Below are 72,089 nucleotides of genomic sequence, written 5' to 3' on the forward strand. Positions count from 1 at the left end.
TTTCCAGTTCCTCCCATGCCTCTCAAACTACATTGACTTCTCGCTGTGAGTGGTCATACTGTGTGCCGGTTCCTGCCATGTAGTGCAAAGTGCTGCCAGATTGAAATCAATAAAGCTCACCATCACATGCAAAATGATCTATAAATATAATTCACTCTTGTCCAGATTTCTTGTCCTTGTCATGTACAATAAAAAAAAACCCACATGTGGCCAAATTCCTGTTGGCTCTTTATTTTTTTTTTCCTGAACAAGCGTGAGGAGCAAACATACCAAATTCCATCATGCATGTGAAGACATTGTTTTCATTACCTATCTTTTCCATAGCCATGGGTCTTATGGGATTGCGATTGGAATGCGCAAACACACAGATTTGAGTGGAGTTTCATGTGAGAGGAGATTCTCTTTTCATGAAGGACTGCTTTTCCATCTAGTGGTTCCTTGTCTGCTTGTGGAAAGTGATGCAGAGACAGAAAGGAGAGGGCTGGGCACGCAGACACATTTTTTCTGTTCTTTACCTACTGCGTGGTATTCAGGAGAAACTTCTGCAGGAAATATCCCACCCAACAGATGCATGATGTGACTAACATTAAAAATGCTTGATATATTTATGCAAGGTGTTTCCTCGGCTGGGTTGCTCCCACATCCACCATGCACCAGCAGGACATACATGCACTTTCATTTGTAATTCCTTTCATTCACATGTATATACACTTGTGCAAATTGGATTCTCTATATTTCCATACACACGTGGCTTCACGTTTTTTGCTGCAGTGGATGCAGTGCCGGTTTCAGCACCATGCAGGCGTGGACCAGAACAAAAGGCGCAGCCTGCAGCGGCGGCGATTGGCGCACCAGGACTCACCAAGACAACGCAAATAAATCCCATTTTCCCCTCACCTGACTGAACTACATTGAAAAATATAATAAAAACTAATAATAAAATCCTAAATCTATACTAGAAATAAACAGAATATCTTATAAGCTCCTGAAACTCAGGAGTCATATCTGAAAAATCACACACACATAACTGCACATGACACCACAATCCGCTCACACACCGCAGATGAGGATTAGTGAATCCAAATGCCAACAAGAATACAAAGACTTGGACATCTGCAGAAACTTTTTCAGCTGTCAGAGCTCAATTTCAATGGTTTCAACTCTTAATTCGTGATTATATGGACAACAAAAACGCATTTCCTTCCAGTAAATGACAGATAAAAGTGTTTCCAGTCTTACCTGGAGCTTTAAGCTGCTGAGCGGCACTAATACCCTTGTGTGTGAGAGGAGCTGTAGTGACAATGAGAGCTGTATGTGGCCCTGTGATCCCTCCCCTTGCATCCCAGGCTTTACCGTAAATGCGTCAATAGAAGCGCAGAGGGGATTACACAGACTGGAATTCGTGCAGCATCTTTGAGGGGTAACTATGCAACAGATGCATGGACCAATCCACATCAACTGATGAATACTGACATGCTTCCAGACAGTAGCTGCAGACTGAAATGTCAAGTCACTGTAAAAGGGCTTTTCCTTCTAAACCACAATGAGAGGCTGATTTGCAGTAAGAGGGAAGCTCTCTGTCCCTGCAGAGCTGAAAGCACCGGGGTGTGGCTGTTGCTGAGGAAAGACGGGGAGGAGGGAAGAGGAGAGGGAAGAGGGATGATAATGTGGGAAGAGTGCCAAAGGCAGAAGGAGGAGGGGGGAAAGATGGAGTGAGGAGTAGCAACACTTCAGTCCCCTGCAGGTGAGGCGTGGCAGGGCTCGACTGACACTGATGTGGCAGCAGAATCAAAAGGATTTGTGCATTCAAATTGGGTAATTTGGGAACAAAAAATCACTATCTACTTTATATAGATTTTTTATGGTGATGCCTTAATATAAAATACATAAATGTATAGAAAATACCACCTTTATCATATTTGCAAACTTAGTAAAAATGCTTCAGTATCCGCTCTGATTCTAATGTTTCCTGCTGTAAAGGAATCAAACAGGAGCCTGAGCATCCAGGTATGCTGCTGGCTTAGCCCCACGACTTGCTGCCACCTACTGATAGAAATAAAACAACACAGAAGATGCTGCCGTACCTCTGCAGCCATCTTCAGGTCTCAAACTGCCTTCAATAAAAAGCGCTAACATAAGTTAGCATAGATGCTTGAAGTTTAATATGGAAACTGGAAGAGAGGGGACTGGAGAATGAGGCGGCTGGATGTCCAACCCCGCCTTGTCAACATTTTGATTGGATCATGTTTTTCCTTCCGTCTAAATGGCCACAGCTAACCCTAAACCTGGCACTAACCCTAACCACGCCCATTTGACATCCAACCACGCCTACTTATAATCCAACTCCGCCCAATAGGCCCAATAGGCTCCGCCCAATCTCCAGGCTGCAGCCAGGGGTTATTGAACTGGCACACAAAAACAAACTTTGAAACATAAAAACATAAAATCAGCTTCTGTAGAAAAAAGTAAGATTGAAGTAATATTTTTTTTATTATTTATAAAAGATGCAGGAACTTTAAATTCATCATGATAATAATGATAGTGGACACAGAGTGGAAAAAGATATTTTATATTTATCAAATCAAGTGAACAGGGTGAACACACAGATTAGATCAACACACAACCAGCTAGCATACATTTATACAAAATAACTTTTAGTGCATTTGATCTAAATCTGCTCTTCTCAGTAAATTTACAGTCATACTGGACTGTGAGCACAACCAGTAACTGAACTGACTAAACTGGGATCATGACTAATAAAAAAAAAAGTCCTTAATCTGTAAGATGAAGCAGGTTTTTTTTTTTAGCATTAATACCATGATCAGATTGAATGAATTCATGCATTGTAAAACTACTTTTGGACTTTTTAAGGCTTCTCCTGGTCACATTTGTTATTTTTCAAACATTTCTAGACATTAATACAAAGCAGCCCCTCTCCCCAGTTGCTCCTCCGAACCTCTGAATATCTCACTTCTGGCTGACGATGCCGCGGGCGATGAGCTCTTTCATGATCTCATTGGTGCCGCCGTAGATAGGCTGAATTCGGGAATCGACGAATGCTCTGAAAACAAAGACATATGAAGCTTAATGTTAGTGGAAAAGAAGCAAATGTTGCTGCTTCTTGACACTTACTTGGCGATTGGGTATTCCCACATGTAGCCCCAGCCTCCATGGAGCTGCAGGCACTGAGTGGCCACCTTGTTCTGAAGGTCTGATGCCCTGGAGAAGAGCGGAGGAAGTTAGCATAAAGCCTATTTAGTTTAGAAGCTAGTACTTCCCGAGTGTTCATACCAGTATTTAGCCATAGAAGCTGTAGCGGGATCCAGACGTTTCTCAGAAAGGAGCTGAATGCAGTTATCGACAAACGCTCGGCCAACGCAGATCTCGGTCTTCAGCTCCGCTAGCTTGTGTTGCACAGTCTGTGGAGTAAAATATATGCATAAGGCTGTGAAAGCCTCACATTTTCCCTGCGGGAAAATTCCAGCTTAAGCTGCAGGCTACTCTTGATTCATCCATTTTCTGAACCACTTAGTCCACTTAAGAGTCGCGAGGGAGCTGGAGCCTATCCCAGCAATTTGCAGGTGAGAGGCAGGGTACATCCTGAACAGGTCGCCAGTCCGTCTCACAGCCATTCACACACACACTCATTTCTAGCACTGACTGTATATAAAAGATGGACGGAGCCTCCATGACGTCACCTGTAGGTTTCTGAAGAGCAGAATTGAAGCTCATTGGGCGGTCCCTACCATCGCTATCTTGGCAGCGTCACTCATGTTGTCTCTCCCAGAAAATACAAAAATGGGTAAAGAGGTAGAGCTGGGAGGGGGGCTGTGAGCGTGGGGGTGGATGATTGACATCTAACAAACTCCAACTTGCCTGTGGCTAAGAGCTAACTGAGCTAACCTGAAGCTAACAGAAGCTAACCAGCTAACAGAGGTAAGTGGGCAAAAGCAACGTCATGCTGTTAAGCAGCTAAAAACCACTGTTGTTCTACGTTCCTACTTATTGAAGCAGGAGATCGGACACCTGTCAATCAAAAGGACACGCCCCAAAACATGACAAATTTCAAGGTGAAATTACTTCTAAATGGAGGAGTTACAATGATATTTATTCTCCCCAGAGTGGTCATGAACATAAGCCTGACCTATTAAACCTAAAATGTTTTTTGTACCAAGCTATAAACATGATTATTTCTGCTACGAAGTTGGTCCTTTTAACATGGGAGTCTATGGGGATTTGCTCTGTTTCGGAGCCCCTAGTGGATGAGGGTGTAACTGCAATTTGGTGAGGCTGGAGACAAAATCTTGTCCTGAAATCTTTTGGACATACCATCATCATTACCTTGCCTCATTTTTTCCTTTTCATACCGCAAACTTGCAAAAAGAACCTCATACTTGGCAAAATCGCCTTCATCGACAGACCTGCAGGTGAGCAATGGTCTTCCCAAAAGCCTTCCGCTGCAACACGTAGTTTCTTGTTTCCTCAAACATAAACTCACAGCTTGCGATGGCCATGTCAGCGATCACTAGACGTTCCTGCGGCAATAAAAAAAAAAAAGGAAAGGGATGTATGATTAAATTAATTTACAGAGAAGATTGGTGACAGTGTAGAGATTCCTCGGGTCACCTGTGGCAGCTCGTTCATCAGGTAGTAGAAGCCTTTGTTCAGTTCGCCCAAGAGAGCACTAGCTGGCAGTCGCACATCCTCAAAAAACAGTTCCGCCGTGTCCTTGGAGAAGAAAATCAACATCCTGGCATCAAAGATGTGCGTGTCCTGATGGCTGATTGATAGATGCACAACTTGACTCCAGTACCTGTGCCTTTAGGCCAATCTTGTCCAACTTGCGTCCTTTCTGGAAGCCTTTCATGCCGTCCTCTACCAGGAACAGACTGATGCCGTGTGCTGCTGTCTTGGCTTCACGATTGGTCACGGTTACAACCACAACCAGGTCGGCCATCCAGCCATTTGTGATGAACACCTGAAGAAGCGAAAGCAGAACTTTGAGCTGCTTCTGTGACGGACTGAAGCATCTGGGATTTTAGGACATGACACCTTGTTGCCATTCAGGATCCAGTCGCTGCCGTCCTTCTTGGCGTATGTCCTCACACCCTGAAGATCACTGATGGCAGCAAAAGGGAAAAGGTTATCGATGGTGCAACACATTAGGTGCTTCACAATGCAGGAGTCTTAGAATGACACCTTCCTGCTCCTGGCTCTGTCATGGCGATCGCAGCGATGCATTTCCCCGCTGTCATGTTGGGAGCAAAGTGCTCAACTTGTTCCTTTGAGCCATATTTGACAATATAAGGCATGACGATGTCAGAGTGTAAGGCGAAACCCGGGCCACTGCAGTTGCAATACATTCTGTAGGGATAAAAAACAAGAAAAAGGATTTTGATCAACTTAGCTGGTGTAGTTGCAGAAATGAGTGTGTGATCTTTAAAGACGACTCACTGCTCCTCCCATGTGATAGCTGCAGAAAAAACATCTCCTCCGATGCCGCCATGCTCCTCGGGTATCATTACTCCCAGCAGGCCTTGCTCACCTGCCTTCTCCCACACCTCTCTGCTCACCTGACCCGCCTTCTCCCATCTTGGACAAGCATACACACAATCCAATCATTCAGCATCTTCAATGATGTTTTATCGACAAACACCTCAAACAGACTCAACCCCATTTCTCTTCACTTACTCTTTGTGGTGTGGAACCACCTCCTCTTGAAAGAAGCGCCTCACACTTTGCCTGAAGATGTCATGATCCTCATTGAAGATCCGGCGGGTCCCGATGTCCATCAGCGTCCTGGCACTGGAGGTCTCCGGGCGAATTGAGATGTTGGGCTGCATGTGTTCCTGGTGCTGACTATGTTGCTGTCTGGTAAGAGATAAAGGATGAAGAACCTTGTGCTCTGATGACAACAAGTGGCTGAGAGCAGCTCATCACACAAATATACTTCATCTTAAAAAAGAAAAATCTAACTTTGTGACAAATAATTCAGTACTTTAGAATTTAAATTTTCATATCCAATCCCAAATATGGAGGATTTACAAATTTAAGGTAACATAAATGAAAACAAATGTTATTCAGTGAACAAACCTTTACAATATAGCACAAGACTGAAACAAATAAATAGAATTTTTGGATCTATCTACAATAACTAGCTAAAGTTCCTAAAGTTTTTTTAGTTACAAAACACAATGGGTGACAATATGATGCTACAAGACTTGTAGAAAATGCCTTCAGGATAAGCTAAATAAAATTAGGCTAATAGAGAGTATAAACAACAACCCTGGATATGTAAAAAAAAAAAAAAAAGAAAATGTTTACAATCACAGAAAATGTAAAGAAATTTGTGTTTATTTCTGTTAAATGCTACGCTTGTAAGAAAAATGCATTTGAGTGCTGAGAAGCAGTTTCCCTCATTGAGAAAAGCAAGGCTTGTCATCACTGAAGGCAATAGCAACGCAAAGAGATAAGATTCTAAAGCTTTAGTTAGTTAGTTAGTTAGTTTAGTTAGTTTAGTTTTGTTTGTATCAGTCACAATCAGTTTGTCCATTTCCAAAAAAAGCAATCAAGTAAAACAAAAACAAAATAGGCAGAAGCAAATTATACAAATAACAAAAGCAGATGCATTACATACACAATGTGTGAGTTTTATAAAGACAAATCATTCATTAAGTTGTATATATCTCAAAATTAAACTGATTAATCATCTTTTTAAATAGAAATAAAGAATTACAATTTTTTTGTACCTCATTACTGAGTTTATTCCACAGTTGAACCCACCCGAAAGGACAAGCATCTGTTTTTCACCCCTGTCCTAGATTTTGGAACAATAAATTTACAACTGTATCTAAAAAGTTATATTTAGTCTGCTGAAGCTTAAAGTAATTTTGGACACCTTCTGGAAGAACACTTTGTTTAGCCTTAAACATAACTTGTATTGTCTTATAATAAACTAAATCATCAAATTTCATGAGTTTTGATTTAATAAATAATGGATGTGTGTGATCATAATATCCAACATTATTTATCAAGCGTATGGCAGGTTTTTGTAATAGAATAATGTCATTCAGAGTTGTCTTGTGGGCGCCACCCCACAGTTTAACGCAGTATGACACATACGGAAGTATTAAGGTACAGTAGATTATAGACAATACTTTTTTTGGGAATAAATCTTTAGTTTTGTACAAGATACAGAGTACTTTTGAAAATTTAACCTTTATGTAATGTACATTGTCTTTCCAGGTTAATTTAGAATCTATTATAACTCTTAGAAATTTCACATCAAAAACTCTTTTCAATTTCTATTCTTAAATTGACCTCTTTAAGTGACTCTTTTGTCCTTCCAAATATCATGAATTTAGTTTTAGATACATTCAGTGACACCTTATTTCTGTCAAACCAGGGTTTGAATAAAATTAATTCTGTTTCTATTAATGATAGAAGCGCACTTAATTTTTGCCTGAACAAACTAAAGTAGTATTGTCAACAAATATAACACATTTTAACAAACTACAAATATCGTTTATGAAAATAATAAAAAGTTTAGTATGCTTTCAATCATCCAATCCAACAGTCTAATTTTTCATTGATGCAACCCACATACACAACTTTGCTATTTTTACCAGCATTTTCATGACAAATATAGCACCATTTAAAATGGAAATTAAATATTGTTACTTTTTGTGCTTAATCTGGTTCAACCTAAAAAGAGCTGGTGCATTTCCACAGTTTTATTGCAGTTTAAAGGCCTCTACTTGCAGGTTACTTGTCACAACAACAGAAGTGTGTCAAAGGTTATTGTGACCCGCTTATCAGCTAACTTTGTCTATAACTGAAAAAAATTACACAAATTTCACAGTAGGACATAATATAACTAATACCACGTGAAAATACAGCTAAACAGCCCCGCAAGTAACATTTAACACTCATATTAGCTTTGATTATATATATTTCCATCAGAGAAAAAAATAACCATTTATGTTAATAAGAGTTTTAAGTAAAGAGAGAACCTTGCAGTAGCCGCAGAAAGCACCTGTCCGCGTCCCAAGACATTTCTCATCCCCAAAACGCATGGTTTGGTGATTTTTTTAATAAACATCTTCGCACAAAAAGCAACAACTGTGATCGACCTCAAGTGACAGGAACAAAGATTTTCTACTCATAAACCTACGTGAAGATATTTCACTCGGTGTCTTTATTCAACTGGCTGTGTGTTTAACAGAATGTGTGTAATTTTCGTTTTTTCATTAAATTGTTTAATATTTAAATGCAAATTGATTACAATAAATCAAATGCACCACTACTAACGATTTGAATAATATTTCTTTTGATAAACCTTCTCAAGTGTCAACAATCTGACCAAGTAAAAGCAACAGAGTGAGATGTCTGTTTTCCTGCTTTGGAAAGACGCAGCAATTTCTTCTTCTACGAAGCCCTACTGAGGATTTTAGAGCTAAGCGCTGCCCCCTACTGGAACATGGTATGCATGGTATGTGCACAAAGTAGTTGACAAAGACCCACATTCTGATTTAAATTAAATTAAATTAAATTAAATTAAATTAAATTAAATTAAATTAAATTAAATTAAATTAAATTAAATTAAATCATGCCATGACCAATCAGCAGACAAATATATCATGGGGAAAATATATAACACAAAGGTTGGGAAATCAAATAGCACTTTATTCCTGATAAAATTAAGCTTTGGGACATAAATCTATCTGTTAAAAAAGAAAAGAAGGACATAAATTGTACATTTGCTCTCAATCTAAGTCCACTTCCTTGAAGCCCCTCAGGGAGGCAGACTTTAATAAGAGAAGAGTTCCTGCATTTACTGTACATATGAGTTTGACAAGAGCACACGTCAATTGAAGGTTAATCTGACAGTTTTAGCAACTAGTTCCTTCAGAAATTAAGATTTTGACATGAAAACACATAACAGTGCAAGATGTCTCATAGAATACGACTAATTGAAGAAAAGTGAAAACGCATAGACAAGTTTCATCAACAATTTTAACAATCATTTAATTTGTTTCATATTGGGAAGTTTGGTCTGTTTATTAAGCAAAGTGCAGTAACAAGATCATTCTGAGCTCACAGAAATGTACTGACTTCTTTGTACATCCAAAAGCCCCAAGTTAAATCTTTCAGCATCCACGGTTCTAGCATCAAACCTACCTTTATTCTGTAGGGTCACAGGACAATTCTAACTTTAAAATGGATATTTTCTCCTTAAGCTGCACATGAATAATGGATGATTATTTTGTTTGCACATGACATGTTCAAACTATTTAAACTAAACTCATAAGGTTGCTATCAGCCTACTCAGGTCTGTCAATGCTCTCAGTGAACTGGCACAGATTTGTTTTGGTAAAGATTTGTGCTTTTCAGACAAAGTGAGGTGACCTGCCTTTGAACAAATCACTCATCTGGGTCACTTTCTGTGACACTTAAATATCAGAAGATTTTTTTTTCAACTGGACCTTCATAGCACCAAACCACAATGGCAAGAGATGTTTCTATTTATTTTTTTCTTCCATCACAAAGTTACATCTGAAGCAAAACAGATGGATAAAAGTGACTTTATGTGAAATATAATAAATGATGGTGCAGATTTTAAAAAACTTACTTGTATGAACATAAATGACACATTGGAATATATCCATGGTAGCTTTTGATTGGTTTGTACTTGTCTTAAATTGTTTTAATGGTCAAATTCCATTGAAATATTCAATATTCCTTTTGTTTTAGTTGCATAACTTCATGTAAAACTACACAAACTGTCAACCCATTGAGTAACTGGAATGTTTTAGAGTCATAGTTTTGCTGTCTGCAGGTGTGTGTGTGGGCAATGAAAGCTCAAGGATCAGCGCAGATGGGATGTACGTTGGAAAAATTTATTCTCAAGTGAACAGAGTGAAAATAAATAACGTTTTCCAGGGAAGGGGGAGACTTCTGGCGGTCGATCCACACCTGCTCTCCAGCACCTTTGGCATCGCTGGGCCAGTGATGAAGTGACTGAATGAGGTGGCGGTGGGAAGGGAGGGATTTACCCTCACTTGATGAGCGGTCACCCCTTCTCCCCCGTTCCTCACCCCATGTGGCGAGTGGAAAGACGCGCCCCGGTGGGTGGGAAGTAGAGGCCGGGTGATGGGTGGCTTACAATGGAGAGGCGATGTCCTGAGAGATGAGGGTTTGAGATGAAGTGGAAAGGAAAACAAAATAAACAACAAGGTGGGTTTGCTTCAACATCCCTTGTACATAGTCCTTGTCTTTCCTTGGTTGGTCTTTAAAAACAGTGTAGATGTCCTGAACACTATCGAGCTGTCTGTAGGCGAGCTACAGTTTCTTCAGCACTCCTGCTGCCGGCCTCTTACACAGACATGATGTGCTTGACGAAAGCTGCAGGAAGATAATCACATTAGGTTTCTGTTTTCTGTGACAATAAAAAAAATATTGAAGCGTGAGAAAAAGGCTCACCCTCATAGTGCACACTGCCGTTCTCGTCCTCCTGGCCGGCCATGAGGGCCTCAATCTCGGGCTCGCTCATCTTCTCTCCTGTGGACCCATAAGGATCAATGTCAGAGGTGCATTTCACATATGTTGCGTGCTAAGCAAACTATATTTGTACTCTCCCATATTTGGAGATGGCTCACCCAGAGTGGACAGCACGATGCGCAACTCGGCACCCATGACTGTGCCGTTGCCCTCCTTGTCGAAGACGCGCAGACCCTCAACGTAGTCGTCAACGGTTCCCTTGGGAAGGGCGTCGACCTCCTTCAGCATGGGCAGGAAAGCGTCAAAGTTGAGCCTCTTGTTGGCCATGTCTGTTGATTCACACACAAACGCTCATTTTAGTGGGAGAAACCACACCAACAAGCACATTTGAATGTTCTTTTTCCTTCCTTTTGTTCTCTTACCGTCGGGGGTGGGGTTGCCCAGAATCTTTGTAACATCCTTGTTGGTGGGGTTCTGGCCCAGAGCGCGCATAATATCAGCCACCTGATTGTAACCCACCTGGCTGTCACCAATTCTGTCAAAGAGACCAAAAGCCTCCTTGAAGTCTGGTTGGATGGAAGAGAAAACAGAAAGAGTTACACTTCTGACACAGCCTGCTCTAAGCAGCTCCTATTGATATTTCCAGCATGACAACACCGTCTTTTTCAGCGCCCTCCTTTGGCATTTTTTTTTTATTCTTTCTTTTACAAAAATTCTTAATCATCTGTGGCAGCTGTTTGGTGCCAAGCTGTACCAGAGGATCAGACATCCAAAGCCACATACACCCACCATTGTTCTCAGCTAATTGGGCGCAACAACTGCAAATGGCCAGGGATGAGAAAAACTGGAGCCCCTAACAAAGCTTCGCTATTCCTATGAATCCCATCCGGAGCTCAAAGTGACCTTTTTGACAGATTAATGCTCTTGCGTGGCTCCTGAACAGCAGCAGCAGCTGTCCCCCCCCTCCCTCTTCATTCCTGCTCCTGCATACAGTTTGGGCATCATCAGGAGCAAACTGATATACCCTGACAGAGAAACCCGGGGCCAAATTGAGTCACGAGTTGCACATAAGACATAAGAATGCTGACTGCAGTGTAATCAACACCTTCGTGAGATGAGCATAAAGAATAAGCACCAACTCTCCTCCTCTCTTTCTCTCTCTCTCTCTTTTTTTTTATTTTTAAAGAATTTAAACTTCTTTATCAACATTTAAAGTGCAATAACCCTATGCAAGCTTTGACACGTCCTCCATAGTTGTTTACAAAGGCTGAGGATGGTTTGGATTCTTTGTGTAAAGTGATGCCAGCAGGCCTACATCTTAAACTCTGACCCTAGGGATTAAAACCTCTGTGGATTGTAAAACAAGGTTAGGTCGTCTGAGAATAGACATCCTCCACGACAGCTGGACCAGCCAGAAGAATGGCGTCCATTATTGTGATCTTTGACCCCATTTCTAAGTTTTTAGCAGCTGATTTTACTCACAAAAAAAGTTTAAATGACTTTTTTTTTCCTGCTGGAAATGTTGCAAGTAAATATAATTAAATGTTTGAAGATATCTCCTTCACTTACCCTCAATCTGGTCCGCTGTGAACTCAGTCTGTCACCAACGAAAACAAAGAGAAACAAGGAAGAAACACATGTAGATGCAGGTATTTAGAGAAGACAGAGAAATGCAACATGTTTATGAAAGTACAAATAGCAAAGCCAAAGAACACTTGTGCTCAAAATAATTAGAAATACACACAAATGCTGATCTTATAGAAGATTATCTTGTTTTTTTTTTTTTTTGTTTTTTTTTATATACCAGCTCTCACAGACTTGTGGATCTATTCAAAGCATTGATACTGAGAGCAAAATCTCAGACAAATCTCCAGCAAAGATCCCAATTTTAGGGGAAACATATGAGAGCTGGTATCCAAACCAAACAAAAAAAAAAAAAAAAAAAAAAGGAGGGGTAAAAAAGTAAAAATACATAAAATAACTCCATCAGTACTGCCCCACCCAATAGGTCCAAAAATAGAGAGACACAATTTTGTACACACCATTTTTGGAGAGTTGGAGTTGGAGGAGCGGAAAGAAAGGAGATGAGAAGCTGAAGTCCCAAGACAGAGTGGTCCTGAGCCATGGTCAAAGCCCCCTCTTATTTATCCCAGGCATGTGATGTCACGTATGCAAATGGGGTGGATCAGATGACACGTTGGAACATCTTTAACTTTCTTAGGGAAAGAGGAGCCGTGCACCCTCGGAACGCCAGGAGAAGGCCTTTAGAAGGGGACGGGGCTATTTTTGGAAGGTCAAGAACTGTGTCAAGACTGTGTCGCGATATTCAGACTGGTTTTTTATTTCTTTACTGTGAAAAAGCCTTTAACTAGCTTGTTATTTGAAGCTATTGCTTCCAGGAGACGGTTCATGGGCGAAAAGGCGGAAAAAGTCAGCTGCTCAGCAGCCCTGCTTCAGACGACCTCCAGACCCAGAGAGATCATTACAGGGTGGTATTTTTAAACAGCGAGGCCGCCCCTCCTCTTATGGTTAAATGACAGCATGGTGAAAAGAGCCTGAAAAGTTGACTCCGCTCAGGCAGGTCTGGAGAATGTCAACTTTGGCTGGCAGTGAACTTGGAAGTAGCAGGTTTTAAAGAAGGCACAGAGACCACCAGCAACAAACGAGCAATAAGAGGAACTGCAGCGTTTTTTTTTGGGTTTTTTTCCTGTCGCTTACACTTGAACTCCTACATTCTAGTTGCAGACAGGTCATAAATCCCGCAGGGGTGATTAAATCACTTAATACTTTGATATAAACAATGAGCTTTGGCCTTTACAGTCAGCAGATCTTCATCCTGCTTTTTAAGATTCAAGATAATGTTGGACGTCACTCATATCCAATGTAAATACAATGAAATAATCAAATAAAGGAATGTTTTTTAAAAAAAATTTTTTTATGACTGGTGTTTTATGTCTCTGGGTAGAAAGAAAATTATGTGGAACAGAAGCTTAAGTTTCACTCAGAGCTTTCCATGGTGCTGATGGCAGCAACACAAGGAGACCTTTGTTTAAAGCCGCAGAACACTTCTGTAAAGGTCTCATGGATTCAGGCTCAAAACTGGCCCAAAATTCTTGACAATTTGCTTTGTTGTTTGAGATTTTGGTCCATATTTGGTCCATTTTGTCACAAAGTTCGACCACATCTCTGTTGGATGGAGACCTGGTGACTGCGGAGGGCCATTGGAGCGCATTGCGATGACGAAGAAAGCAGGTGGAGATGATGTGAGCTTTGCGACATGGTGCATCATCCTGCTGGAAGTTTCCATCAGAAGATGCTACACTGTGCTCAGAAAGGAGAAGAACATGGTCAGCAACAATACCCAGGTAGGCTGTTTTGTTTAAACCATGTTTAGTTGGTTTTAAAGGACCCAAAGTGGGACAAGAAAATATCCTCCAAACCATCACATAACTTGCAGCCTAAACCACTGATCCAAGGCAGGGTGCACCACCAATGTCTGACCCTGCCGTCTGAATGTGGAGCTGAAATCAAGATTCATTAGACCAGGCAATGTTATCTATCTTTTTGTGACGTCGCCAAAATGTGTGTTTATTTATTGTACTATTTGTTTAGATTTAAACTGGATATTTTCCCAGAAAATTGCCGCTCACCAGATATTTTCTCTTTCAAACCACTCTCTGTGAACACGAAGGATGGTTTTGTCTGAAAATGCCAGTAAATCAGCAGTTTCTGAGATAGAAAACCAATTACCAAGTCACCTCAGTATAATTTGTTCTTCATTTTGATGCTCGGTTTGTAACATAAATAATCTTAAGCATGTCTAGTTGGTTAGCTATTTGTGTTAACAGGCTAATGAATGGGTGGTTTGGGGACAAACAACAGTTATAGCTGAACGTAATTCAGCTTTATCAAAACTTTTTAATACACATGTACATCTGTTAAATGTTTAAGCATCATTACATAACATGCTGGTGTCTAATGAGGTGAATAAATACAAAATTCAAAAGAAGTTTCTGAATCATAAACCAGTAAATATTCTGGTTTAGTGACCACATGTATCTAAAGTCCTCTTCATCGAACTGTGAACAAACCTTGATGTATTTTAACTGTTAAATGTTATTATCTTTATTTTATGGGAGCAAATTTTTATATTTTACCTCCGAGGTGGAGCTCAAGTATTTGGAGGGATTGGTTTGTCTGTCTTTCTGTCTGTCTGTCGGTTAGCAACATTGTTGAAAAAGGTATGGGGGGATTTTAAATACTTTTTAAAGTGATCATATTTTGGGGAAGAATCCGTAACTATGGGGAAATGGAGATAATTTTGCCATTAGTGCTTCCAACTCAAAAAAATAATTCCCAGAATGAAAATAATAATGAAATAAAAAATAAAGAAAATAAAACAAGTACAATGGCATCAGTCTGTGTTCTGCGAGTGCATCTAGTTTACTTTAAAGCATTCAAATAAATGTTTTAAAATGATTTTTTTTCTTCTATAATTTTTCTTTTTTTTATTTTCCTATTTTGCTTTTACTTTCCCACATTTGTCTTTTGTCGTTTTGCTCTGAGCCGGCGAGGTTTACGGTATTTATTTACTCCTTTATAAACTCTACTTTTAACATTTCCCCCCAACTAAAACTAACTAAACTAAATTTGTTTCTCAATACATCAGATGTGAGAAATGAGCAATTTATTTCTCAAATCTTAATTTCTTTTACGCTTGCAAATTCAGGAAAATGACGTGTTTGACATGATGACACACTCCAAAACCCTCTGCATTCAGCATCAGTCTGTGTGACCCAAACAGGAAGGGCAGTTGTGCAATATACAGATCATTTACTGATTTGTCTTTACATTTCCATTTTAATTCAATTTTCTGATTTAATTTCTCACTTGGAACTAGTTTGTTTTTAAGACATTAGCAGGAGTCCATGCATACACAAAGAAAAATATACAGAACACTAACGCAGTGGATCTGTTAAACATCTATTTCTTTATGAAGCAGGAGTTGATCGGCTTGTTCATGAGGGTACGTTTGTTTAAAACATTTCTCTACTTATGCAATAACTGTTAGTTAATCTGTATGAAATGCAAGCTGTGACTTTAAAGCTTAATTTAGCCCTGCAGCTCCCACATACGTGTTTGATGTGATGATATGATAACTACAGCTGCACACTGTAAATGTAGAATATGTTAGCAGCCTTTTAAATAAAGTTTTTAAAAAAATGCAATGTTTTATATCAGTTTACATATTTCTGCTTTGAAGAGAGGAAAAAAATTTGGAAGAGAGCCTTTAACAAAGCAGATGTTAAAACAAAGTCTTTTGTTTGTGTCTGGTCTGATCTGCAGGCAGATCAGTTTAGCATCCAGATAAGGTGCAGAATGAGGTTTGTCTCACTGAAGTAAACAAGTACTTACCAGAGAATTAAAGTGTCTGAAAGTGAGTATATGATACTTTAAAAACAGCTTATTTAGTTCAGTGCTGATGGTGCATGACTGGAAGCACGCAAACACATGTACGGATGCAGTAACACCATGACAACGAGGTGGATGATTCTGCTCTCTTATGTGGTCACAAGACATAGTTATAATAATAATATTAATAATTATGACAATAACAATTTCCTTTTTTTAAAAGTTCTTACTACTATCTGTGGATGCAGGTATGATCTGTCTTTATAGCAGCCGTTTTACACAAGAGAATCGCATCGCCTGAATATCACTGTCACTCAGTTTTAGCCAGCGATTCGTGTCCGCTATGTATAAAAAGTTATGTGGATTCTCTAACTATTCAATAATCAATATTCACATTATAAAATCCAAATTCTCGAACATGTTAAATGCATGATTAAAACAACATGGCAGTATGACATCTGATACATGTCACTGGAGATGCTGCTAGTCATTTATGGACCCAAAACTTCCAGCAGCTTCAATAATCTGCTAAAATTCACAGAAATACACCCCATTAGGTCTCATAAGTAAAGAAAAAAAATAGTCATATCAAATTATTAACATGATTTAGGAATAAATGCTTTTTAGCCCAGAAAAAAGAAGTGAAAAAGGTGGATTTATATGTGTAGCAACAATACACACGACATTTCCCCAACGGTGTGAGAAGCTGCTGTGAGGTGAACTTGTCATCGGCTTCTTGCTCATCATCAGAGGAAGAACACTGGAGGACATTTGTAAGAACGCGTGAACTGAAGCAACAGTTGTGTTCAGGAGGTCGCCTCGCCCCCCCCCCTCCCCTTCACCCTGCACAGATGAGCTCTATTTTTACTCCCATTCCTGTTCCTGTTCTGGGTGTTGGATTTCTCCAGCACTGTGGAGGGAGGGTGGAGGGAAAAAGAAAAAAAAAAAAAAAAATATTGACGCTCCTGTTTCTCAAGGGTCTCTTGTACAGTAACCACAGCCCTCTTCAGCTCCTCCAATTTCCAACTGGCTCTGGCTCATAAACAAGCAGGGGGCTTAAAAAAAAAAAAAAAAAAAAAAAAAAGAGCATAGCATTGTGTCACTGGGTGGTTTTCAGAGTGTTTCATGAGCCTAATCTGGATTTATGGAGGCAAATGGAACACAATGGAACAGATAAAGGAATTTAAACAGCTGTATATAAAATATTTGGCATCAGGCTGCAGAGATGTTTGTGTTCCACATCCATCTCCCTGCTAAATATGGAGCATTTCATCCAATCAGCACGAGGGCTGCTTGTAAAATGTGGTTTGCTGACCGGAGAGCTCTCCGCTGCCCTCTTGTGGCGTTTGCTTACCTCTGCATAACCATGACCCGCTCACACAAAATGGAGTGGCTTTAAAGAGTTTATTTCAACAAATGCTCGGGGGAGTTAAGCCTGAATCACATAGCACAGTTCATACTGCAACTAGCTTAATTTTCTAAAGCCTCCTGATTAAACTTTGAGAACACATAAATGTACAAATACGCATTGTCTCTACATTTTCCTCCCATCTAAATTAGTCTGATATCATTCAAGTCATCTCAAAAACAAGACATTAAAAAGGAAGTTACAGAAGCTTTCAAGCTGCACACCAGATGAAACAATCAGAGGAATCCTTTTGTTGATAAGACGGCAGTTTGCAGTGAGGAAGAGCGGGAGGTTTTCCGATAAATGCAGTCTGTCCTTGCATGCAGAGTGAGCTGCCTTCTTGTTAGACGTTCTGCAGCATGCGCACCTTCTACACCTCAAACGCAGGGAACCGAGCTCTCAGCGGCTGCAGAAGGTCTGCTAAGAAGTAGATGGTGCCAGCCATACCTGCAAACAGGAAGCCACAACTATTAACAATTGTAGTGATTTCGATTTTTCTATATACATTTTAGTTGGTTCAACTTACAGCAGATGGTTTTATTTGCAACACTATCCCTCATTCTGAGTCAAGGTTGGTATCATTATCAGGATCATCCACCAGTTCCTTTTAGTTTTTTTTAACTGGGAGTCTCCGATGGTCCAGTTTTCGGTTTTGGTTCTTTGGTTTGATCTTTTGTTTGGGGAGCAGCGCAGATCCTACGGCCCATTGCATGGCTGGTTTGAAACTGCTCCCTTCTTTTGCTTATTTCGGCTAGGGCTCCCTTCGTCTTTGGTTGCCGTGGTTTTCTTTAATAAACTCTTGTTAAATATTGCTTGTTGGCGGTGGTCTCTCTTATAAGCTATGGTTCCTATTTTTGAGCCGTATTATTGTTTTGTTTAGGGAACACAACAATTATAAATACAATTCTACCACATACTTTACATAATTAAAGATGTTTTGATACTTTATTTTCATTTTCCGTTGCGGTGTCGAATAGTCCAAGTAAGTAAAGTAAATAACATGTTGGGAATGGAATAATCTGGTCTCAGATACTCTCACGACTCCTAACAAACACCTTAATATTTTTGCAAATGAAACAATTTACATTAAAAAAAAAATTCCTCCAAAAACAAAAACTCCAAACTTCACAAAATTGAATCTGATTTAGCATCCATGTATAACTATATTAGTTTGACAAATCCTCAGCTTTAACATACATGTTAACATGTTAGAACCTAGGGCTGTGACGATATGCTTTTGTCCCGATTCCGATCTTTTGGGTGCCGATACAATTCCAATTGCGATTCTCAAAATTCTTCAGTATTGCTGATTTTTGTAGATTAAAAACAAACAAAAAACAATTACAATACTTCTTTTTGCTAGTAATTTTTCTTGATTTCTGTTAGGAGTAAACACAGTAACCAGACCATCATTCTGCTGCTATAATGTCCAAGAAGACAAGTAAAAAGATGAATAAAAAACAATAAAAAATGACAAAAATCTTTTATCGTGGATTAATTTTATTTAACTGAAAAAAAATCCATTTTTAAAATTGTGAAACAAAAAGTCCCGATTTTCGATTTTTCAATTCAATTTTTCCCACCCCTATGAGAACCACTAATGCTTTAGCTGGACGCTGAATATCCACTGCATGGAAACACTCAACTGGACTCAAACAGGTAAATAAGCTGCAAGTGCTTTATCTGTTGATGCTAAATCACTAAACCTGTCAAACATTGTGTATTGTAAAACACCTTGTTTTGACCATTTCAACTTTACTCACTTAAAATCCTGACTCGACAAACAATTAATGAAAACTTTCAGACAGCATCTGTGCAGAGAATTTGGATAAGGTTGAATGTACAATAATCTCCTACATAGAAAATTAGAGGCAGCAGAATGTTTTAAATGCTTTCCTCACACAATCCACAGTATCACACCTACTCTGATACCCTCCTCTGCATGGATAGTGGATATAAAAAGTGTACAAAGCCTTGTTAAAAAGAAAAAAAAAGAAAAAAAAGAAATACTTTACTAAAATACTCTTGATTGGGTAAAAGCCTGGTACTTCTCCAGTCTTCATTGCAGACATGCTTCAGATGAGTCCGACTGGGAAGGCATCTATTGTGCACATATTTTAGCTCATTTTATTCTTTGAGATTTATGGTTGGGCCATTTTAAAACTTTTTTATTTTCTTCCAGTTAGTCTTTCTTTCATTCTTTTGGCTTGATGCTTTGGCTCATTACCATGTTGAAAGGTGAAATTCTTCTTTAGCTTCAGCTCTCACAGATGCCGGAAGGTTTTAGCCAAAATTCCCTTCGCTAAAAGCCTGGTTCCAGCTACAAGAAAGCAACCCAATACATGACACTACCACTGCCGTGTTTTGTTTTTGTTTATTTTTCTCACATGGCCACGCACAAGCAACATAAAACTAGACGAAACAAATCAAAAGTACGTCTTAATGCACCACCATGCTTAACAAGGAGCAGGAAGAAAAAAAACCGAAAATACCAGCCCTTTTTATAAAAGATACCAACAGACGATCTGTCAAACAGGCGTAGTTGTCAGGTCGGTTCTGAATTCAAACTGTGGATCACATGGCATGTTATGTTTTATAATAAAGTTCTGCAATGAGGAATATTTTTCCAGCATTGTTGACAGTTGTAATATATTGGGCTTTTTTTTGATGATACAAAGTTGTTGTTTTAGGGGTAGATGGGCCAAAAAGTTGAGCCCCACATGCTTTTGGGGGACTTGATGTTTCTTTGCTTTGCACACTACAAACAAGCTTGTATGTTTGCTCTTTTTCTTTTGCATTTGTTGCTCCGTCAGCATTGCTGTGGGGGCAGCGATCCTCAAGTCTTGGTCCTCGAGGGACTAGTGCCCTGTAGCTTTTCCAAGTGTCCCTGCTGGAACACACGTCTGCTAAACACACATTGATTTGAATCCAGTGTGTTGCAGCAAGAAAAACATGGAAAGCCTGCAGGACACCAGCCCTAGAGGACCAGAATTGAGGATGCCTGCTGTGGAGGTGTGCACACTTTTTATATCCACTGCATACTGGGACATCGGTAATGGTTGAAAAATGACCTTTGGAATAAGGCAAAGAAAGAAAAAAACAAATATCAAGAGTTCATTGTGGTTTTCTGGCATGAGATTGCAGCACATAACGATGTGGAGCTGACTATGCAGACATATGGCTGACAGAATAAGCATTAAATGGGCCAAACTGGTGAAAATTGGAAAACCAATGCAAAGCTCTGTAACCCTGAAAATAGCTTCCAATACACATTCTGACTTCAAATGAGTGGTTACATAACAGCTTCTTATCTTGCATTACCTTCAAAAAGAGAGAAGGGTGTGTCTGGTGTCCGGCATCCATGCCTGCCATAGTTCATGCACCAGTCTGCGAACTTCAGAGACAAAGAGACACAGAGTGCATCAGTGATGTGAAGCTGGACCGTCTCAGGAGAGTTCTGAGCAATGTCAACAACTTCTCCGACCGGCGTCTGTCGTGCTATCTGATTAGAACTAGAATTAGAACTGCGACGCCACTCTGTTGCAGTTGGAGGATGAAACGCAGCCAAGGTTGCACATCTAAAGGATCCGTTCCCTTCTTCTGTATGCAGATTTATATTAACGAAAGCCTACATGTGGGACTTGTGCCACCTGGAGCGCATCCAAACAGATCCTGTCACTGTACTGCTTCGGCTGCTTTGACGCCGACTCACACGGACAGCTACCAACAAGTCGTCAATAAACATAAAAGTCCCTGCCTCTCACGTGCCCGTCATTTCCCCGAATAATTTTTAATTTTAGGGCTGGCGAGCAGCCAGCTGTGATATGAACAGCCATGCTTTTAACAAATTAAAAGCGACTTTCATATCTTACATCAAAGCCAGAGAAAAGCAAGGATGGATACAACACAGAGCCTGAAAGAGGGATTATAAAACGACTAATTGCGTTTGTTGTGGTTTTATATGTGTAGTGGCTCAGAGAGGATGTCCACATTATGGGTAAAAATGCAGCAACATCACTTAATGAGTCTGATTATGTTTTATAATGGAATAAAATGGCAAAAATGTTGGCGTAAATATCCACAAAAAAAAGTTTCCAAGATAACTGACAATGAAACAACCTTCTTTTTGTGTGCTCTCACCATGCAGGCTCTGTACAGCTGCTTTGGGTCCTGTGTTTGCCTATAGAGCGCCAGGAAGGTGTAGGCGTTACCTGCTGCACCGTGGCACAGCCCGTAGCCCTTTTTCAACAAACCCCAGTGCCATACCACCTCACCACACTGCAGAGCGCCCTCCAAGTACTGCGGGATACCAAAAGCCTGGAAAAGGGGGACAAATTACAACATGCCGTTCATAAACTCTACCACAAGATGGCACTGTAACCACATCAACAATGCATTGGCTGAAGGAATGACCTTTAATAACTCAGTTCTTATTTGTTGCATAATTATGTACCTTATATGCCTGCAGGAGCATGTAGATAACTCCCGGAGATCCGTGACACCAGTGCACCAGCAGGTCTCGATCGTCCCCAATGCATGGAGGGTAGTTCCCTGAGGGGAACTTGAGACGGCACACGTGATCGACGCTGGGCTTCACCAGCCTGTGAACATGCTCCACCGCTGAGACGAAGCCTGGCTGCAGGGAGGAGAGAAATTGTTTTTAGCAGATGATTAAAAGGTAACAAACTGGCACAAAAACAGTATCCCAACCTCACATGAGGATTTGCTTATTCTTCAGTTTAATCACAATTTGAAGTGAATGTTTTAGCAGAAGACATGAACTGACACACTGCCAAGTTTGTTTAAGCTCAACTATAGCAACAGTGAACATCCTCATGTCAAAGATACTGTTCCTCTCTTGTATGTCGCAATCTTAACCCTGCTCAAAAGCATTCTTATCATTTACAGGAATGACTTTATGATTCTATGGTCGATGAACCTTGGGTTTCCATCAAGTATGATGCATCGATCTGTTTTGCTCTTATACTATGGTCTAAAAGGGGTGTGCTCTATGAATCCTGTCTTCCAGGCTTCAACACTGCAGCACCCTAAGTCATCTGAAAGAGAATCTGTAGTTGAAATTGGTTGAAATTTTGCAGTTGAACCAACAAAACTCTTTCTTGTTGCGGTAAGAGTCAAGGAAACACTAATATACAAGTAGAGAGTCACTACACCTGCATGAGGAAATAGTAAATGCCAGCGAGGCCGTGGGCAGCACCGACATACTGCTCCTGGTACCACTCGTACATCAAGGGGCTCTGGTTTTGGACGCGGAACTTCCTGCTGAGGTGCTCGCCCGACGCCAGCACGGCCTCGCTGATCTGACGGAGGAATCAGCACATTTAAGCTCAAAGGATGATTGAATCTGTGCACCTGCACGAGATTTTTTCCCTCTACGGATTGCAGTGCACTACCTGCTGGATATACTGCAGCGGGATCCTGTCTTGCCCAAGCTGCTGGTTGATGAAGACAAGCGCGTAAAGGTAGCCCACTCGCCCATAAAGCATCTCATCTGGCAGTCCCCCCGAACCCTTCACCACTGTCTGGTGATATTGCATCAGCCTGGAGGAGAGTCAAAGGAACATGAACGTTTATGTGGCAAAGTTACAATGACTTGAGTATAGTTGTATCATAAAGCATAATCACGATTCCAACAAGTGGGAGTTAAATGAACTGGATGTGGTCCATTAAACGAGACACATCATCTTCATGTGAGTACATTCGATAGATCAGGATCAATTCATCACAAATACGTAAGAAATATGAGAAATTTGGCAGAATTAAACGGGACAAGATGGAAGAAAAACAACCAAAAAAAACCTGTTAGACGGTTTTAACTTCGGCTGTAAATAAGCGCTGACCTGCTGATGCACTCATCGGCCTCTTGCATCCTCTGAAGGCGACAGTAGACCACAGCAGCAATGGCCAGCGGCCCCGCATCACCACAAAGGAAGGTGACGTCATGGCGACGAGTCAAACACTTCAGGCTGTGGCTGACGTATTCCAGTGCTTTCTGGAGGAATGACTCTTCTTTAAACACACTGTGGAGGTGCAGGTAGAGCAAGGCGATACCTGTGAGTGAACAGAAGCACATCGCTGCAAAGATCTGGAACGTTTCAAGTCAAAGTCGAATTTTTCTTTTTCATAGAAGTAAATAATCGAAAATGAGGCAACGAGGAATTGATTTGTCCTCTCAACAGTTTTTACAAAACTTCTGATAAAGAAAATGAAAAGAAACAAACATTTGGTTTCTCAGGTTCTAGTTTTTACAAATATGTTAACTTTTAGCACTAATAAACTAATGAAAGCATGTTGGCAGAACATGGCTGACTGCGTAGTCGGCAAATGATATAACGTTAATTTATCGGACAATATGAATCGAAAGTAGGGCTGTTACGATATACATTCACCCCGATTCAATTTGTTTCCAATTTTTTGGGTGCTGATTCGATTTAAATCACAATTCTCAAAATTCTTTGATAACGCTGATTTTTGTAGATTAAAAACAACAAAAAAAAAATGTATAAACTTTCTTTTGCTCGTCATTTTTCTTGACCATCATTCTGCTGCTATAATGCCCAAGAAGCCAAGTAAAAAGATCAATAAAAACAATAAAAATGAAAAAAGTTTTATATTGAATTATTTTTATTTATATGAAAAAAAAAAAAAAGTTTTTTTCAAGAACATAAAAATTGATTTTGAAATTGCAAAAACTTCTGATATCTGATTTTTTTTTTAAATTAAATTTTCCCACCCCTAATGAAAAGTACTTGATTACATGGTTACAGCCCAGACGTATCAGGCACAACTTCCTCAGTTGCTTCTTTATATGTGATTTCGAGGATAGCCCCTGTCCTCTTTATGTGAACACACAAGTAGCTAGATGCTCCATAAAGTCATGTTTTGGGAGTTTTGCCATGTGGGAGTATTATTATTAACCTCATTATTTCAGACGACCCTAATGGAGCCAAACAGACTGATAACAAGTCAAGAACAAGTAGAAAATCATACTTAAAGCTGTCATTGAAAAGACTTTACGTCTTTATCAATAGGATGAGTCAATCCCTAAAACACTCTCTCTTCTTAACACCCCTCTCAAGATCCCCACATCAACATTGTCAGAATGGGTGGAGGCATTTTCCAAGAGAACCGATTGGTCAGGAGGTGGGGATTTTAAACTCACTGATCTCTTATCCAGAACATAAGCTGCTCCAGAGCAGTTTCACTGTTTAGCATGAGTTACCATGGCGACATACTCCGGTAAGAAGTGAACCAGCGTTGTAGTACGGAAACCTCAGGGTTAAACCTGAAGTTCCCTTGATAAGAGAAAATCCAGCTTTGTAGTACAGGCCTCAGGTGCTGAACTGGCCTACCTGTAGTCCAGATGTATCACTGATAGAAGACATTTGGTGCATCATGAAAAAAATCATGCAATAATTGCCATCAAATTTATAATGAGCTGAGCTTTTCCTTGAAAGGTTAAAATGTCCCGGTTTCAAATGGTCTTTCAATGTTATTTATTAAGGCTGTGACGATACGCTTTTGTCCCGATTCTATTTCAATTTTTTGGGTGCCGATTTGATTTAAATTGCGATTCTCACAATCCTTCATATTACTGATTTTTGTAGATTAAAAACAAAATAAATGTATAAAATATATATTTTTGCTTGTCATTTTTCTGGAGTTCAATGAGGAAAAACCAACACAGCAGCCAGACCATCATTCTGCTGCTGTAATGCCCAAGAAGACAGTAAAAAGGTCAATAAAAATAACAAAAAATTTTTAATGGACTATTTTTATTTGTTTGAAAAAATAATATATTAGAAAAAAAAAATCAATTTTAAAATTGTGAAGCAAAAAAAATCCAGATTTTTAATTATATTTTCCCACCCCTATTATTTATATTCTGCAGCGTGCAAAATACAGTTTTATGGGATTTGCAAATGATTTCATTCTGGTTTTATTTGACATTTTATAAAGCATTCAAACTTTTGTGTTTCAAATTGGGATTGCATGTTCACATTGTCAAAAGACAAATATCTTTGTTAGATTTATTTTGACCAGGGGTGTGACAGCACTGCATTTTGAGTACTTCCAGGGCTCTTTTTACACATAGTATCCATCACTTTTATTTCGTTCCATGTCCGTTAAAGGCCTGATGACTTCGTTAGCATTCTAAGCATTTCATTCAGACATAGACGTTGCTAAAAACTGATCAATTTACTCGATACTCACTGAAGAAGCATCACTGCAACACAAAAACAAATGCCTCCCAATCACATGTTTATAGACAGCAATTTTTTAAAACAACATAAATCCTCAGAACAAAGGATAAACAGCACCAAAGGTCAAACCTATACTTTGAACATGATCATGGCTGATTCTGATTAAACTAAACTCAGCGGGTTCTTATTTCATAGCCATCACCATCATTATAGGCAGCCCTACATCTAGACATTAACAGCTATATTCCTTGCAATCATCTATACCAAGCGTGTAATTCTGTCATCACCTGCCCAGCCTGTGTATGCAGTGCAGTCTCTTGGATCAGCAGACTTTAGTCCATTTTCCATGACAGCTAAAAGCTCGCTGACCTTGCTGCTCAGCCTCTGGGCAAACTCTGCTGTAATCTGTCAGTGAAAAGGAAAAAAAAAAAAAATAAATAATGAGGTGAATCTGAGACACAAGTGCATGCACTACACCTGCCTAAGCACCATCAGTGCATTACCTTTCCCTGAGAGTCAAACAACGCTTGCGTGGATGCAGGACTCCCATCATAGTCAGGATATGGATTCCTCAGGGCTCTTGTATCCATTTTCACAGCCTTGTTACGGCTGCAACACCTTAAATCTGGGTCAGACAGAAAGTAATTCACACAGGGAAAATGTAATGACATAGAATGTTTAAAATAGCCTGTGCTGAAAATAAATAAATAAGGACACAAAATGCAGTGAGCTGATGGTGCAAAACTACACGCCCACAAACTTCCTGCGCTGCAGCAACCAGACTAGCAGCTAAAGTTAGCAGCTAACAGCTAGCACTTACTAGCGAGAAATACTGAATAAAGCTGGAATGAAAGACGTTACGGCGTATAATCATAAGAATGAAGAGAAGTACAAGAAGAAATATAATGCACATGGAAAGGTACCTCTGCAAGTACGTCTATGTTGTTGATGATGATAATGATGATGATGATGTTTAGTCTTCTTCGTGTTTAATCTTAATGAAGTGATAACAGCAACTAGCTAGTTCGCTACTGACATCTCCTGGTCGGAAGTGGTACTACAGCACATTTAAGCGCAGCGACAACAAAAAAGACATTTAAAAAAAACAAACAAAACAAAATGGTAATTACATGAATAAAAATAGATACAACAATTATCTGTATAACACAGAAACATATGTGCAAAACAAAGTTCTTTTGTGAATAAATAAAATGGGATGACAAAGAAAACCATGCAAACCATTGTTGCTATCCAAGATTAAGGAAAGACTGATGCTCAACTAAATGTTGAAACATTAGTTGTTCATTCAGTCATTATTCTAACCACTTAGTCCAATGAAGGGTCCCAGCAGTCTATGGCAGGTGAAGGGCATGCAGGGCTACATAGAGACAAACAACCATTCACTCCTATGGGCAATTTAGAGTAACCAATCAACCTAACATGCATGTCTTTGGATGGTGGGAGGAGACTTCATACATAGGGAGACACACAGAAAGACCACTCACCCCAGCTGAGAATCAAACCAGTGACCTTCTTGCTGTGAGGTCACAGTGCTAACCACTATTCCATAGATACATTTACTCCTATGCACATCTACTGTTTAGATATACATATATGCATATGTATTATTATATATGATAGCATAAATGTATACATATACAAAAAAAAAAAAAAAAAAACTAAAAGAAAAGAGGGACCCCTCTTTATCTTTTATGTATTTAGTTAACAATGATGTATTTTCTCTTAAAGTCTTCTAAAAGTGAAACTATTATGTGCATTTCAGGCTAATTTATTTATATTTCTGAGACCAGAAGGGCTGGGATTGATCGAGTTATTGTCACAAATTGCTTTATTTACTTCAGACCGACCCTCTCCGTAGGCTGTCAGATCAGCCTGTGGGCAAAACGAGTGGATTGAGACTTTTCCACATTAAGCCCCACCTCCCGCCACTGCGCTACATCGGGAGTGCGCACCGCAACTGCTTTTGCCGTCATTGTAACGTCTCATAAACAGAAGGATTAGACTAATATGAACTCAATAAAAAACACAAAATACAATGTCAACACATAGCATACAGCCCTACATGTTGGAACCTGAATCAGACCCTGAAAACGAAGTTGAAAACAGCAACCCACAGCAACGAATGCAGCAGGATGTCTCTCTTTGGTAAACTCACCAGCCATCGTTGGAAATAACTTTATCCCACGTTTTCCACCCGCCTGATGTATTTGTACATGCCCTTGTTAACCAGTAGAAGGTAACCAATCACCGAACCTTATCCCCCGGGACGTCACAAGGATTTCCAAGTAGAAAAAAACTCTCTAAAACGACACGTTTTTCGTCGCCATGGAAACTGAATGGAGAGAGTCCTGGAACTCAAACTCAAACTCAAACATGCGTTTAGGTGATAAAAAACGGTGTCGTTCACATGTCTGATGAGGATTCAACACTGTAACACTGTAGAAAGCTCAGAAAATTCCAAATACCATAATAGGACCCCTTTAATGTATTAAAGTATTTTCTCTTAAAGTCCGAGATTTCTTTTAATTGTAACCCTTTATATGTTTTAAATACACTTTCATGGTGACCATATAATGCAGAGAGACTTTATTTATTTCCTTCAGATAATAATCTCTACAATGTTAGTTTAATGATTCTTGACTTATAAAACAAATTAAATGCACACATAAATGTAATATATTCTTTTTATGTTACTCATAAATACTGGCCCCAATTTATAATTTGTTCACACTTTTTCTGGTATATTCAATTTTCCAAAGCATCTATTACGTATAAAAAAATATGTATTATAAAAAAGCACAACAAATGAGTGATACCTTTAAAAGGATTTCCTCATTTCTGTTCTGATCAATCACACTTTCTTTGATGCCTAAAACAAGCTTCAGTTGTCCAGACTGCAGGAATAGTACTCTTTTTTTTTTTTTTTTCCCTCTGTGAAATAGTTGGACATTAGCAAACAACATGAGCATTTTCATGCTTTCTAAAGTGATTATTCCATCACAACCTCTCTTGTGTTGATGAAGACTTCAAATGCAAACAAATTTGTCATCTCAGGGTGGAGCACAGTTGGCCCACACCGCAACCATGGAAACATCATGTGCCACCAATCTGTTCTTTGCCTTCTGCGAATACCTGACGGCATGGTGTATCTGTTGATGATTACTACAGAGAACAAGAAAGAGAACAAGAGACACTATTGACAGGCATGTCATCGCTATGAGCCTGTTCGTGAAAGTTCTGCCTTAGGAATAGCACACCTAAAAGGAAGATTTTGCACATTTAAAGAGCAGAAGGCACAAGTGAATTTATGCTCTGCATTGTTTTGTTATTACTTAGTCTAAGTTTGTCAAATTTCATGTGTGAAGTTTGATCCCGACTCTCTGATTCCTGTTTGAGTTGCTTACATTCAAAGTGTCTTCAGTACTTCTCATCTTGATTGCTTGAGTAACCTTGTCTTTGAAGAGTGCAAATGAGGATGACCATTAGACTCTCCGGAGTGCAGGATTTTGCTTCCATCATCTCCCTCAGTCTTTTGCTTTTCTGATTACCTGCCTGCTTTTTATGTCTGTGTTCGCCCCGTTATTTCCATATCAACTGAAGGCCGCAGGTGAAGGCTAGTCACGAGGAGCAAAGTGTACAGATTTTGCTTGCGCACCTCGGGACCGCTTTTTTTTTTTTTTTTTTTGCCTTGAGGGACACAGAATGGAAATGAGGCTGAAAATGCGACAAGACTCAGAAGGAGACCTTCGGACTTTATTCAAGCTCCTAGTTGAAAGACACATTATTGAACCAAGCTACATTCCCTCTGCACTGCTGGGGCGAGGGTTGGGGCGGCTTCCTTCACAATAAATATTGAGATATTGATCCTGTTTTGCTTTTGTTGCCAACATAAGACAACAAACAAGACTTGCAAAGCATAAGAATGCTGATGTTTTATCAGTTTTTTTTTTTTTTAATGCTTTATGAATACTGCTGTGAAAGAAAAAAGAAATATTATCGAAGCAACATCAAATGAAACCTACAAACCAAGTCTGTGAGACAAAAATACCTCAATTGTTGGGAAAACTATTGTTTTCTTGCTTAAACCTTAACAAAACCAAACCAAAACAATGTTCAGCAAATGGGAAAAGTGGATGTTCTCCTCTTTTATGAGTTAGAAGACTGCCTGGAAAAGTATTTTATCGTATCTTTATGGAAATTTCTATTATATTGTTTTAAATTTCCTGTGATGGACTGGCGAGCTGTCCAGGGTGTACCCTGCCTTTCGCCCAAAGACTGCTGGGATAGGCTCCAGCTTCCCCGCGACCCTTCATTGGATTAAGTTGGATTAAGCGGTTAGAATAATGAATGAATAAATGTTTTAAATTTCCTGTTTTGTTTAGAAGCCAGTATGATTCTCAGCATGAAAATCCAAGCAGCTTAGGTGGATTTTAAAAAAGGTTTCCAAAAGGAAAGTTCTGACACAATAAAACGGGCTGACTTGCATATTCTCACAATAACTAACATGTGCTAACAGGTGGGTGTTCAACAAGATATTACTAACCATACTGTTTTGCTTGGTTGCCTGCCTCACCTTTGTCCATGCCTGTAACTCTGTGCAATACTAAGCTGACAGGAAACAGAGTTGAAGAAGTTGACTGTTGTCTGTGTGTGAAATTAGGTCACTGGCATATTTTCAAAACTGGTAGCAACACCTTGAGGAATACATATCAGGTAGAGGGAAGACGCTGATATATATATATATATTTTTTTTTGGTGTTAGGCCCAAATTAGTATCAGTATTATGTATTGATTTACCTTAATGGTGTATAGACTACTGGTATGTAAGATATCATTAGCAGAGCAAAAAGAAAGAAGATTTTTCTATCTTAAAATTTAGAGGAGATGAAATGATAAGGTGTCATATGGGTACGTTTGCAAAGCTGCACTTTTAGAAAAGACAGAAAGTTCTGTCACCCAAATTAAGTAGATATGTGTGAGAAAACATTTATGGTCATACATATAGTTGAAATAACTTTTTTTTAGGATTAACAGTTTTCAAAAGTAAAAAAAAAAAAAAGTAAAAGTTAAAATGTTTTACTTTGGCTGAAGTCCTGTGATAAACTAAGATTGAACTAACTTCAGTGCAAATGCTGATTTAGGGTCAACCATCAGATTTGACAATATCTGATCAGCATCCACTGTGCTTTGGTAAGTTCTTGTGAAAATTAATTGCTAGCCAACCAATCACATGCCAGCAAATCAATGCACTTATGCATGACAAGGTTAAGACATGACATGCTTAAGTTAATTTGAGCATCAGAATTAGGAAGAAAGGGGATATAAGTAGGGTTGATCATTGATTTTGGTGCCAGATGGGCTGGTCTGAATATTTTAGAACCTACTGATCTACTAAGATTTTCATACACTACCATTTCTAGGATTTATAGAGAATAGTCCCCCCTCCCACCAAAAAAAAAAAAAAAAAAAAAAAAAAAAAAGAGAAAGTATCCAGTGAGTGTTCGTTGTCTGCTGAAATGCATATTGATGTCAGAGTAGAATGAGCAGAGGCAACAGGAACTCAAATAACCACTGGATCCAACTGAAGTATGCCTCTTAGCAGAAGCAGAACCATTAATCATGGTTTTAACACCACAGGCTGCTTTAGCCTTGTTGCTCACATCCCTTATATGTGTTGCATCATTAACATGTATGTCTCCTGTCTCAGCAGGTCTCCCTGGCCGGGAGTAGCAGTTCCTGTTGTCTGTTGTCTTTCTGTCCTCTTCCCCCCACACAGCAGAGGCAGATGGCTGCCTGTCCTGAGCCGGGTTCTGCCGGAGGTTTCCTTCCTGTTAAAAGGGAGTTTTTTCCTTCCCACTGTTGCCAGTGTGCTTGCTCAGGATGGGAGTTGGAGGATCCAACTCAATCTGTTGGTTTCCTTATATAGGCTATTATGAACTGGCTTTCATTATGTTTTTTTTTTTTTCCTGTCTGTAAAGCATCTTGAGATGGTATTGCCGTGATCTGACACGATATAAATAAAGTTGAATTAAATTGAATTGAATCCCCATCCCCGTGTGTGCGTGGGTTCTCTCCGGGTACTCCGGCTTCCTCCCACCTTCCAAAACACATGCATGATAGGTGAATTGGTCACTCTAAATTGCCCCTAGGAGTGAGTGTGAGTGTGAGTGGTTGTTCGTCTCTCTGTGTGGCCCTGCGATGGACTGGCGAGCTGTCCAGGGTGTACCCTGCCTGTCGCCCAAAGCCAGCTGGGATAGGCTCCAGCTTCCCCGCGACCCTGAATTGGAATAAGCGGTTCGGAAAATGAATGAATGAATGAATGAATGAATCCCCATCCTTTTATGAACATCTTCTGATGGTTACTTCTAGCAGAATATTGCGCCATGTCACAAAGCTCAAATCATCTCCAACTGTTTACTTAAACAGCAGTTTTAGGATGTGGTGGAACGGTAGACCCATCCTGTATGGAATAAGATTTGTTTCAGAATCTCCAAGCAAAAAATTTTTAAAACTCAAGCAAAAAACAACAATTAAAACCAAAACTTTCCAAAACTTAAGTAAAATAAATGATCTCAAAATCAAAAATAATCAGTCATCATGAAAACTATTAGGCTTTTATTTAGTTAAACTGAGTAGTTTAGTTTGCAGTTTCCTCTTCCTCTTTCTCTCTTCTCTCTATTTTGGTTTATTTCTTCACAGTCTTTGATTTTAAATCTCAATTGTTTGGTTTCATTTCTGACACAAACCTTTCATGGGCGGGCTCTTTCAGGGGTGCATTTCGAGTTTTTGAGTGACTCAGCTGTAGCCCAGATGTTGTTTAAACCCTTGTATATGTATTCCAAGTTCAGCTTTGAGTTATGCTTACACCCATGTCTGTTTAATCACAAAGTGTGCAGTTTGCATCAGATTCTAGATACAAGAGTATACTTGTATGGGGAAGGGTTTTAACTATTGTGTGCTGAACAGTGAAAGTGGCTGAGTTCATGAGGATTCAGAAGTAAAAAGTTAACTCATTTTTTAATGGTTTTAAGGATGTTTACATTGTTATGGTTAAGCAGCACAGATGAATGCTGATGATTAAAGAAAATGACCATTAAACAATAACAATTCCACAGTTTCAAATTATTTTTTGAAGTAGTTTTAATTTTCAACTCCTTAAACTTCCAAAGAAAGTGTTTGTAAATCTCATCGGGCTACAGCTGTGTCACCCAAAAACTCATCAGCCAATCGCAATGCTCCCCTGAAAGAGCCCGCCCATGAAAGCTTTGTGTCAGAAATGAAACCAAACAATCGAAAATCAAAACCAAAGACTGTGAAGCACAACCAAAATAGCGAGGAGAGAAAGAGGAAGAGGAAACTACAAACAAAACTACTCAATTTAACCAAATAATAGCCTAATAGTTTGCATAATGATTGATAATTTTTGATTTTGAGATCATTCATTTTACTTAAGTTTAAGAAAGTTTTGGTTTTAATAGTTTTTTTTGTGCTTGATTTTTAAAATGTTTTGCTTGGAGATTCTGAAACAAATCTGATTCCATAATCATGCACGTGCAGTGTGATGCCATAACGTCAATATGGAGAAAAATCTTAAAACCAACACATTTTTTAAATCTGTATCACCAAGAATTAAGCCAATTATAAAAGTGAAAGGAAGTTCTTGGTCCTAGCAAGGTGGGTGTGATAAAATGGCTGCCGAGCAAAGTTTAAATTGCGAAATGATGTTTGGTGGTACTGATTTAGGTTTTATTTAATAAATTAGTTGATTTTATAGAAAAGAAAAAAATGTGCATTCGCAGTTAATTCATTGTTTGCATTGGCTTAAATTCAATGTGATAGGCTACCAGTTGTTGGAGGAAGCTGCCAGAAGAGAAGACATTGTAATTTAATGTCAACAGCTTAGTGAAAAAACTGAAGTGTGAAACATTTATTAACCCAAAATATGTGCGCCAGACTTCCTTGCTTTGTTTGAATTGTACCTCTGTGATGTATTACGCCATCAATGCACCATCTGAAGAGTTGGATAACATACTGTGCTCTCTACATCGTTTTTCTTTTTAAAAGACAGCTCTGATTCATCCCAGGTAGATTTCTTTGAATGCAATTCCGCTTTTTACATTCATTTTACAGATTCAGTGAGACGAAGCAACAATAGACCCTGATCCAACATAGCAGGGGGCTGGTGGCTGGAGTGCATTTAAATTTTGTGAATTGTTTATGCGATAACACTGCCAGTCCTGTCTAGACAGAGTTTCTTTTTCCCTTCTAAACAGAGCACAGAAAACAGTATAAAAAGTAAGTACAAACATCATGTGGGAATTATGATTGGTAAAATATAGTCCAGATTGATCGGTCTGAAAGAGGTTCTTCTAAATGCACAAACATTCTGTGTAAACAGCGTAGCAGCGGGTAAATTGGTTATTCATTGTCAGTGCCTTGGAATTTTATGAGTAAGTAGACTTCACAGTATGAACAGGGCACAATGTGGGATATTTGTTAAGGAGCCATGGCAAAACACTCTAAAACATGTTGTTTTTGGCTCGGAAATGGAGATACAACCAAAAGTAAGTAACCCCAACCTCTATTCACACCTGCCGAACACAATCCATGTCACTAAAACACAAAGTGACAGTCTGACAAACTGAACTCCGGATCATTCCTGACTGATTCACCTTCCTTTCTGTGCTCTCTGCCCAATTCCCCCACCACTCTCTGTCTCCCATCACTCCTCCATATCCACATGGACAGTCGCCTTGCTGCTAGAGAGTGTGAACACTGCCAGAGTTGAGTCTTAGCAGACTCCAAACTGCGATGCACATAGTCGACCGCTTGACCTCCAGATGCAGCCTGCAGAAGCCACAAAGCACCACATTCTGATCTCTGTCACCCCAGACATTGACTGGGGACTGCAAGTGCATCACTCCCAGGTGATTTACAGTTTCACCTGAGGGCATTCTGTGCAGGTGTAGAGAAAGCACTGACCTGTTCTTCACAGAATTCTTCACAAAAACTGGCAGAACTATGTGATTATCCGCTATACTCGAACCTTTCTTCTAAATAATCATTTCCCACAAAGATATGACCTGCAATTACACCTCTGCATAATAACATGTTTGGTTAAAAGCCCCCACAGAGGAGCTGACAGAGCAGCTGCAAGCGGTTTTTTTTCCCTCACCACTTTTGAAAGACACAATTAAAATCTCAAATTGAGGAGTGGGAGAAGACAGCATCTACTATACCCCCGCTTTTCATCATTTCCCTCCCCAAGTGGACAGGCTCCATTTTGGTTGAAGGGAACAGCCCTGACAGCTGAAATAAAGAACATTCTGGTCTCTGACACGCTGCCACGGCCCCATCTGTGGCGGCGCTAAAAATACATGCAGTCTGGTGTCGCCATACCAGTCAACTGTTGAGGAGACGGAGGGAGGCGAAGGGGAGGGAAGATAGGGAGGTGGCAGACATGGCAGATACAACTAGAATCATTTTAGATGAGGGAGAGTGATACTGGAGTGAGCCATAAGAGAGAAAGATAGAAAAAAATCAATAAGACCAAAGGAGAAGAAATGAAGTAACATCGCCCTTGCAGGAAAAGAACATAAACTGCAAAAACAAGTTGTTCTACTCCACTAAATCCTGTGATCCGGCTCATGACAAGCAAACATGGAGAGGCACAAAGTGAGGCTGTAAATTTGAATGAAAGAACTAGTTTATGCAGGTCAAATACACCAAGACCCAAACATGGTTACATTTAGCTGTTAGAAATTAGTATAACAACTTCAATGCTCTTGGGTCACCCCCTCTAGAGCTACTCAGCTTGGTCCTAGCCTGGAGGTTTCAGTGTCTCCCTGCTCCATATTGGAGATCCATTTTATTTGAATCAGGTGTTGCAGCATTCAATACCTGCAGGGCACGTCCCTTGAGGAATGAAGTCTGTGATCCCTGTTGTAAACCATTAACGTGCCGCTTAAGGAGTCTGATAGCGCTCATTATGTTGTTGTAGATTCTTAGTCTTGCATGTCACGGTAATCCTGTAAGCTTGAAAAAGAGCAACAAGGCTTATTTTTATTGCTTCTAAAAGACACTTATAAGCTGTACCTCTGCACAGTTGAGTAAGAACTGAAGAAGCCTTTAAAATGGTCAAATGTCTCCAAACACCATGAGAAAGAAGAAGAAGAAGCTACATTTAATGAAGCTCTTAGAATGAAGGTCATCATCTAGTAGATTTCCCTTAAGAAAATGTATATTTATTTAGTAGCATCTAATATGATTTCAGTACTTCTTGCTGGAACATGTTGCAAGAGCATGACACTACCCCAACTGTGCTTTATAATGGGGTGGGGGACGCGAACTGGAGTATTTTCTGTCATGATTGACTTGCAAGTCATGAGCTGTTAATGTTTACTGAATGATGCATTACACAACTTTTACACAACTTTTACTCAAAAACCAACGGCAGATCCGTTAGACAGAGACTGTCATAGAAACTTTTTCTTCCCCTCATACGTAATGTGCCAAGTCTGAAACACTGGGGGTTCTTGGTACTAACCTGACAATTTGAAAACCAGTAGAGAACTGGGCATGCTGACGAAAACAATTTGGCTTGGACGTGGAAATTTTGGCTTCCAGCAAATGCAGGTGGTAGCTGCATTGGATGAATGAGCGAGTGTGTGAAAACCATAGACTGTATATAATAAGATGGACAGAGCCTTAGTGGAGTTACCCATAGGTTTCTGAAGAGCTGAACTGAAGATTGGTGGGCGGTTCCTACCATCACCATCTTGCCATGGTCATGTGTATCGTCTCGCCCGGAAAATACTAATATGGGCAAAGAGGTAGAGCTGCCTGTAGCTAAAAGCTAACCGAGCTAACAGGAGCTAACCAGCTAACAGAGTTAAGCGGGTTAAAGCTAACTCGTGTCATGAACTGGCAAAAATCCGCAGATATTTTCAATCAAATCAATCAAAGATACTTTATTTATCTCCGAGGGGAAATTCAAGGTACAAGTCAGCTCATCCAAGGTTAGACATACAGACATTTACATTTGACAAGTTTACAGAACAAACTGATACTTAGGCCCTGCAGCCAGTTTTTTAACCGGCGCTGCCTTAAAATGCGGAAATGATGACATGAGGAAGGATGGGTGGGTGTTGGGAAAAAAAAAGATGTATCTCTACACTTCACCTAAAGGGAGAAGGATAAAGATGCAACAAAAAAACACACCTTTAAGCATAAGCACAAATTCAGACAATAGACAACACACAATTTGGGAGGGTGGGGTGGGTGGGGTCTCCCAGACAGCCAGTGAGGTCGCAGCCAGCCAAGCAGCGCGCCCACCCAACTTGCCGTCTTTTTACTTGACGCAGGAAATCAGGTACCTGTCAATCAAACGGACACACCCCTAAATATGCCGAATTTTGATATCAAATTACTTTTAAATGGGGGAGTTAGAAAAAAAATCCACTCCCCCCACACTTGTCATGAAGGTAAATCTGACCTATTAAACCAAAAATGGATTTTGGTACCAGGCTGTAAACATGTTTATTTCTGCTGTGAATTTGGTCTTTTTAACATGGGAGTCTATGGGGATTCGTTCTGTTTTGGAGCCCTTGTAGATGAGGGTGGAACTGCAGTTTAATGCACTTCCGCATAGGTTTCACTTTTAACTGTCGGAGGTTGCCGCTTGGGGAAAACCCTGAGACAATAAGTAATTGAAAATAAAACAAAGCATAATGCAACTGCTTACAAGCACACTACTGCCACCTCCTGGGCTGGAGTGGGATAGTGGCGCCATGGACCAAATGCATCAGCTCACTGCTGGGTGATTGGTTCTGGCTCTGGAACATCACCAATTCTCTCATCAAAATTTAATAACAGGGATTGTTTTTGTACAAAGCTAATACTTACTGAATATTCTATTTTGTTTTCTAAAAAAAAAATCTGCAGAGGAAAATTTCATCTGGATGGGTAAAATATAGTTCTTGTTGACTTGAGAGTCAGTATGGTCTTATTGGGTCCTCTGCCATTTTCTCTTTACATGCTACCCGAGGGAAATCATGTGTAGCCACGACATCAATTTCCATCGCAATGCAGATGACACTCGGCTCAATGTACCATTAAAACCTGGTGCCATTGATGTGTCCTGGATTATGTCCTGCTTTACTGACATAAACTGGATGTGCACAAATTTCCTGTAGTGGCAAATGCACTGCTAAATGATTCCCAATTGGGGTAATTATATAACATATAAAATGTATAATTAAGTCATATAATATAATTATACGCAATTCACCCAACTCAAGCAGCTTTAATAACTTCTCCAGTCTTGCAACCTTGTCTGATAATGTTATATATCAAGCACTTAATGTAGGTGTCATTTTGACCCAGATGGGATATTTGATGCCCAGGTAACTCAAGTGGTGAACTCCTACTTTTCCCAACTAAGCTTACCAAGGTCAGGTTGTTTCGATCAAATGCAGACTAAGAAAAGGTCAACCATGCTTTAATTTCACCCAGGCTCGATTAATAAGCTGGTATAAGCAGGCTATTAATGCAAGCTATGAGAAGTGACCATATTTCACAAGTCTCACAAGGCTGGGAGGTATGACTAAAAGCTTCTCCATGGCCACTGATAAATATTCAGACTCAATCCTTTCTTTGATTGTTCAACAAATAGAATGGTTTGATTTTGGATAATTTTACAACTAACTCTTTGGAGACTGGATGTTCATTAAGGTTGTTTTTATTGAAAAAGATCTGCAAATTTAAAAGAGAATATTATACATGCATAAAAAAAGAAAACATTGATTGTGAGGTACAAAAACTAAACGAAATTATTAGCTTCAGTTCTCTTAAACTGTAACCAGCCTGAGCCATTTTCTCTCAAAGTGAAATGGATGAAAACAAAGAAAGCTGATTACAGTCAACACGCACAGTTTTACATGTTTCTCTCCCCCCCCCGCCACCCCCAGAGCATTTTGTCCTCTCCTGAAATTGAGTTATGAAAATTTGATCACGGTCTTAATCCAGAAAGCGTTCCCCACGTCTTAAACTTCAACAGCAATCTGTGTGATGGAGTACAGGCTAATCAGGAAGGCGTTTACGGTGTGGATAAAAAGAGCCGTGGCAGAATGGTGTTTTCCTCTGTCAACATCTTTATCATGGCCGTCCTTGTGCTGCGCACATGCCCAGTAGCCATGTTTTTCTTCAACCTATGCCACATATTTGATTGCAGGTTAGTGGCATGCACACATCTGTTAAAAATGGATGATAAAACGTCACACTTTTAGCCACCATTTAAACAAGTTCAGCACAGGAAGGCATCAGCGTTTTACTGCAGTTGTTCAACTGGCCACTAGGTGGAGTCCTTGTAATTGACTTGTTCTCGCTTGACAGAATAACCCTCACATGCACCTGCTTGCACTCTGTATGTGACTGGTTTCTTTATTGTTGCCATGACTATGGCAATTGATTTTCTTCTTCCAAAAAATTTCAGCTTTTTGTATGCGATGATAATAAGTCAGCATTTGATTCCCCTTCTTCCAGTCCGGCAAGCAGCACCCCCTGCAAAGCAAAGCTGAGTGCCTTCTTTCCCTCCTAATGCTTGATCTTCAGCAACTGGGACTGTTTAGCTTGCCTAATTAGAGAGCAAATGCTAAGCACTTGCACAGCCTCCCTGAGTGGACTTAATAAACAGGATCTTCATTAAAAAAACTGGCTCCACTTAGAGTGGTGCAGAGTGACAAGGCCCCCTGGAGCAACACCCATCTTAGCAACACCACCCGTCCTCCATTCCATTCTTTTCTCATGACCAGCACCTTAGGAGGGCGACAACTGTGCAGGTATTGCTTTGGAGAGGAATTTGAATTAATTTTCTGTTCTGGCCAGCGACCTCCCACAGATTCTAACAACCAAACACTCATGGGTGACTGAAACCAAGGACGAAAGCAGGCATGTGGAGGGTTAACATGGAAACAAGTAGTGAAGAGGTAAGGTATGCAATATATGAAAGAAGGGAGCTGATTTTCAGGGTTGGTTATGTTCAAGAAACAACAATACCTGCAACCATATAGTGCTGAAATTATGCTTTCACAATGTAGCAAGAAAGAAAAACTTCACAAAAGGTGCTTAATCACTAGCAAGGTGCCTTTACAAAGAAGAAATAAAGAATAATATTTCATACAATTGGCTAAACAAGTCTGGACCACAACAGACTGACGACCATGCCTCTCGCCTGATGATTGCTGGGATAGTCCCCAGCTTCCCACAAGCCTTAATTGGACTAAGTGGTATAAAATATGTCTGAAAAGATGCTAAACCAAAGTAAGCAGCACTGAGGTCAACCTATGAATAACATTGGTTGAGCATAACTCTGTCACAATCCGAGGGGAATGAGGTGTTGAAAAATAGACTCAAATAAAGGCGAGTGGTATCTAAGGTTTTAATGAAGTACCAGAAACTACGGACGATGCAGAAACGGAAACTTGGAGTAACATGAACAACTTGGAAAAACACACAAGGAGCTCATTTCCACCCCAGGCAATGCTTAGTTTATATGTGTACACTTTGTACACTGAAAATCAATCCACACTGACATTGTGGAGTGTTCTTACAGTGATGAAAATTCTAAAGATTCCATTTTTTTTCTTGTTCTGAATGGTAGCAAATCGAACTCCGTCATAGAAATTCCAATTTAGGTTCTTTTTTTTCTTTTATTTTACTTTGGCAACAACAGTCAAACCTTTTTTGTTACCTAAATGAGGCCTGTTTTGTTTTCTTTTTTAATTTTTGTTGTGACTTGCAAGCTGACGCATCATATAAAGCCAAGTATAAAAACCTGGACAGATTTAATCTGTGCATGAGGAACTATCTGGATGGCAGTCTCTGTATCAATTCTGAGTGTTGTTTAGAAACTTCTCTTTTTTTTTCTCCTCTCTCTTTCTCTCTATGGGGTGTTTTCTGTTTTCTCTTCTTTTAAGTTTGAGTCTCTTTCTGTCTCTCTTCTGTCCTCTCCGGTCCACTTTGTAACACAAACAATTGTGCAAAATAAATGGAAAAATAAAATTAAACGCCAGAATATCAAAGGAAGCATTATATCTATGATGCTTCCCTTGGCAAAGTAAATTTGCCCAGCAGAATACAGCATCCAGAAAATCCATTTTGCATGCTTAAATGCAAGAAGACAAGACAAAGAAAAAAAAAAAAAAAGAAACTTCTCCCAAGTTTGACTCTTTCTCATGCAATCATAAGCTCACTATCCCTGTTGTATATTTCGGCCATATAGATCCTGTATTTAAGCCAACTTGTGCAGTCATTCATTCATTCATTTTCCAAACCGCTTATTCCAATTCAGGGTCGCGGGGAAGCTGGAGCCTATCCCAGCCGGCTTTGGGCGACAGGCAGGGAACACCCTGGACAGCTCGCCAGTCCATCGCAGGGAACTTGTGCAGTCACATTCACAAACTACATTCATCATCCCAGACTGATAACACTATCAGAAGGCGGTGCACAAATTTCATTACCTGTGGCTCCTTCCCTCTCATTCCCTGCAGGGCTGAAGTTCTTGCCTCTCTGTAGGGAAGCAAGCTCGGACACTTAGGCTAACAGTTGGTGAACAGGTGGAACTACCTGGAGCCCCTCTGTGAGTTAGAAGACACCCTGAACACGTCTCATCGTTCAAAATTACATTAGTCTGCCCCCTCTGAAAACACAGTGAAGGCAGAAAAAACATCAAAGACTGTTTACTTTTTCTTTACAGTGAAAAATTTGTTGCACCTCCCATGGCAAAGTGTTATTTTAGTTAAACAGCCACACACAGCCACAGCCACTAAACTGAGGACACCCAAGAAATCAGTAGGTTGTTGCATATTTAACAGCAATGACTAAATTTATATATATGTATGTATAAGTATATATATATATATATATATATATATATATATGTATATGTATGTGTGTGTGTATAGATTAGTAAATTTGCCCTCCAGCAGAATAAGTTTAAGGATTGTTTATATTATATATATATATATATATATATATATATATATATATATATATATATATATATATATATATATATATATATATATATACATATATATATACACTCCTTAAACTTGTTCTGCTGGAGGCAGATTTACTAATTTAGCAAAAAATTAACGTGCTTGTGAACTCATGGGCGTCCAGTTTTGTAACCAAGGTATTATGTTGATTTGGAGATGGAACATAAAAACAAAAAAACATGGAGGCACAGATTTGCCTATGTAATTAAGGTATCACAAAAAATTATAACATTATTATAACATTGTTGCTGTTAAATTTGCAACAATCTACTGATCTCTATTCCTATTTTATATATATATATATATATATATATATATATATATATATATATATATATATATATATATATATATATATATATATAACTGTATGTATATATATATATATATATATATATATATATATATATATATATATATATATATATAAACTTGTTCTGCATTTACTAACTAGTAAAACACCATTTCATAAGGCGTTTTTTTCCAGGTGATGTTTTAACAGTGCCAGTGCTGTAGGACACTATGTGCACATACAGTATCATTGATGCTTTGAGCTTTGATAAAACATGAGCTTTTGACACACGTGGAATGGGTTTAGTTATCTGTCTTCTTGTCAGTCTTTTGTTCCTGTGCATAACATCCTCTCAAATGTACTCATGCTATGTTTCCATCCACCCATTTTTGCATTTATCCATCTGGGCACATCTATCTGTCCTTTTCTGGTTAAGATGAAGCTGAACAACAGGCAGCTGTTTCTAACAGACGCTGTAGAAACAGAAAGACGAAAGATTTTGTTGCTTGACTCTAGATTTTGGGATGAGTCAGCAGTCCACTGACAAAGCCATAGTAACAAAAAAAGTGTTTTTTATTTTAAAAAAAGAACCCATGTCCTGTCATGAATCATGCTGGGTTGCCATGCAGACTGCCCTTTGCCTCCCCCTGTTTTCTGCCTCCACTCTCGTCCAGCTCCCCTACCTCCTCCTCCTCTCTCCTTCATCCAAGCTTAAATCTTTTGATGCGCAGATGCGAGCCGACAGTGGTTATTTCTTATCACGCCACGACAGTTTTATGTGTCACAAGCGCTCAATACACATCGGACAGAAGCGTACAGGGTCATTATGAATCCCAACACCCTGGCGGGGCTGACGACGCCTGGCCATTCCGGGAGCTGCCGATACTGTCATGTTTTATACTTGTCCCCTCTCAGAGTTTGTGTGCACATTAATCTGTATGTCTGAAAGGGAGGGTTCACAGGGTTACGGCCACCAGCTAGTCGGGCCCGGCACTCTGCCCTTTTGCATAGCTGGAGGGTCAGTGTCACAGTCCTTTTGGCATAAACAGTACGAAAGGGCCAAAGCACAGAGCACAGAGAGCTCCAGTGATGTTTCAGCTGACTGCACAGCCAAAATCAAACAGATAATCCTAATGGCAAACAGTCACTGGATGTGCTGATAAAGCAGGAGAGGAACTATTAAACAAGAAACTTAACAGCTATGTAAAAGTGCAACTTAACAAGTGAATGCAACACAAGCTAATTAAAGGCTTGAAAGAATAATGCTAATTGTGTTGGCCTGTTGAGACCCAGCTGCAAACCACAGACTCGCACCTCAAATGGAAGCAGTCAATGACTCATTGAGTGAAATGCAACTGTGTGGTACATTTTCGGCGCTGATCCGCTCAGCCAAGTGTTTAGCATTACAAAGAGTGTTTATTTTTTTCTGCTGTGCTCGAACCAGCACATGCACACCATTAAAATATTTACCCCTTCATGCACAGCTGGAATGAAGAAGGAGGATTCTTCAAGGGAAGTTTGAACTGGAAAGTCAAACTGGGTGAGTAATTAGATCAGTTAAGGCCTCGGTCATGCAGAAAACATCTTTATTTTTTTTTTTGGGGGGGGGGCAAGTGGTCGAGACACAGTGGATTGTAAAGGTTGATGCATCCAGCTACATATGTAATTTGTCTGCTGAATTCTAAGCAGAAGGCAAAAAATAAGCTAAAAAAAAAAGAAAAATCTTCATAATCAGCTGAAGAATTAAAGTTTTTCTACTAGAGAGAATCTCATTTTCTGTTTGTTTGGTAGGAAGAAACAAATGTCATGATGTTCATGTCTGAGGGCAACAGGCATGCAGGCAAACTTTATTTCCATTCAGAAACACCTCCCACTCTATATTAAGCACATGCTTCCCTCCCAGTAAAAGAAACGATCCATCCATAAGCCCTATCCCCAGCTGAGGCATACAAGTGCACTCAATGTGGCGATTCCAAATTGAAGCTGCTTCTGCACACAAAGAGACTCCTACTTATGATACATGTCGGCCTCGCTGACAATGGAGATCTAATATCCGCTGTGAGTCATCATCTGTGGAGGGAAAAACAGCGGTCGTTTTCTTTCTATTTGGCTTCAGGTACATCGAAGTGCATTAAATTCCCATTAGGGAACCTTAGGTCTGTGTTTTCGGCCATAGCGGCTGACTAATGGGAGAACCAGGCCGGGGTGAATCCGTCATGGTTTAGCTGCACCGGTGGTGGTGACTTGGCACTGGCAAAAGCAGCCACAATAGGTCCTCTGCCTTGCTCACAGAGTGCTATTGATCTGCGAGTGGCTGGGAATTAGAAGGACGTGGCAGGAATCATAAGCCACTTTCTGCCGAAGCTCCCCACAAATTGTCCCCTGAAGAGAGAGGGACCCCTGCTAGGAGCCCAGGCTCCAATAAGAGGTAGCTCTTCTGCAAAGCGGAGGCCTGGAGGCCAAGAATGCTGTCACTGTAATGATGCTGCCAAAGTTCTTTCTACACCTCTAAGCCTCCTCACTGTCCATTTTTAAAACTCATCGAAAAACCCATTTTTATTCCTTGGCCTTTAACCCAACGTAAGACAGCTTCCGGTCAGTGTGCTTCAGTTTATTTTTATTATTGGTTTTATTAACTATTTATTCAGTTTGTTTTATTGTTTTAATTCCACATTTCTTGTATGGCCTGTTGTTTTATTGTATTTATTTGCATTTGAACTGTTTTATTCTGTTTTTATTTTGGCCGATTGTGTACAGCACTTTGTTTCAACTTTGTTGTTTTAAAGGGCTTTATAAATAAAGTTGAGTTGAGTTGAGTTAAACCAGTTATGTTGTTTGCCGTATTGTTCCATCAAACCACAGAAAGAAGCTAAACCTTGGTTATAGTCAGTTAAAATACACTGGTGATATAAATATAAAATGTCAAACTAGTGTTCCTGAATCAGCTAAGAAGTGGATTTAAAGATGTCAAACACTGACATGTATTTATTTACTGTGTAGACATAGAGGATGAACACTTTGTCAACATGGGGTTTAGACTCTTTCAAGTACAAAGACGTGAAGTTGGCAGCTGAGAGTCAAACCACAGACCTTCCAATCAGAAGACTCGTACAGCACCAGTCAGTCTGAACATCAGTTCAGACGTTCAGCATGTGCATGACATAATTTATCTATTAAAATGGTTCTCAAGCTGGAATATCTTCCATATCGCTATTACAGACAGCTCCACATATAGCTCTTATGAAAACAGCATGCAGCATGGCTGATCTGTGATCAGCATCGTAGACACTGACCTGTATGTGTATGTATGTCTACTTATTTGAATTTACACACACACATACACACACACATACTGTCATGTGTGTATATGTATATGTGTATATATATATATATATATATATATATATATATATATATATATATATATATATATATATATATATATATATACACACATATACATATACACACATGACAGTATGTGTGTGTGTATGTTTTTGTGTGTATGTGAGTGGGTTTGTATATGTGTGTATACTAACTTCCAAATACACACACATTGACCCATTCTAGAATTTGAGCTTACTTGAAATATTGATATTTCCACCCACTCTGATTCCACTACTGTTTAATTGATGTTATATTTTATTACATTATTGCATTACTGGCAAGAATATGTGTACTGGCAATGTTATGCATTTTGGAAATTAGCATTTTGCTAAATATTTACAGCAATTTTTGCCTGTTCATCAATATGCACTTTCCTTTTCAAATGTTTAAATCAAAACAAATAACTACAAGATCGCCACCATAAGGTGGAAAGTGTTCCTCTAATTGCAGACAAATAACTACGCTTTTCAAAATGATTTTCTTAGGCTGCATTGGACTGCGTATCAGGAATACAACAATATTAATAAATGCATACATAATTCTCACAGACAGCCATTGTTAAGCATAAAAAGAGGGGCTCAAACCTTGTGCTTTTTTTTTTAACATCCAATATAAGGGAACAGCTGGTGTAAGTTGAGAATGAGAATAAAAAAGGATTAATCTAATGAGTGTATTTTTGCTGACCAGTCAAGACCCCAATATGGCAACAGACCTCATCTACAGTAACAACGGTCTCCAAGCTCCCTATATACCTATCTGACGGGAGCTGATTGCATCAGTGGGAAGCCAGACCAATACACACAGACCTCCACCAACCCAACCCAAAGATGAATCGCTAACATGATCAGACACTCCAGATGTTCATGGTCTCCTCCCCGACTGGTCCCCTGAGCTCTTTTAGCAGTGGATTTAATGCAAACTATATCAGGTTCACATATTTATTTAAATTTTAATTGGACCCAAATATCAATTTTCAGTATCTTTGATATTTAGTTATCTTTATATGAGCTAAAAAAAATTCCTTATATGGTAACCATAAGGTAAAGATTGAGACAGATCTCACAGGATGTGATGCGCAGCAGGTCAGCCAAACATCCAGAGAGAGAAATTTCCTGGCAAGCATGCAGTCCAGCACATATGGAGCAAAAATTCACATAATACATAAAAAGAAAAAAAAATATGAAAGTTTTCCTACCAGTTTGCTCTTAAGACAAAATTTATTCGATACATAGCACGATCAGAAATGCCAAAAGGAATTAGAATGATAGCTTTATTGAGTAAATCTGTCATTTTAATGATTTGGAAACATCTGCATGTTACCTTAGGTAGGTCGTAAGAGCACTCTCAGATGGGGAATTGGGTTGTTTCCTCATGGGCGAGCCAATAACAAAGATTGCTTGTCTTTACAATTTCAATTCAATTTCAATCACATAGCCTCTGCCTCAGAAGGACATACATTTTTATTTGAACATTTGAGTAAAATAAGGATAAAACAAGTCTAAAAAGGGAATAGAAAATAATCAAAATGAGAGGTAAATGCAAAATTTAGTAAAAAATATGCAAGCTTTCAATATTTACCTCAATATATATACACATATCTATTCACACACACATATATTGGATGAATGCAGTTATCCAAAAGATCAACAGAACAATAATACTGTGCAAACTGGTTTTTTGGGTCCCCTCAAACTGACTTTTCAGCCACAGTTGCAAAAAGCAGCCAAGTGTTTGGAAAAAGAAAAAAATCATTCCCAGTATTGTAGTACAGTGGAAGGAGAGGCGAGTATGAGGTGGGAAGTAGTTGAGATTGGGAGGGAAAGTGTTAGATGGCTTTCACTGAAAGCAAACAGGGGTTAGTAAGGAAGGATTAAGCTGGGATTTCTCATCCTGACTCAACTCATCCATGATCTGGATAGTGGAAAGTGTGACATGTTATGACATAAGTTACAGTGGAGATCATGTCTGTGGAGCAAACCTGTTCCAGATCAGGAAAAGTTCTGGGATCCATTAGATCTAAACCCTGATTACAGTCAACAGTCATCACAACTGGAAACCAATATTTATTCCACTCCTCGCTACATATTATTACATTCCACTAGACCCACTGTCATTAAACAATTTTATTAATTGTGATCATTTCAGGTGCTTTTGCAGTCATTAGACAATTAACCCTTTCCCATACAAACACACACACACACAGTTCATAGAGAAAGTTATGGAATTTAATATGGCTGCCAGCCTGTATGATGCTACAGCGCGAAATTGGATGGGCAATTATACTCCTATCCTTGAAAGTAGTTCATATGCGACATTTCTCATTTACAGTAAGCCTTAAAGACTTTAAAAACCTTTCGCGCTTAAAGCAGGGGTGCCCAAAGTTGGTCCTCAAGGGCCACAATCCTGCAGGTTTTCCCTGTATCCCTGCTCCGACACACCTGCCTTAAACTAATCCTAAGTCATTGTGCAGAAATTCATTGGCTGTTGAATCCATTTAACAGAAGCCAGATGTGTTGGAACAGGGATACTTTGAAAACCTGCAGGACAGCAGCCCTCGAGGACCGACTTTGGACACCCCTGGCCTAAAGGGTGCTCACGGTTAACACAAGCCGCATTCAAAGCTGAAGTAACATGGCACCCTGCAAGAAAGAAACACACAAACACCTTGAAAAACATTAAATGTCTGTGAGACACCCCTCATGTCGGCACACTGTAATAAATACAGGACAGATCCAAACGCAAATGAATGGTGATTTGTATTTGTAGTATTCTCCCTGAAGACCTGTACACACACACTATTCAGCACAAACTCAACAGACCAAACCAATTTAAAATGACACTAAATCTTCTGCCACCCGAGCTCATATGTAACTTAAAATGAAAAGAATTCAAGACATCTGGTCCCTGATCCATCACGCTTGTCATCTGGGAAGATGTTGGAATTGTCCCAGTTCATGTGTGGTGGCAGTGAGGGTCTTCTCCTTCCACAGACAAGCCACAATGTGGAGGACTGCACAGGTCACCATGATAATGATGTATGTCTTGCCTGGGCTAACTTAAGATGAGGACATTGACCTTCAGGAGGTCAAAGGCCATTTCTGCTCAAGTTTTTGGAGATGCTGAATAGCTATGTGGACTGTAATTGTGTGTATTTGTACACTTTATTAAAATTCAGGCAGCCTGCACAGCCTGTTGTTTCCCTTCTTTTCTTTTCATACATCTTCATAAAGTCTCTCAGATCTCCTTACCGCCTCCAATGGGTCTCCACAGGGATGTGTGCTTTTCCGCACAAATATCTGCGGGTACCACCTTCGACAACCAACTGAGGTTCTCCTCTTAACACTGAGGGGATCCTGAGAAAGTGTCATCGGCGCACGTACCTACTTAGGAAACTGAACTCCTCTTCTGTCAGTCATAACATCTCATTCATTAAATGTGTTTTAGCATTGCAGCTGGTATCACACCCATCACCCTGCATGACAGAAACCGCTTGAACAATGATATGAAAGTGTGTTCCAAGATTATTGGACTTCCTGCCCACCATCTGAACAACATGAACGAGCTGCATGCATGTGGCCTAGCTGGTCGCAGGTTCCACTGTTTAGTCTGCAAGACCCAGAGAAGGAGAGTTACCTTTGTCCCCAAGACTGTTCCCCCCAAAACTGAAGAAGTCCCGGTAGGTAGTGACCCAGTAGAGTCGCCGATGCTTTTCCTCGGTCTCAGCTGCGCGATTGTTACCTGTTGGGGAAACATAGAAGGGGCTGAGACACACATCCATCTTGGGGAGCCAGCCTACTCATTCAAAACAGCTTCACTTAGTTGTTCCACAGTATTGTATCGTCTGTTTGGATCAGGTTGGTGATCCCTGCTGCAACTCTCCAGCCTGACATCGCATCTTCTCAGTGTTCTGGTTTAATTGTGTAGTCCCCATCGTTCTCAGTGATATCCCTCCTTGACACCAGTACCGGTTCCCTCTGGTAATTCCACATCTGCTCCCTTTTATTCTGTGTTCTAGCCAATCGCATAGCAGAGAGGGGGAATGCCAATGGCTAATCGGTTAATCGGTGTCCTTGCCCATTCAGTTAAAACCACCACAAAAACCATGCAAACAAATGTAAAACCCAAGTAGAAAATATCTAAAAGGTAAAATGTCTATATAACCAAAGTAAAAAGATATAAAACCAAAACAGAGCAAGACCTGATTGGCGAGTTCTGTCCACTTGGACAGAAACATTTATTGTGAAAGTGGAGAATCACAAGATTTTATACAACACCACAGATCCTTTTTCTGGAAGAGACACAGTACGCCGATATCAACAGTTCTGGGAACTTATTAATATATAAATGCATATAAATATGTTCTTTTCCAAGCACATTACCAATTCACATGTCTTGAAAGATTCCTTAGGTCATATACCAAATAAAACAAAGTGATTTTGTTATCTTGCCCATAAAGTTATGCGGACCGCTAGGTCCTGTGTGTCTACAGCATGATCCTTGTGTGAACTGTCCTGTTTTGGAGGTCAGAATGAAGCCGCAATGCACACACACCAAGTGGAAATTGGGGTTTAGGCTTGAGGGTAACTGCAAGACACAAACATTATTTGGAGCTTAGAGAGCAAATCAAAGCACCAATCAGATAGGGATATCCTGGGTTTACAAGGAGTTTTTGTTTAGGAAATCTTTAAATTTATATAATACTGCAACTAATATTGATATTTTGTTTTTTAATTGTAACTAGTATGTTATTTTTTTTCCCAGTATTTTCAATTTCATTCTCTGGTTTTGTCATATACATAGCTGTACAGACATAAATAGCAGGTAATCTTATCATTTAATTTTTCCTATGGAAAAGCTGAACTGGTAGAAATGTTATACAAGGAAAAGTTAGACCAAAAACCTGTTGAAAGAAAAAAAAAAAACTTCTATTACTTTAGCTACCAACTTGTTTTCATCAATAAATCATTAGTTGCTAAGGAGTAGCAGCATTACCAGTGCCTTGCTCGGTGGAAGCTTCTCTTTCGTGACAAGCACCAACTCATCCAATTATGAATTTTTCAAGCCAGTTGATCAAATACAAATCACAGCATGGGAAATAGAACTACTCATTAGTCCCTGTGCCTCACCACAGCCTGCTTTAACCATTCTGCCTGTTATCTTTTTAAATATTTTTTTTTTCCATCTTTGCTTTTAAATTCACATCATGTTTCTCGCCTCGTGCCACGTCTTGCTTGGTGCCGTGTTCAACCTGGACCCTTCATTAATAATGAGTAAGAATGAGGTGTGGTTCTGTCTGTCTCTCGTGGCTGGCTGCGTGTGTGTGTTGCTAACTGGTTTCTTGAAATGCAGAAACGGGTCCTGAGGATGTCCACCGACTCAAAGCGAAAACAGAAGTCCAGCTTCATTAGACTAAGGGAAGGGGTGTGTGTATGTGGTGGTGGTGGTGGTGGGGGGGTATCAGACATGAGGCAAATGATTCTCACATCTGATACTGTCTTGAAAAGACTGACAATTTGACAGAACAACAGAGAATAAATGATATTTGTGAAATTGTCTGGACCACAAAGAATACTGTGGCTTGCAGAATGTAACAGTAAGGGGATTAAAGCCCACACACTGAGCCCCGTCTCTTCTCATTTCTGTTATCTCCCATGTGAGAACAGAGACAGCAGAGGTAAGGTGAAAGAAACACATGCTGGTACAAAAGCATCTCAACCTCCAGGAGCCTTATTTTCACTGTCAGATGGAGCCATTGTCCAAAGATCACTAACAGTAGGGCAAGTGTCTTCAAAGTATACATATCCATCTCCTGGAAGATCTTCAAAGGAACCTCTGAAACTACATCACATGGGGCCAAATGGAGCTGTAGTCATATTTTTCATTCATTTTGACTGAAAGAAATTCAAATTGCACCGGTTCTTCTCCCCTGATTGCAGATATTCATTGCAGCAGTGACCCTTGATAATTCTTTGGTCACATGCAGGAACGTGCTGCCAGCCATTCTTTCTAATGAAGGAATCAAATTCCCCACATCAAATCGGCCCAGCTTCTTTATGGAAATACTAGTATTGCAGTAATTAGGGGCAAAATCTGAAAGACTTAAATAATGTTTATATCAGTACAAGACTTGGAGCAATGTTTAACTGCATGCAGTTTTAGACCTCTTCAGGTCCAATTCTAAGCTTCTGTTTCTATAGTTAAAGTCACACTACATAACTTTCCAACTGTAAATGGTGCGCATCTTACTTGATTCATGGCATAAATGTTAAAGCTGTGGTTTTGCTATTACACTGCATCACATGCCAGCGACTTGATTTAAATACATAAAAAAGACAACAGCAAGAGACAAGAAGAAAAGTAAACATTGGACTGACTTTTACTGGCAGAAGAGAGTGCAGAGAAGAGACAGACTGCAAGGCCAATGCTGAATTAGTCTTTGTTAGGCGACGCCACTATTTAAAATATCAGCCAAAATATAGTGATGCGGCTTTAAAGTTTGATGTTTTTGAGTCTTTCAGGCACTGGTTACGGTTCTTGGTTTATGAATGAGTTACATTCCTAGGCCGCGGCGTAACCCAAAATTCCGTGTAAGTCCGATTTTTACCCTTAATTACCCTCTATTATTAACTCTTAATCACTACTTACTTAATCCCACAACTATGTAAATAGATGTATTATATATCATATTAATGGAAAACAGTACAGTCAATTAAAATAGACGTTTCATTTAAAATAAAAAATAAAGTGTGTGTATATATACACTATTCACAAAAAGTTAGGGATATTCAGCTTTTGGGTGAAATTTCACAACAAGCCTAAAATGCATTCAAACCTGTACAGGTGAACTTAATGTGATCTTCTCTAAGCTTTTAAATGCACATGTCCAACTGTTAAATGTTTCAATAAATTTTGCACAAGTTGCTGTTCTCTAACAAGGAGCTTAACGGCAAAAATCACGGCAGGTGTGTGATCCTTGAATTGACCAATAAATGTCCTGGTTCAATGAGAGCTGGTGTTTAAACAGTTGTCCTCATCATGCCGTTCACATTTTGACATCATGAGACCAAGACGACACCTAACAATGGAACAACAGTCCCTTGCCATTGCAATGCTTCAAACAGGACGTTCTCAGACAGAAGTGGCCACTGAGCTTGGAGTGTCACAGAGTGTCATCAGCAGGTTGCAACAGAGATATGGAGAGACTGGAAGAGTCACAGAAAGGCCTAGAAGTGGACGTCCTTTGGCCACATCCCGTGCTGATGACCGCTACATTGTGAACACTGCCCTGAGAAACCGGATGATGAATGCCACTCAACTCCAGGCACGTTTAAGAGAGGTGAGAGGCACCCAAGTGTCACGTCAGACCATTCCAAACCGTTTCCATCAGCGTGGTCTGCGTGCTAGACGACCTGCACGGGTACCTGACCACACCACCAGGCACAGGCATCATCGTCTTGCGTGGGTCAGGGAGCATTTACGCTGGACGAGGAACCAGTGGGCCTCAGTGCTGTTCTCTGATGAAAGTCGATTCACACTGAGCAGAAATGATGGCCGGCAACGATGTTGGAGACGTCAGGGAGAGCGCTATGCATCAGCCACTGTTGTCACCAGGCGAGCTTTTGGTGGTGGCGGTGTTACAGTGTGGGCAGGGGTGTGCACTTGGTACAGAACTGCCCTACACTTTGTGAATGGTACAGTGACAAGCCCATACTACCTGAATAACATCATTAATCCAGTGATTGTGCCCCTACATGAACAGCACAGGCCTAATTTCATCTTCATGGACGACAATGCTCCTGCTCATCGAGGCCGCATCATCAGGGAACGGCTGTTGGAGACTGGTGTACCTCAAATGGAATGGCCTGCACTCTCTCCAGACCTGAATCCCATTGAAAACCTGTGGGATCAGCTGAGCCGTCGTGTAGAGGCTCGAAACCCTGCACCCCAGAACCTCAATGACCTGAGGGCTGCCCTTCAAGAAGAGTGGGATGCCATGCCTCAGCAGGCAATAAGTTGCCTTGTGAACAGCATGAGACGTCATTGTCAAGCTGTAATTGATGCTCAAGGGCACATGACGAGATATTGAGACGTTCAAATTTTTTGTTGTGGTGTAACTACCATTGTTGTTACCTTTTGTGTTTAATGAATTTTTTGAGATGAGGAAATTAGTAATGCATCCTTCCACTTAAATGTCTTACTTTTATGATATTATATCACTGTAGCATGAACATATTGCATTTTCCATAAATTTCACCTGAAAGCCAAATATACCTATAACTATATATATATATATATATATATATATATATATATATATATATATATATATATATATATATATATATATGTTATATGGAAACTGGTAACTTCAAAACTTGCTCTATTTTCTTTTGAATGTACAATTATCTATAAAGTTGAAACAACGTTTGTCAAGGGGTGGCGGTGAGGAAGGTGAAGGTGTGGACCCAAACGCAGAGATGAGGGAACAGGGATGCAGATTTTAGTAGATTTATTGTAACCAAGGATCTCCGGGGACTACAACAAACAAACTAGCGCAACAAAAGGATCCAGCAACCAAGGACTAAAACTGAGGGGTATAAATACACTGAGGAACCAAACAAGAAACAGGTGTACAGAATGAACTGAAACAAGACCAGGTGAACTTAATGAACAGGAAATTAATAAAGCTAGACAACAAACAAGGGAACCAAACAGGAAAAACTACAAAATAAAATAGGAAACCTGAACTGAGGAATAACACAAACCACCACATCATGACAACGTTAAGTCGAGTATCATGTTACCTGAGGACGGCCTGTATTTCCTGAAAAAGATCTTGAGCCCTTTTGTTCGTATCTCTTTAGGATACTTTAAGTCATGGGCAGACTGTAGTCAGTCCACTGTAGATCTTGTGTACAGTCTCTGTTTTTAGACACTGTCCTCATGAGGAGAGAAGAGGACTGGTAGGTTGTAGGTATGCACAAACGCTTTCTAGTGCTTTTCACTGAAAGATCCATATTCAGCACCAATTACAACAAATGTTTTTTCACTGCGGAGCTTTGGTCAGCTAAACTTAACACTTTTCATAAATGCCAATGTCACTTCCAGGTTGGATTTAGAAGATAACATCAATCAGTTGGGGTTAGAAAAGAACATTAATTAGGACTGTGATACACTATACTGACAAAAGTAAATGCTCATGCTCATTTGCATGCATACGATTTTAAGTGACATTGCATTCTTAACTGATAGGGTTTAATATGAAGTCAGCCCACTCTTTGAAGTTTCAATTTTTTTTTTTTTTAATAATTCTGCAAAGTTTAGGAGTATTTTTATGGCAAATTTTGACCATTCTTCCAGAAGCACATTTGTGAGGTCAAATACTATCTATCTATCTACATTGAGCCAAATGCTGTATTGGTATGAAAATAATCCATGTTTACACCTCATTCAGAAAGTGTCAAACCAAAAAGATTTTAATTCATTTTCACATGGGTAGAATATTCCTTTTCCTATTGTGGTGTCATGTAAACACTGCATCAGAAAGTTGTCAGGTTGCGTTCTTATGCAGGTCTGCTTGCCTGGATGCTTGTGAGTGAATACTTTTTAGCAATATAGTCTACATCCTTTATACCGTGCTACCATCTTCTGAATGGCGGTTCAGTTTAGGTCATTTGAGTTTCAACAAAGTTTTAATAATGTGGGGAGTTAGCAAGAACTGCCAGTGTTTGAGATAAGCATGAATAATTTTTTTGTCATGATATCTACTAAGTGTGCAAGGTTTTCTTCACACTGTACAAAACACTTAATTTAATTCCCCAAAATAAGCAAACCTTGTAAAGTCAACTGCTGAATACATTCTTTCCAAATAAAGTGACAAACTATTCTTTTGATATTTAATGGACTGGAAGTATTGACTGCTTACAAAGTTGTGAAATATTTGAGTCTTGTAGAGTCTGATGACTGAAAACAATAGCTGCATTTCCATTACTAACACTAATGGAAATACCTACATTTTGAAAAATCTAAATGTCACCAAGAAATTATTACGCTCTAATGAGATTGTTTATCAGACGTTTTAATACAGAAGTATATTCCAAATTTAATTTTGTGTAAACCTGTCCCTGGACATGATGTAAAGGGTCAGGTGACCAGTTTATCTACAGTAAAGATGGCTGGTATGGAACAAGAGACCTCGAATTTCAGAGGAAATGAGGGAGAAAGTCTTCAAAAAGCTGTGGCAAATACTCTGTAGCAAGAAAAACCCCAAAATAACACTACACGAGTATCGTAAAGGTGCTAAGCGTAAACTTAAAGCACCTGAGGTGCTGCTTGCGTGAACACTAATTGACGCGTTTGATCGCTAAGACTAGTTTCGTCCAATAATGTAAATTCCAAACACTGATTCATTTTACCTTTTATTGTCCACCATGTGTAGGATGAAACCAATGTCCATGGATGATGGAAGAAAACAATGAACATGCATGACAATGAACGGTCAAAACACTGTGTGTTCACCTTCGTATAAGCAACACCGATCACCTGCACAAAAGTTCCTATTTAAATAGGTCGTGACCATAAATGTACAGTGCTGCCACCTAGTGCTCAAACAATATATACAAGTCTTCATAAAAAATGGCTCCTACAGGTATGTATAGCATAAGACGCAATTTTCGTGCAATGTCGTCAGTTGGGCGTGATTTTACGTGAACTGAAACTGATGCACTAAACACTGGTCAATACAAAATCCTGCAAACCACTACTGTTTTTTGAAACTCATAAAAATATTGTTTTTATTTTGGGAAAATTTTAATAGAATGGAGCCAATGCCATTGCAGGGCCAACTATAAATTGCATTTGTTCTTCAGTCAGACATATCAATGCCGCCAGTAAAAACTGAAGGACTAAAGTAAACTTAAGGTTTTCGCCAAGGATAAAACATGAATATATTTTGATTTTACTGGAAGATACAGAGTCTAGACCAATCTCTTACTAATACACACACTGTCCTTGAAGGCCTTTCCAAAAGTTTGGACTAATTCAAATCTATCCTCACAAAGATAGGTTTGTAAGCATGCCTACAGCTGGAAATCCCAAATATGTCCAGACTGATGTACAAATACACATAACCAACACTCTAATCTGCTTTTGTAGAGGAGCGACCTGAGCAGCCCTGTTGCATGTTTGCTTCTTTAGGAAATGTCACTCCGCTTTAAAAGACTTTATCCCTCCTTTCAGAACTTTCTTTCATGTGCAACGTGCCGACGCTTCAGTGACTTAAACACACAATGCTTTTGAGTCCCAACAATAAAATCCAGCACAACAGAAAAAAGCTTTCTGTGTAAAAGATCTCCAATTATGTTTCAGCTCCCAACACAACCTCGATGAAGCCTGAAGATGTGTTGGTGTTTTTAAGTTATTTAGAAAGAGTTGAAGTTGCTGTAGGAATTCACAGAAACTAAAATAATAAGGATTTTAATTAGCAACTTCAGCTGCTTTATGTAACTTTGCATATGCAAGAGTTCTGTATCATTACATTTCTTTATATATTGCAAGTAAAACAGGAAAATAAATGGGAATATGCTACATAAGGTCAAACAAGGTTTTAGAGTTTTAACAAGCTCATACTTGGTGTGAACAGCTGTATTATTCATCACAGCCTGAATCCTCGTAGTCAAGTTGTCTTGCAATTTCTTTCACAAGTAATCTTCAGATATAACTTTCGAAGCTTCTTGAAGGACTTTCCAAAGTTCTTCTTTGGATGTTAGCCGTATTTTATTCTGTTTTCTGTCCAGATGATCTCACGCTGCTTCAGTGATGATAAGGTCCAGGATCTGGAGAGGATCCTTCACTCCATAAGACCTAATGCCAATGACTTTCGATCTGTTCTTGTGTCATTTGGCAAACTTCAGCATTTTGTCCGTGTTCCTTTTCTTTATTGTGTTTTGACACCCTTCCATGGTGACAATCAACGATGAAGCTTGGGTCAAGATGGATTAACTGGAGACCTAGGTGCATCTCTCAGGTCCTGTGCAAGTTTTTTGTTGGATTTGTTTCTGTTTCTTAAGATAAGCGCTTTCAAATTCTGTTTCCTGCAATGCGTTCAGGGATGACACTTCTTTTGTCCTCTACACTACACACCATATTGACATATGCCAACGTCATTCATTCATTATCCTAACCGCTTAGTCCAATGAAGGGTTGCGGGGAAGCTGGAGCCTAACCCAGCAGTCTTTTGGCAAAAGACAGGGTACACCCTGGACAGCTCGCCAGTCCATCGCAGGGCGATACGCCAAGTTCCCAGCTACAAATCATCTTCTCACTGCTAAATGTTATTTTATGTGTTGAATTTGTCAATCATACATGCAATTAAATAAGAACAAATTATGCTCTAGCAAAAAGGTAGAAAGAACAAACAAGAAGAAAAAAAATCATAATTTATTTTGCTGCTTTAAATTTTGCCTTCTGACTAATGACTTTCAGTATGTAAATGTTGCCATATAACTGTATAAATTAAAAACTGTAAATAAGAAGTAGTATTTAAATAAGACTTGGGCATCCTTCTGCTCCTTCTCAAACAAGGTTTAATGTTACACACATGTGCATCCTTGTTTTGTACCGCATATGTGTTTGACATAAAGGAAAAAAAATGTATTAGAGGGGAAAGAAGTGCCAATTGATTCTATCTAAAATAGGTTTTTGTCAGTATTGTCTATAAAACTGGCTCATCCCTTACATTAGGAGCCTTTAGTTATATAACTAAATGATTTATAATGTGTGGTGGTGAAATTGTGGCTAATTCTCGAAGTAAAACTAAGACATTCAGGAAGCTGAAAGATCTGTAGCTCAAAACTTCCAACATGTCAATATGTCTTCCTTATATTTACTGAATCTTATTGTACTAATCTTCTAGTTTCGGCCTTTAAATACATCCATGATCTCTTGTATAAAGGTAGCTTCACAAAGTTGATGCACACAGCAATTGAAATCGTCAGAACAACCATCTTCCATCAATAACACACAAAACTCTGGACCCCCTACGCAAACCAACACACTAAATAACCTTTTGTTTCTGGGAATAAATTTAACACAAAACACAATGACTATCATCTTCTGCTGAATTTAAGTGTGATTTAAAAATGACCTCATCACTTTGATACCCAGTCGCCCTTGAGATGAGATTATCATACCTCCATGTTTTCTATAAAACCACTGAAGATGTAATTGTCTCTGTGACAATCAATGAACATGTACATCGACCACCTGTAATTTTCTCTCCCGTATCTGCTTCATCTCTTTTGTGCATCTGTGCTTTTTTTTTCCAGAAGTGTGTTAATGGGGACTTCTAATTGTGCGTTTGGCAGTTATCATAACAAAAGCGCTCTCATTATGTGCATTCATATGTGAAGAGCAATGCAATTAGGTGCATTAATTACATAAAAGCTCTTCAGCTAATGATGCCGATGCACATCTCTTGAGGTAAAATAATGTTTTGTGTGTTTGGGCAAAATGTCAAATCAGGAAATTAGCCTAAATCAGATGAACAGGAAAAGCAAGAAGGTAAGCTATGTGTGCAATTATAGAACGGTGCATGTGACGGCATGCAGGAGTTTAATGTTAAAATACAAAAAAATAAAAACTCATTAAAAAGGATTATTTCATCACTTCTTAAAATAACTCAGTTTATTTTTGATTTATTATATAAATTTAAATAACAAAACGCATATCCCTGCTTTGGTGACACATTCTTGTTTTCAGCCAATTAAACCTGACCCACGTCGTACGCTAACAAGATCCACAGCTGCTACCAAGTAGATCTTTGCTTCGGTTAGACATCTGATGGAGGATTATTTAGCTTGTTTCGCTATCTCTACCTTCTTGGATCACATCTGTGGAGATGTAAGGGGAAAGAGAGAAAAGAGGAAAACAAGTATGAGTGACAGAAGAAGCAGAAATGATAGGAAGACATCCCAGATGTTGACAATAGTTAAAGCACAGAACAGGCAGGCGATTCAGGACTACTTTCTTTCTTTGTGTTATTTCTGCTTCGTCCACATGATTATCAACCGATGTTTCATCTCCAGTAATATTTTTATATAGTTGTTTCTGTTAAAGAGACAGAAGCTAAAAGCAGAGGTTCAGACGGGAGGGGTGTGTGTGTGCTGTGTATATGCGAGTGTGATCAGGTGTGTGTTATTGATTTTTGATGTTTTGTACTAGTGTGTAAAGGTTTTATACATATTCATTTCTGTTATTCTGTAAAGTACTTTACATAAAGTACTAACCCTAACCATATTTTTATGAGTAATGGGATGAACTTTAAAAAAAAAAGTTGAGGAAAAGTTTTCTGATGTCTGCAGAAAAGCTACAAAAGGACGTTTTTAGGATTATTGCTTGACTCATTTATTCATTCATTTTCCTAACTGCTTAATCCAATTCAGGGTCACAAGGAAGCTGGAGCTCATCCCAGCAGTCTGTAGGCGAAAGGCAGGGTACACTCTGGACAGCTCGCCAATCCATGGCAGGGCGAAAGAAAATCATACTGAGCTAAATGTGAAAAAAAACAAAAAAACAATAAACTCGAGTCAGTTCTTTAATGTGAACAAAATGCATGAGTGGGGAAAAAAAGCGTCTGTTTTGGAGACAGTAAACTCAAAAGAACAGAAGACATGAAAAAATAGAAGCTGTTGTCCTGAAGGAAACAGGATTTTATGAACTCTTAACATCTGTTTAGTTTACTAAGATTTGTCACTTTCCTCTCTTTCCTGCAGCACTTTGTGTCCCACCATCAAATTGTTTACTTTATTTAATTAAGAATCAGTCATAAATCAACAGACAAGCTTCCATAGGAAAACAGCAGTGACAAAACACTGAACTACATCCAAGCAGTGTAATCCAGTTGACAGTTTCCACCCTTTAGCAGATAAAAATGTGTTTTATAGAAGCTCAAATACTGCATAAAAATGTTGCATGGCAACTTTTAGGGTGCTGCAACAGTTCCATTTCTGCAACACATTCGGCCATCTTGCATTTGGGCGGAAGTTGACTGAAAACCTTTTTTCAGAACATTATTTGTTGCCTGCATTTTTATTAATTCGTTTGGTACCCTGAGCCACAAATGATAGCTTGTTAGGCCATGCGACAAGCACAGAGGTTGAGATACTTGTTATTCACTGTGTACAATGAAACATAAACGTAAAGTTGTTCAAGCAGTTACTGCAGATTTTGTTTGCTGCACACCAATGATCATGATGTCCTTTTCCACGACATACCAGAGGTACTCTATAGGAGGCAATTGGAATATGGTGAATTTGTCATGTTCAAGAAACGGATTTGAGCTTTGTGACATTGTACATTATCCTATTAGAAGATGGTACATCATGGTTATAAGGGGTCCAAAGAGTGCTAAGGAAATAATCCCCACATCATCATACCACCACTACTATTCCAAGCCATTGAGTCAAGGTGGGATGAGTCCATGCTTTTCATACAATTTACACCAAATTTAGACCAATCTATCTGAATGTTGCAGCTGAAATGGAAATTCGTCCGCCCACACAACATCCCTCCAATCTTTTATCCAATTTGTTTTCCTGTTCTTAGCTGACCTGCTGTGTGTTATTGCTTTTCGATCATCTCCAACCAGTCTGGCCATTTTCCTCTGACAAATGACATCAAGAGATCATTTGGCTTCAAACAACTGCTGCTCACTGGATGATTTCTCAGACCCAAACCAGTCTCTGTAAACCCTTGAGATGGCTGTGTGTGACAATTCCAGTAGATCAGCAGTTTCTGGAATACTCAGACTGGTCTTAGGTGATTTGAGATTTGTGACATAGCACCAATAAACATTCAAAGTCACTTAAATCCCTTTTCTTCCCCCATTCTGGTGTTCACTTTGAACTTTGGGTGTTCATAAGGAAATACTTTTCTTTGCTCTTTTTTGATTTGATATAGTGGTAAAAACAACAATAATTTACAGTTGATACAGTATAATCTTTACCAAGAGTTTCCAACTCTCTCTAAGTTCTTATATACTTTTTCTTCCCAAAAGTGTGTGTCAGACGGAGGCAGGTACTGCAGTGTCTTTTTGTTTTTCTTTCTGTCTGAGATGCCCCCATCTTCGTGATTGCACTCGGTAAAAGCTCGTTAGTGTGCAGGCTTGAAGCTCCTGTTGGGTTGTGATTATCACATTTCAAGCTGAGTCCACTGATGGGAAGAGAGCCCCCTTCCCTCCACTCTCCCCTGTCACCTTGGTTTGCCCTTAGGCTACCATCGTGCTCTACCTGCCCCATAGTAATTCAGGTTGCACTTCCACACTGATTATCCCACACTGAGTCACTGGTGGTGGGTCTACCATCCCACTGGCTGCAACTAGTGGTGAGGACAGTGGGGGGAAGCTCCACCTGCATATGTTTTTGTGCCGTCTGCAGAAAGGGTGTGCTTCGGAGGCAATGCCGTTGATTATACTCAGTAGTTGGAAAGTTGTTTGGTTTGGCTTGTGGACACGACCTCACAGGGGAAGGAGGGAGATTTAAATAAAAATGCAGCTGCACCAACCAGACAAAACTTGAAGGAGGTGAGTATGATGGTTTTGAACGTGCACTCAGAAGATAGCATGAGTTCAAGGTAAGTTCCGGTAAAATGTGGAAAAAAAAGATGATTAAGAATTTCTCCTGTTTATCAAAATTAAAACAGATTATAGGATCATGCTTACAAAAGTGGTCTATTTGTCACAAAAAGGACAACTTTGCTCTTTTTTTGTCATTTTTCATTTACATTTGCTTTACGCTCCAATAGTGCCATTTATAGTCACTCTTCTTTTCCAAATATTGCCAGATAATTGGAAAATGATACTTCATTTGACAAAACAAAGGCCTTCGCTTAACCTTCTATCTGCTTTCATGAGCTTTGCATCAAGCTCCCCACTCTCCCTCCTCTTAGTAGACTAAAACGAGAAGTCTGCTTTTTCCTATAAATAACCAAAACCAGAAAGTGATTTGTAAGCCAAAGGCTGATATATCTCTTTCCTCTGAATTACATTTGTTCAAACACTGTTATACACATCAACGAGCTATGCTGCCCTGGCTGACTTGTTCTTTCATTAGCTTGAACATGTGCACTGGGATTTATTTCATCAAACCCATATATATATCTTTGTGCTGGCGGAGCCATTATTAAAAACAGTTTTTATTCTGCAGCTGAAAACAGTCAGCAACAAATGCACTGTTTAGTTTCCAGCAGTTTGCAGTAATTATCGAAGCTCTTGTTTGATGTTCCATCTCTAATAAGAGCGACAGAGGTCTTCTATTTTAAGCTTTGACACATCATCTTTGGTAATTTCAATGGATCGTCCAACAAATTATGGATGGACATTACTATTTTTCTAAATTACTATTACTTCCAAACTACATTTGCATATGCATTTCCATATGGCTTCAAAACTAGCAAGAAATGTCTTTATTTTCCCAAGGTGACAGCGTTGCTTAGCTAAATGTGTAGCATTTCACAGCTGACCTATTCTCAGCTGACAAGTGAAATATATAAAGTATAAAGTACTCTGACTATTCCACACCTAAATGCTATGAAGAAACTTTTAAAAAGAACAAAAAAGAAAGCAAAATAAGGGTTATGGTCAAATGTTTTGCAGAATCATCAAAACGTCTTGGCAAAGAGACAAATTTCCAGTCAATCATATATGGATGAGCTGGACAAAGAAATTTGACCCATGAAAGTTTGTCTTTGCAGTTAATCATACCTTAACAAATATTCATATGTGTACTGAAGTGGATGTGATAGGGCTGTTTTTGGTGTAATAATGGGGAGCCTACACAGTATACGGCATAGTGTCATAATGTATATAGTCTAAAGGCTTGCTGGTTGCATGGATGTTTTTTTTTTCCTTTAGGCAAGTCACTGAACACTGTCTTACTTCTACTTTTGGACTTAACAGCTGCCCTAGACACTAAACATTATGTGATTTGTAACTCCATCACAGGCTCAGCTATCCAATGGTGAAGATGTTACCTTTCAAGTAGATTTGTATGCTAACACTGATGGTTTATCTTTGGCTCTGCGAAAAGGTTGTGAAGTGGTATTCCCCTGGGGAGTACCACAAGGCTCCAGTCTTGAACCACTTCCATTTTTTTTTTTAACCTGCTACCACTTGTCGCTCCTTAATATTTAAATTTCATCCTTTTGCAGGCTTCTGTCAAATTTACTTCCCTCCAAGCACACTTGTGAATGCTCTGTTTATCCTCTCCTATACTTGATGACAACATGATTATTAAATTTTAATGAGTGTGAAGCTGCTGTCACACTGCTCATGTCTGATTCCTTTGCTTTTGAAATCCTTTGAAATAGTAGCTAATCATGAAACCCCTTGAAATCAAATGCACATTTTGACAAGAAAATTAAACATTGCAAAGTTCTTTTTCCTAAAGGTTAAGGAGGAGAGCAAAAACTAATTAAAGAGCGTAAATCTATAACTACAGATAAATAAATATGCAGCTTCCAAGTTATAGATTTAACCAGTGCAGCTTTAAAGAGAGAAAAAAAAAAACAGTACAGTGAATGAATTTATTCAGTCAGTCAGAACCGGAGGCAGTGGGCCTCTGCCTGTGGCTGTGACACCAGTATTAGGTAGACAGAGTGGAGGCTTGCTGCCCCACTGGGCCCATGTGACAGGGCTCTAACTCCTCCATCCCATTCCAGGCAACTCTAACTGTTAGGCAGCCTATTGAATCCCAGCACGAGAGCACAAAGGCCTATACATTAAAGTTTTGTCAGCAAGACCTAGGATACTGCCTGAGCCGCTTCACTGCTTTATAATAGGGCTGTTACCTACCGGCCACATATAGTGTAAATGAGACCATCCAAATGGAGCTTGCGAGCAAAAGAGTTATGAGGACTCACTCACGGAGTACTGTGGAACATATGCGAACACATAGGCACGCAAAAAATGTTTTCCTTACCTTTTATTCCATCTCCATCACTTAGTTTCCTCTTGCATTGATCATTTTCTATTTCAGCACTCATCTTATCTCCTCTTTCTCTGCTTGGAGCCACACGCACAGCCAAGCACCATTCAGATTCTGCTAAAAGGGTTACATCTTATTTTACGCTTTTCAAAAGAGAGGTCCAATAGTCATCGCTTCAGCACAGGCTCCCGCAGGTGATTCTACTTCGAAACCTGTGGAAGCGACATTTTTCCAGACCTGCACCGGGAGCTCTTGGGGGAGTGTTTTAGATTTTAAAAGCATGTATTTAAATTGGACATGGCTTTTAATTATTTTGTCGCAGTGTAATTTCTTAGCCGAGGGCAGCGTAGTCATTGCTGAGGTTGCGTTTCCATAATTCCCTAGCATCTCCAAGACACCTTCAAAGTCCTCAGTTGATAAGCTGCATATATTAATTGAAATTGAAATGTCAGCTGGAAAGGTCCCACATGTGCTCTCCTGTGAAGTACGACGCAGTCAGCTTTACTTATCAAAAAAAGCAACATTTTCAATCGAAACATATTGTTCAAATTAATCCAGATACAGCCAGTAAACATTAAAGCAGATAGCTTCGGGCAAAAATCGGTTAATTTGATGAAATATTACCAAAGATGATGAAGCATCAAAATTCAAAGAGGTCAGCCAGTGGTTGTATGAGCAGTGATTGTACTCTTAATGGAGGAGCAGCCTGGAGGTATTTCCTATCTCCTGTCCTCAGGGGGCCAAAGTGAAGCATCTGTTTGTTGTATGTGTGTGAAAACAGACAGTGGAAGCTGCAGGGTCCTTTTTAAATCCCATCCATTGATTTCAGATGCTAGGACAAGACATTATTAACCGTTCTCACAAGCAATGACTTCTAATTAAGACAGTGTTTGGAAAATGTAAGGGGAACTCAGTGGTGCTGGGCACTTCAAGCAAAATCTAGTATCAGTTTTACAGTAAGGAGCCACAAAAAGGTGACATATTGGCTACTAAAGAGTTGAATCATGAACTGAAACTTCAGGTTGGTTAAATCACACACCCTCTTTCAAGTAGCTCAAATTTAGGACATCGATTTTCAGAGCCATATATATTTCGGCCAAGGTTTAGCCTTTACCTCATAATTTTCTGTGAATCACAAGCCTGACTGAGCGTGCCAGCAGTAAACTACAAATGGAGGCGACAGCGCCGCAGAAATGTTGGCTAATGGAGCGTACCATCAGATGGAAAGAAGAGATGACAAAACAAAAAGAAACTGTTGTTCTGTTAGAATAAACATGCAGAAAACCAAATAGTAGGAAGGAGTGTGTTTCATGTATTTATTACTGTTTTTATACTATCTCTTTTTTCCTGCCTTTGGATTTTACTTCCGATTGCTTGCTTGTGATCAGACAACTGAATTGTAATTTTAAGCTTGCTTTGCTATATTTCCTTTCTTGTTCATTCATGAAAGCATCTAGTCTTTTCTATGCTTATAACAAAACCCAAAAGAAGACTGGAAAAAAAAAAAACACTGTCAAAATGCACCTGGACAAAACCAAAACAAAGTTTGGAATTTCCCTCTGGGATTACGAAAGTATTTTTTTTAAATTTATTTTTGTTTCATCAAAGGGACAACATGTATCTTGTCACCCAAACATTGGCCTAATGTGAGTAATAAGGCATGATTTCTGGGCTCATTATACAATGCTTGATGAATGTTGGCGCTCCGAGGGGTCTGCCCTCTTCAGAAACCCGACAATGTAACTTTGCAAGAAAAGGATTCATCTCTCATGGGATCAGAGGTTCTGCTTTGAGCTAATTTTTCCTGCTCTTCGGGTGAAACGTTGTCATGGAAGAACAAAGTAAGAAGGTGAAAATGGTGTCTGAGGAGGCCAGAAAGAGAAAGCAGGAAAGGGATTGCTCCAAAGGAAAGACACGAGTCCACCTAAAAGAATTTGCTCATTGGAAGAAAGAACAGTGTTGATGTTCTGTTCATGTTCCCTCTCTCTGTTAGCCTCAGTGTTATTAGACTGCTAAGTTAGCTCTTTGCCTGTTGTACAATTGTACAACATGTAATGTAACATGTAAAATGTAATGAACTTTTTTATATCTTTCAGCCAGCATTAATTCAGAGCTATAGCAGTAAATGTCTGATGAGCTGCAGAACATTGCAGTACATGTCTGTGTCTTACTTTGCTGTATCGGAGAAGCTAAATGCAGCTAGTTAAAGCTGTTGGCAAATGACTAAAATCAACATGACTCCCTGAACATTTCATGTAGGTTGAGCTGGTTTGCATGCAATACATACATTTCCTAAATTTCATATAAATGAGAAAGAAGTAACAGAATGATTAAGTAATTTGCAAGCTATGGAGCCGCACCTGACAAGCCGTACCAAAGCCGATCATAAGCCGGCTTTGGTACTGCACTCTCAAAAATAGAGGTACAAGATAAGGACATTTCTGTACCTATAGGTACATTTTAAAGAAATGTTCTCTCAAAAGTACAATACTGTCTTTAATAGACCAGAAGCACACCTTCAGAGTACGAAAAAGGGTTCAAAGTGACATAAAGTACAAATTTCTACTATTTTGACCATAAGGGTTCCTGCAGCATTGAAAAATGTAATGTTAATGGCTGTAATGTTACAAACTAGAGCAGAGTTGAGTGATGACAGTAGTACTACTTAACAGTCATTTACTACACCAGACAATGAAGGTCAGATGCTGCAAACTAAGTGTATGTCTGGTCAGTATTTTGAGTTTTTGAAGATTATTTCTAGATTAAAGATAAGATAATATTGCTAAGCGGCATGGACCAGGCCTAATGCTGTGAAAAGATGAAAAACATAACTTGAAAAGGTGAGGTTGAACTTGATAAGGTACAAAAATAGACCAGAACTGAAGGGTACAGAAATGTCTCTCAAAAGAGTACACCCCCAGCGACAAGCATTTGTACCTTTTTAGGTACAAGCTGGTACCTCTATTTTTGAGTGTGTGGCATTCATAATAATTCATCTCACACAGCATCTAAACCTGACAAGCATCCTTTCTCCATACTAGAAAAATGTCTACTGCGTGAAAATTCAGGAATCTAAAGATTCTCTCCAAATATTTGTCAGTTTATTTATTTTTTGGTTGTTATTTACATGTCACTGGATGTGACATGGGGGGGGTCATGACCAGTTTATTTCCAGTAAAGATGGCGGGGTGTGAAACAAACAGCGAATTTTCACGTTTTAGAACATAAAATGAGGGAGAAAAGGTTCGAAAAGCTGTAGCAAACTCCACAGCACCTAGAAAACCCCAAAATACTGCTGCATGGTCACTTTGCTCAAGCTGCAATTCTCCTAAAATCTCGAGACAGACGAGATTTTATGAAAACTGAGGCTTATGCGCGAAACACTGCTCAATGGCAACACTTGCAAATTGCAATTGTTTGTCGAAACTTACAAATATAACTTATTTTGTGAAAAAAAATGTAATGGAAATGCAGCGAGTGTTGTGCACGAATGCATTCGAATGGTCAAAATTATGGATGTTCGCCTCATTCAGCTCCAGCCATGGCACAAGAAGTATGGTACGTTCCATGAATTCACTCTTTATGGAAATAAACAAGATTTTTAAGCAAGACTTTCCCTGAAATGCACCTCAGGGAGAGAGGAATACAGAGGAATAAGGTTTGCTAAAGAGGTTAAGCAAACAACTTCTTTAGCAAACCTTGCTGAAGAAGTTGTTGCTAGATCTCTGGAAGAAGACCAGTCTAGATAAAACTCAGCTACCTTTATCTCAATACTTTAAGAATATAAAGAATTTGCAAAAAAAACCAACTTCATTTTGTCATTTTTAGCCTCAGTTTGTACAATCCCTGCAGCTGTAAACTCTAGCTTCAACTCTATAAAGTGCTGAGAGTCCAATTTTCCTTTCACCTCAGATCAAAGTCTCATTTCCTCACAAGGCAACAGGCTGCAACTGTGTTCAATGTTTACTTTTTGGTCAGTTTCAGAAAACATGGACAGATACTGAAGCAAGCAGAGTGAACTTTTCCTGCTCTTTGATCTGCGATGCATTCTGCGGTTCTGAGACAGAAAACCGATTAAGTTTTTGCCATTTCCGCAGCAGAGCAGACTTAAACAGGCTCAGCGTGAACAGCTTTCCCTTCACTCTGCTGACAAAGGGAAAACGCGGTAATGTGTTTTCTCCCTTCTATATTCCAATCTATTGTAGAATGTAATCTCAAGATGTGAGTTGAAATGGATCAATTTAGTGGACGGTTTGCACGTTCTGATTGGATCCAACAGACCAGTGTGTAGGCACCGAGGTGCATTTTAGGTCAGTTTTGACAACAAGCGGTTGCACTCACAGAGACAACCTGACTCATGTGTGGAAGGTAATCATCCTTTAGTGGATTACCTCCAGCTAAGAGAGGCTTCAAGAAACAGTCAAAATCTTTGACTTTTTTTTTACCTCAATGCGTGCCTTGCTACAGGAAACTAAGCAGTTGTCTTCTGGTTGTTCATTACTTCTTTTGCATTTTTAATATAAAATATGTATTTTGCATTGCAATAAACCCACCGCATGAGGGAAGCAGTAATAATCACTCGCATGATTCTTTCTACCCTAATTCAGGGGTATAACACTGTGGCCCCAACAAGAAGGTTGCTGGTTTGAGTCTCGGCTGGGGGGGGCTCAAACAGTGGCTTTTTTTGTGTGGAGTTTGCATGTTCCCCCTGTGTGTGCGTGTTACACCCATAGACTGTATATAAAGAGATGGACGTAGTCTCCGTGACGTCACCCATAGGTTTCTGAAGACCTGAATTGAAGCTCGGTGGGCGGTTCCTACCATCGCCATCTTGGCAGCGTCATGCGTGTCGTCTCGCCCAGAAAATACAAATATGGCTAAAGAGGTGGAGCTGAGAGGGGGGCTGTAAGTGTCATAGTGGATGATTGACATCGAGCGTACTCTGAACTTTCTGTAGCTAAGAGCTAACCGAGCTAACCCGGAGATAACAGGAGCTAACCAGCTAACGGAGGTAAGCAGACTCAAGCTAAGTCATGTTGTTAAATGGCTAAAAACCGCAGTTGTTCTACGTTATTCTTACTTGAAGCCAGAGATTGGTACCTGTCAATCAAAAGGAGACGCCCCTAAATATGCCGAACTTCGAGATTAAATTACTTTTAAACGCGCGAGTTAGAAAAAAATTCACTCCCCCCACAGTTGTCATGAAGGTAAACCTGACCTATTAAACCGAAAATGGATTTTTGAACCAGGCTGTAAACATGTTTGTTTCTGCCGTGAGGTTAGTCTTTTTAACATGGGAGTCTATGGAGATTTGCTCTGTTTTGCAGCCAGCCCCTAGTGGATGAAGGGGGAACTGCAGTTTTATGCACTTCCGCATAGGTTTCACTTTTAACTGCCGGAGGTTGCCACTTAGTTACACCACTCAGACCGACGGCTCTGGGTGGACAAAAACTTCTTTATTGTCACCAAGATGATGGGCAGAGTGTATAAAACGTTTAGATGCGACAGCATGTTAGCTTAATTTGTCACTCTAAATTGTCCCCGGGATTGAGAGCAAGTTTTTCATTCTGTGTCCCCCCTGCAATGGGATGGCGACCTATCTTGGGTGTACCCTGCCTCTCACTCAGTGATAGGGGGGATAGGCTTCGGCTCCCTATGACCCTTAATTGGACTAAGCGGTTAAGGGTTACACTTCCCGAACTAACCTGATGCATCAGAGGATTTGTTGCTCTGAGCCAGTGAGGTTTTGATTGCAGTCTCTCATAAAAGCTGTCTGCAGCTACTGACATATAACACAATTAGTCCTAACTTTTTGTTACAACCTGACATGATGGATTCGCTTGTATAAACGATCTTGTAAAGATCCAGCTGCTTTGCAATAAATTCAAAACATTTCAAGAAAATGTCAAGGCTGCCGTTCATGTAGGAAAAGTTGTTTTGTTTCAACAGAGTCAGCTGTGAGCAGCTCCAACAAGGTAAATGATGGGCAAAGAGGTGAAAAAATACCTTGTACTGAGTTATAACTAAGTTCTAAAACTCCAACACAATAAAGATGAGTTTTTAGAAGTTGGTTTCCAACTCAGACTGGAAAGAGAGCGTTACATCATAAAAATAAAATTATGCACAATTTCAGTCTTTACGAAGCCTGACATTGCTTATGAAGTTGTTTTGAATTCCTGCTGAACATGAACACGACTGAAGCATGCTGCTGTGACACAATTCTACACACTGAGACAACTTGTTCTCATTCAAAACCCTGCCAGATCCCTGGCATCAAAAAGAAACCCTGAATTTATTAAAAGATACAGTGAGTTCATTTTCTCTGGAACCAGTGAGATGGGAACTGTGAGACAGCAAGTGAGCATTATAATCACCCATCACCTCCACATGTAACAGACTCCTCGAGACAAAGATTATGAACAGGTTTATTTACAAACAGGGTGTTGATGTTGGTCTCACCAAGCTGAGGGTGAAGGAACTATAAAGAGGCGATCCAGAGGACAGGTAGGGGTTAAAAAGCCAAGGAGTCCAAAACCAGGAAGTCAAGTTATGGAAAATCCAGAAACAGGCAGGCGTCAGAAGTAGGGAATTAATCCAAGTCGGTGTGTGAGTCGGGGCCTTGGAAGGGACAGAGGGAAATGGAGGCAAGCAGTTATGAGGTCTGACAATGAATGACTGGAGAGCTGGTGTTCATATAGCTGGAGAAATGAATCGATGACTGGTGAGAATGGTCAGTAATGAGGAGACTGGACCGAGTGCAGGTGGAACACCAGCAAAACAAGTTTCAAACAGTGAAAACACAAAGCACTAATGTGCAAGGGGACTGATGGAATTGATAAAAACATTTGGGGGGGGTTCTTTTCTTTTTTCTTTTTTTTTGCACATAAATTAAAAAAAATTGTTTAAACTTAGAACAGCCTTTGAAATGATAAAACAAAAAGGCCGACTATTAAATACTACATTACCAAAATAAATAAATAAATAAATAAAGTCCACCTGGTTAATTGCTATAATTCCCAATTGATATTAAAGGTTGGAAGATAATGGGCACACTGGTCAGAAATTAGTTGGATATAGGCGTTTTTTTTGTTTTTTTTTTACCTGAGACCAACCCAAATTGCCAGCTTTCACAACCAATGTATGCAGAATATCTTTAAACTTACAACATATATCTAGCCTTGATCAGATGAACTATGAACCAAAAAAGGTACAATTCACACAAGGTCCCCAAAACTGGACAAAGGAAAATTAAAAAAGCATTGGCTTATTTGTTAAGGATTCATTTCAGCTGCAATATTCTGATGGTAGCATCAGAAATTAGTCTAAATACATTAAAAGCTTGGAAACATTCAGAATTGCATCAATGGTTCTGGCCGCTGGTGGTAGTGTGATGATGTGGGGATATTTATTTCATTTTGTTAGTTATTTATCTATTTAGTCATTTATTTTTTATGTTCTTAGTATACACAGACAGACAGATAGACAGATAGATAGATAGATAGATAGATAGATAGATAGATAGATAGATAGATAGATAGATAGATAGATAGATAGATAGATAGATATGTGGCTGTTAAATAAGGAACAGAGCTGCAAAGTCACTTTTTGGTTTATGCATCAAAACTACCTGATAGGATTATTAGATGATCACAGTTTATGTCAGGGTTATTCAACAGTTTACAGTTCAACCTGGCAGGTTTTCAACCTATCCCAGCAACAAAAAGACTGGATTCAAATTAATGAGTTGTTGTGCGGAACTTCATTGGCCATTGGATCCATTTAATTTGGGTCAGGTGTGTTGAAGCA

At 39.4% G+C, this 72,089-nt stretch overlaps 3 protein-coding genes across 3 annotated transcripts; all 3 read right to left on the reverse strand.

Annotated features, from left to right (window-relative positions):
- Positions 1 to 2,466: 2,466 nt before the first annotated feature.
- acadl (acyl-CoA dehydrogenase long chain) lies at positions 2,467 to 8,150 on the reverse strand. The gene is made up of 11 exons (XM_079263972.1): positions 8,013 to 8,150; positions 5,692 to 5,871; positions 5,455 to 5,592; positions 5,200 to 5,364; positions 5,053 to 5,119; positions 4,814 to 4,978; positions 4,627 to 4,728; positions 4,422 to 4,535; positions 3,292 to 3,419; positions 3,133 to 3,219; positions 2,467 to 3,061 (listed from the first exon to the last, which is right to left on the reverse strand). The coding sequence occupies exons 1-11, from the start codon at positions 8,099 to 8,101 to the stop codon at positions 2,968 to 2,970; spliced, it is 1,329 nt and encodes a 442-aa protein (XP_079120098.1). The 5' UTR covers positions 8,102 to 8,150; the 3' UTR covers positions 2,467 to 2,967.
- A 1,728-nt stretch (positions 8,151 to 9,878) lies between these two features.
- mylz3 (myosin, light polypeptide 3, skeletal muscle) lies at positions 9,879 to 12,669 on the reverse strand. The gene is made up of 6 exons (XM_079263707.1): positions 12,543 to 12,669; positions 12,070 to 12,097; positions 10,923 to 11,066; positions 10,659 to 10,829; positions 10,483 to 10,560; positions 9,879 to 10,404 (listed from the first exon to the last, which is right to left on the reverse strand). Exons 1-6 carry the CDS (start codon positions 12,543 to 12,545, stop codon positions 10,376 to 10,378), a joined length of 453 nt encoding a protein of 150 aa, XP_079119833.1. The 5' UTR covers positions 12,546 to 12,669; the 3' UTR covers positions 9,879 to 10,375.
- Positions 12,670 to 17,305: 4,636 nt separating this feature from the next.
- Positions 17,306 to 26,528, reverse strand: lancl1 (LanC antibiotic synthetase component C-like 1 (bacterial)). The gene is made up of 10 exons (XM_079264173.1): positions 26,469 to 26,528; positions 26,049 to 26,170; positions 25,833 to 25,950; positions 23,182 to 23,392; positions 22,735 to 22,882; positions 22,495 to 22,641; positions 21,774 to 21,956; positions 21,461 to 21,637; positions 20,642 to 20,714; positions 17,306 to 17,767 (listed from the first exon to the last, which is right to left on the reverse strand). The coding sequence occupies exons 2-10, from the start codon at positions 26,133 to 26,135 to the stop codon at positions 17,691 to 17,693; spliced, it is 1,221 nt and encodes a 406-aa protein (XP_079120299.1). The 5' UTR covers positions 26,136 to 26,170; positions 26,469 to 26,528; the 3' UTR covers positions 17,306 to 17,690.
- Between the last annotated feature and the right edge of the window lie 45,561 nt (positions 26,529 to 72,089).

This window comes from Telmatherina bonti, assembly GCF_933228915.1.
Source record: "Telmatherina bonti genome assembly, chromosome: 24".
NCBI lineage: Eukaryota > Metazoa > Chordata > Actinopteri > Atheriniformes > Telmatherinidae > Telmatherina > Telmatherina bonti.

What these genes read in the sequence shown, in the direction of transcription:
- acadl (XM_079263972.1), bottom strand. Translation starts at nt 8,101, where the DNA reads ATGTTTATTAAAAAAATCACCAAACCATGCGTTTTGGGGATGAGAAAT. An exon ending in GGATCCTGAATGGCAACAAG is followed by an intron (nt 4,979 to 5,052) that starts GTGTCATGTCCT and finishes TCGCTTCTTCAG; the next exon opens with GTGTTCATCACAAATGGCTG. An exon ending in AGACCATTGCTCACCTGCAG is followed by an intron (nt 3,420 to 4,421) that starts GTCTGTCGATGA and finishes TTTACTCCACAG; the next exon opens with ACTGTGCAACACAAGCTAGC.
- mylz3 (XM_079263707.1), bottom strand. An exon ending in CACAGCGGACCAGATTGAGG is followed by an intron (nt 11,067 to 12,069) that starts GTAAGTGAAGGA and finishes CCATCCAACCAG; the next exon opens with ACTTCAAGGAGGCTTTTGGT. An exon ending in CGGCAGTGTGCACTATGAGG is followed by an intron (nt 10,405 to 10,482) that starts GTGAGCCTTTTT and finishes ATCTTCCTGCAG; the next exon opens with CTTTCGTCAAGCACATCATG.
- lancl1 (XM_079264173.1), bottom strand. Translation starts at nt 26,135, where the DNA reads ATGGATACAAGAGCCCTGAGGAATCCATATCCTGACTATGATGGGAGT. An exon ending in TGTTTGACTCTCAGGGAAAG is followed by an intron (nt 25,951 to 26,048) that starts GTAATGCACTGA and finishes TTTCACTGACAG; the next exon opens with ATTACAGCAGAGTTTGCCCA. An exon ending in GCCGATGAGTGCATCAGCAG is followed by an intron (nt 22,883 to 23,181) that starts GTCAGCGCTTAT and finishes ACTCTCCTCCAG; the next exon opens with GCTGATGCAATATCACCAGA.